Source organism: Mesoplodon densirostris, chromosome 7, assembly GCF_025265405.1.
Source record: "Mesoplodon densirostris isolate mMesDen1 chromosome 7, mMesDen1 primary haplotype, whole genome shotgun sequence".
Lineage (NCBI taxonomy): Eukaryota > Metazoa > Chordata > Mammalia > Artiodactyla > Ziphiidae > Mesoplodon > Mesoplodon densirostris.
In genome coordinates, this window is record NC_082667.1 from 11,216,780 (window position 1) to 11,287,148 (window position 70,369).

General features: G+C 48.7%; 3 protein-coding genes across 4 annotated transcripts in view; all 3 read right to left on the minus strand.

Annotated features, from left to right (window-relative positions):
* Positions 1-9,521: 9,521 nt before the first annotated feature.
* Positions 9,522-16,516, minus strand: MS4A10 (membrane spanning 4-domains A10). Its single transcript, XM_060105451.1, has 6 exons — positions 16,460-16,516; positions 15,915-16,034; positions 14,729-14,785; positions 13,134-13,262; positions 11,858-11,968; positions 9,522-9,644 (listed from the first exon to the last, which is right to left on the minus strand). The coding sequence occupies exons 1-6, from the start codon at positions 16,511-16,513 to the stop codon at positions 9,522-9,524; spliced, it is 594 nt and encodes a 197-aa protein (XP_059961434.1). The 5' UTR covers positions 16,514-16,516.
* Positions 16,517-25,978: 9,462 nt separating this feature from the next.
* Positions 25,979-35,243, minus strand: MS4A15 (membrane spanning 4-domains A15). 2 transcript variants are annotated; one of them, XM_060105012.1, is made up of 6 exons: positions 35,004-35,243; positions 31,842-31,964; positions 29,624-29,680; positions 27,538-27,630; positions 27,047-27,160; positions 25,979-26,172 (listed from the first exon to the last, which is right to left on the minus strand). In XM_060105012.1, the coding sequence occupies exons 1-6, from the start codon at positions 35,226-35,228 to the stop codon at positions 26,056-26,058; spliced, it is 729 nt and encodes a 242-aa protein (XP_059960995.1). In that variant the 5' UTR covers positions 35,229-35,243; the 3' UTR covers positions 25,979-26,055. The 2 variants fall into 2 exon arrangements, with proteins under 2 accessions (XP_059960995.1, XP_059960994.1); XM_060105011.1 differs by lacking the exon at positions 31,842-31,964 and having other exon boundaries at positions 35,004-35,228.
* Positions 35,244-61,872: 26,629 nt separating this feature from the next.
* Positions 61,873-70,369, minus strand: part of LOC132494106 (membrane-spanning 4-domains subfamily A member 12-like) — a 13,244-nt gene continuing 4,747 nt past the window's right edge. Inside the window, 5 exon segments of the mRNA XM_060105142.1 lie at positions 61,873-61,974; positions 62,162-62,293; positions 64,289-64,404; positions 66,379-66,436; positions 67,056-67,193. Of these exon segments, the coding sequence (XP_059961125.1) occupies positions 61,873-61,974; positions 62,162-62,293; positions 64,289-64,404; positions 66,379-66,436; positions 67,056-67,193 (546 nt within the window).

The following is a 70,369-nucleotide window of genomic DNA, read 5'->3' on the forward strand; positions in this document are numbered from 1 at the left end:
AGTGTGACCTTGACACTGTTTCCCTTGAGTAGTAGGACCTTTGTGATTGCCTTGGCCAAGAGAGTATGGGAGAACTGTTGCTCTGTGACTTCTGAGCCTAGATCATAAGAATGCCATGTGGTTCTGCCTGGCTATTATGGAGTGCTCACTCTTGGAGCTTAATTACCATGCAGTGAGGAAGCCCAAGTCATCCCACATGGAGAGACCACACAGAGAGTCCAGTAAAGGTGTTCCAGCTGACAGCCCAACTGGTGACCCAGCTGACAACCCCCATCGTCTGACAGGCATGAGCAAAGATACTTCCAGATGATTCTAGCTTCCACCTGTCAGGTCACTGCCAATTTTGAGTCTTCTTAGGAGAGGTCCCAGAAATCATGGAACAGAGACAACCTCTCTCCACTATGCCATGTCCAAGTTCTGTGCCACAGAATCTGTGAACATAATGAAATGGTGGTTTTACACCACTAAGTTTTGGGGTGTTTCTTACACAGCAATAGTAACTGGAACCAGGAGATATTTTCTCATAATCAGGAGTCTATCTCAAGGGAGAAAATCTTGTGGCCTCTTTTTTTTTTTTTTTTTTTAACATCTTTATTGGAGTATAACTGCTTAACAATGGTGTGTCAGTTTCTGCTCCACAACAAAATGAATCAGTTATACATAAACATATGCCCCCATATCCCCTCCTTCTTGCGTCTCCCTCCCACCCTCCCTATCCCACCCCTCCAGGCTGTCAAAAAGCACCGAGCTGATCTCCCTGTGCTATGCGGCTGCTTCCCACTATCTATCTACCTTACGTTTGGTAGTGTATATATGTCCATGCCTCTCTTTCGCTTTGTCACAGCTTACCCTTCCCCCTCCCCATATCCTCAAGTCCATTCTCTAGTAGGTCTGTGTCTTTACTCCTGTCTTACCCCTATGTTCTTCAGGACATTTTTTTTTTCTTAAATTCCATATGTACCTGTCAGCATACAGTATTTGTCTTTCTCTTTCTGACTTACTTCACTCTGTATGACAGACTCTAGGTCCATCCACCTCATTACAAATAGCTCAATTTCGTTTCTTTTTATGGCTGAGTAATATTCCATTGTATATATGTGCCACATCTTTTTTATCCATTCATCTGATGATGGACACTTAGGTTGTTTCCATCTCCGGGCTATTGTAAATAGGGCTGCTATGAACATTTTGGTGCATGACTCTTTTTGAATTATGGTTTTCTCAGGGTATGTGTTGTGGCCTCTTTTGCACCTTCTCCTGGGACAGGTGTGATTGGCAAGGACGACACCCAGTTGTAGCCCCATGACTTTATTAGAGGCAGATTGATGGCAGAAGCAGATTCCTTGTTCTTTAGTCTCAGTATATTAACACATTTTACTTGTTTACTTGTCTATTGTTTATTTCCCACTGACTAGAATGTCAGTTCCCCATGGACAGGACTTTTTTTTTTTTCTGTTTTGTATGTTACTACATTCTTTCTTTCTTTCTTTCTTTCTTTATTTATTTTTGGCTGCATTGGGTCTTCATTGCTGTGCACGGGCTTTCCATAGTTGTGGTGAGCAGGGGCTATTCTTTGTTGCAGTGCGCGGGCGTTGCATTGCGGTGGCTTCTCTTGTTGTGGAGCACGGGCTCTAGGTGTGCGAGCTTCAGTAGTTGTGGCTCATGGACTTACTTGCTCCGTGGCATGTGGGATCTTCCTGGACCAGGGCTCGAACCCATGTCCCCTGCACTGGCAGTCGGATTCTTAACCACTGTGCCACCAGGGAAGCCCTGTATGTTACTACATTCTTAGAGCCCAGACTAGTACTTGGTACTTAGCAGTTGCTCCATAAGTAATTTTTGAATGAATGAGTGAATGCAGATGAAACATCAGGTGAGCACACTTTTTGATAATGATTTCTCAAGAGAATTTAGTTAACATTACCAGGTTCTAGTTATTATCATAATAGAAAATTATTTTTTGGATAATGGCAAGCTCACATTGTAGTGGGAATTTCTTGTGAATCATAGTAGAGAACAGAGAAGAGGCGAGAATAATATGGAATAGTCAAAAGAGTTAGGAATTAATAATTCATAGTTAAGAGTCCCAACCTCTTCTTGAAATAAAGGAAAAAAATAATCATTAAATGTGTGATGAGCAGTTGCATTTCAGGTCTGCACTAAGCAGTTTGTTCAAGGAATTTGTTCCTGGACACTCTCTAAAATGGTTTAGGATCAATCATCCAACAAGAATCGATTCAGATGATCTTTGTTGCCTGGTGTGTGCTGAGTGTCAGGGGAACCACACATAAGTGTGAGGTGGGGATGCTGTCCTCAAGTTATGTTGAGTCCAGCTGGAGAGGTAAGACTGAAGTCTGTGAGACCGCCAGCCCAGCAAGGCAAGCTAGGCCCAGTGGTAAACCTGTAGGGTTTTACCTGCTGAGGCTTCTGAGGGTGAGGGAATGCCTAGGAGGACTTCCTGGAGGAGGCAGGTCCAGGGGGGATTGAGAGACTGGCCAGGTGGGCAACTTCCCCAGCTGACTCAGAGGAACACTGAAACTTCAAAGGGGGTCATCAGAGATCAGCCTCCCGGTTAACTTGGGTTTCTATCTGTAAATCCTCACACAGCTGGTGGAAAGGAAATTAGTGTTCCTTTTACCCTAATACCCTTATGTAGATAATTAAGTAAGTACTTGAGTAGATAATACCCTTAAGTAGGAAGAAAATCTTCTCCTCCCTAGCACCAGCCCACCTCCATAGGGTCTTTTTTGTGATGGGCCAAACCCATCAGATTTTAGACCCCCCAGGCTTCCACACCACACGAACCAATTCCTTAAAATAAACTCAGTCTCTCTTTCTACACACACACACACACACACACACACACACACACACACACACACCACATTCTGTTGGACCTGTTTCTCTGAAGAACCCTAATACAGATGGGGACAAGGAATAGACACAGACAGCCCCAGTGGGGTGAGAGCTGAGTGGATGAGTAAGGATTTGGGTGGCTGCAGCGAGTGTGAAAAACTGGGGAGAGGGGAAAATGTCCCCAGAAAAACTCTGGGATGCTTTCTGTATGGCAGGCTGGGTGGAATCCTGGGTCATATCCTTAAGAAAACCTGCATTAAAGGCCTTCCCTATTCCTCCGTGCTCCTTGAGCCAGACTTTTGGGGTCCTGGCACTCACTTGGGTTATGTTTGTTGAGTGAATAAATGAATGAATGAATGCACCGCCAGCGTTGGAAGGACCGTTTGAGGCCACCTAGTTCAGCTCCCTCACATTTCAGAGGAGACTCAGGCATGTCAGCCAAGAGGGAAATGTTCTTCCAAGAAAATTCTAAAGTTTCCTTACCTGTGGGCACATGTATGGCTTCATGTGTTTCCAACAGCTTGACTGTTTAGCCTTTTTTTGCTTTAAAGTCTTCTCTCTGTGCTATAACCTTTAGGGTAGCTTGAAGTCTCTCCCCGAGCCCCCCAAATTTGGAAAATCAGTAAAGATGATGGAGATGAATCTCCTGAGGGAGGACTTCCTGCCACCCCTCCTCTACCCACCATCCGTTTACAACTCTTTCCTTCCTTAGGGGGGAAGATGAAACAGTTTTATAAGTGTATTTACCTTCAGATTGCTTATGACCTACACACTTGTCTTCACTGGACATTTTTTTGAGAGTTGCCTGGGTTCCTTGGGTGGGGATGGAATGGATCATAATTATCCCACTTGTGTTCATGAAAATATTTTTTTTTATAGTTGCCTGTTTCCTTTTTTTTTTTTTTAAAGATGTTGAGGGTAGGAGTTTATTAATTAATTTATTTACTTTTGCTGCATTGGGTCTTCGTTTCTGTGTGAGGGCTTTCTCTAGTTGTGGCAAGCGGGGGCCACTCTTCATCGCGGTGTGCGGGCCTCTCACTATCGCGGCCTCTCTTGTTGCGGAGCACAGGCTCCACACGCGCAGGCTCAGTAGTTGTGGCTCACGGGCCTAGTTGCTCCATGGCATGTGGGATCCTCCCAGACCAGGGCTCGAACCCGTGTCCCCTGCATTAGCAGGCAGATTCTCAACCACTGTGCCACCAGGGAAGCCCCATGAAAATATTTTTATTTCATGGCTTTTTGCTTAGTAGCAGGGTCTTCAGGAACAAATTTGAGTCGTTAATTGAGGAATAAGTGGATACTCCTGCCCGCTTTTCTATCTACACATGTGGATGTGATATGCTCAGGGTCCCCAGACACGTACACACAGAAAAGATAATCACCTTTAGTCACTACATCCAGACAGATGTGACCCAAGCCAAACGTCAGTCTTTTATTGTTAACAAAGCAGCAGTGTTGGGGCATGTTTTCAAGACACCAAGTGCAGACCCCTCTCCCCATGCTGTTATGTGTGTGTATCAGGGGGCGGGGTAGTGATCTATGGAACTGGATGTGACAAAGGCAGGGCTGATCCGAGAAGAACCGCAGACCCGCTCTGGGGGACTAGGAACCAATGACTGGAGGTGAGAAAGACACCTCTGCTCCGACTGCTGCATCCCATGGGGCCATGGACTCCAAGAGCTGCTGCCGCCAATGGAAGCCAAGTCAGCCTGAGCAGCCAGACGACAGCTCTATGGCTGGGGGCACAGGCAGGACGCCTATGGCCTCTTCTTCCTTCTGTGCCCGTGAAGACAGCACTAATCAATCCTCACAACCCACCAGAGTTGGCATCAATATAAAAGCTCTTTGCTGTCTGTTGAGGGTTGAATTGTGTTTCCCCAAAAGATATGTTGAAGTCCTACCCCCGGTACCTGTGAATAGGACCCATTTGGAAAAAAGGTCTTTGCAGATGTAATCAGGTGTGAGGTCACAGCGGATTAGGGTGGGTCCTTAATCCAATAGGACTAGTGTCCTCATCAGAAAGGAAGAGACACGGGAGGAACGCCATGTGGCCAGAGACAAAGGTGGAAGTGATGTGGCTACAAGCCAGGGAATGCTGAGGATTGCTAGCGAGCCCCTGGAGTACAGGAGAGGCAAGGAAGGATTCGCCCACAGAACCTTCAGAGAGAGCGCGATCCTGCCAACACCTTGATTTGGGGTTTCTGGCCTCCAGAATTGCGAGACTATGAACTTCTGTTGTTTTAAGCCCCCCAGTTTGTGCTAATGTGTTCCAGCAGCTCTTGGAAATGAATACACCATCCCAGGTCCCTACATCCAAAATCATGACTCTGGCTTGTGTTGCTCAGGGAACAGGATTGATCTCCTCTGAAGCTCCTTCTGATCCAGGATGCCCCCAGCAAGGTTAACCTTGTATGTGTCTGCATTTACCCTATCCCACTGGGGCAACTTGGTGGCCGTGGTGAGGTCTGGGCTGGACTGAAGGTGCGGAGGACTAGGATGTTTCTCAACCCCCATGGGAGCAGGAGGCTCCCACGGCGGGCAGGGGGGAGGGTAGTGAGGAGTTCAGGCCCAGGTAGGCAGGTTTGAGGGCAAAGGCCCTCCACTCACTCTTTCCACCATCCTGCACAAAGGCTCCCGCAAGGATCCACTGTCCTATGAGGTTTTCCAGGAGGCAGAGGCCATGGGTGAGAAACTCACCCCAGAAATCGTGCAGTTTGCTGTGGTCATCAGGGCGGCTTCTCCTGCAATGAAGAACTACAGAGAGAGGCGGGATTTACGGTCTGAGAGCCCAGGGGTGGCTCTGCCTCCCTTGTGCTGTAAAGTTTACCATCAGGAAGGACTGACCCTGAGGGTGGGCCTCTATGGCTCATCACGACGTGGCCACGTAGCAGGGAGGAAAGAGGCTTACGGCAACAGAGAAGGGCATGAGGCCTCCCACTGGGCTCTGCAGAGCCTGGTGGGCCAGAATTCTAGAAGGTGGCCACTAAAGACTCCTAGGTACCTGGTCCTTCTCAAACTTTATGAGCATACAAGGAGCCTGGGGGTGCTTGTTAAATGCTGATGGATGAGTCTGTCTGGGGTGGGGCTGAGATTCTGCATTTCTAACAAGCTCCCAGGTGATGCCCATGCTGTGGGTGCATGACCATGCTTTGAGGAGTGAGGGACCAGTCTCTTAGTTTGAAGATGGAGAAACAAGGGAAACAACCTGCCCAAATCATGGGGCTGGTAGGTGATAGATTTGGGTTTAGAAATCAATTTTTGGACTCTAAGTCTTGGCGGGGTTTGTTCCACTGCAGGGGGTATATTTCTTGACTTGCATCTCTCCCTGTTACCACATCCTGACCTTTCTTCTTCCTTGGGCTAACCCTATCGGGGCAGGGGCCCGTTTTCACCACCCTCTGCTCCCACCCCATGTGCAATGAGGCAGCTGCAGCCCCCAGCTGACCACCCAACAGCCCAGGTCCATCCCTTGGGTGAGCAAGGTGGAGAGAACCGAGCTCTTCCCCTGAAGCTCAGAATAGCTTCACCTCCACTGCACAGACATTTCAAACTCTCCCCCAAGGACCCAGGAAGGGAGCAGGGTCCCCAGGTCCCTGTATGCCTCCTCGGCTCCACGGAAAGCCTTCACTTGGCATGGTCCTCAGGGTACTCACAAGCACGCCGCCGGCCAGTGGGTACCAGTAAGTGGTGGGAAATTCCACAAAGTTCGGGACAGCAGCCAGGAGAGCTCCACAGCTGACATGCAGCAAGCCAACAATCACCTACAGGGCCTGTGGGGTGGGGATGGGGTGAGTTAAAACCCCAGTGGTCCCGGGAGGGGCTCTGTCTCCCAAGGATTTAAATGGCTGAGCAGATCTTTGTCCAGACATCCCTGCCAAAAGGGATATTAGACAAACTCCCCATCCACCTCCTCACTTGGCAGCGAAGGAACCAGAGGCCTGGGGAGAATGAATGCCTGGCCAAGCTCACCCAGCCAACGAGGGGTAGACCCAGGCCACTGCATCCCCAGTGGGGCACCATGGGTTTGCAGAACCCCAGAAACCTCGGCTTAGGACCATCTTGGGCATCTGGTCTAGTCCTCCTTCATGAGACATTATTCATTAGTAATGCTGGTTGCCCCCAAGGTGCCAGGCTCCAAGGGTGCCAAGCACTCCCTGAGCATCGAATTATTTAGCTCAAAATACCAGGAGGGGGCTTCCCTGGTGGCGCAGTGGTTGAGAGTCCACCTGCCGATGCAGGGGACACGGGTTCGTGCCCCGGTCCGGGAGGATCCCACATGTCGCGGAGCGGCTGGGCCCGTGAGCCATGGCCGCTGAGCCTGCGTGTCCGGAGCCTGTGCTCCACAACGGGAGAGGCCACAACAGTGAGAGGCCCACGTACCGCAAAAAAAAAAAAAAAAAAAAAAAAAATGGGGGTGAACTATCCATCCCAGGGGATCTTGTGGGAATAAATGGGCTGCTGTGTTTCCTTTTATAAATGGGTGTCTGCCAGTCGTTTGCCAGCTTCATGTCTGTCCAGGGCCGTGCCTGGCCCTTGACAGGTGATGGTCAGGCTGGCATCTCAACTCCTCTGCCAGCTGAAGGCATCAAGGGCCCCAGGTTCACTGTCTCCCCAAGCTCATTGCCAACACCACTCGAAGGTCATGTGTGCTTCACCTTAACTCCATGACAATGGACACAGTAACCATCAGGAAGAGTTGGCAGGTGGTGCTTTTGTGGTGATAGAGGCCAAGGGTTAGAGCTGGCTGACAAGACCGGAACATCTCCCAAGTTCCATAGGAGTTGGCCCGAGGCAGTAGAAGGAGCACTGTTTGGAGAGGGAGGAGACCTGGCTTCTTCTACTAAAGGTAGTGATTTGCTGTGTGACTCTGGCAAGACCCTTCCCCGCTTGGGCCTCAATTTCCTCATCTGTAATATGGAGACGTTGGACCAGATCATGAGCCCCAAGGCTGCTTCCAATTCTAACATTTTTAATCTCCTGGTTGGGATCAAGTATACATTTCTACTATAATAGTTATTGACACTGAATAAAAAGTACCCATTGTCCAAGTATATGTAACTTCCATGTCTAATATTTCTGAGGTCCTGCCTGGACTCTGCTGATATTTCCATGGAATCCAAGTGCCATAAACTGAATTTTTCCCCCCAAATTCATATGTTGAATCCTAATCCCCAGTTTGATGGTATCAGGAGGTAGGACCTTTGGGAGTGCTTAGATCGTGAAGGCTGAGCCCTCACGAATGGGATAGTGTCCTTATGAAAGAGACCCCAGAGAGCTTCCTTGCTCCTTCTGCTATATGAGGACACAGCGAGCAGACAGTCATAGACCAGGAGGAGGGCTCTTATTAGACACTGGATTTGCCGGTGCCTTGATCTTGAACTTCCCAGCCTCCAGAACTCTGAGAAATAAATGTTTGCAGTTTAAGCCACTCAGTCTATGATATTTTTGTTATAGCAGCTTGATTTGACTGAGACACAAGTGTGCAGCAAGACTCAAGGTCTCACTCGAGTTAACCAGTGATTGTTCTGTGTAAGAGCTACACTGGGATTCCACTAAATATTGGAGATGTTTATGACCAGCAATTTCACCTTTCTGCTGCTCAGCTTTCTTATCTGTGTAAAGGGAGTGACATCTTCATGCCTGGCCCACTGTGGGTGCTGAGTCAATTCCTGCTGTCTACCCTCTGCCCATCCCAGTTAGGGAGAGGGGTCCAAGCCAAACCCCAGCCATATGGCCGTTCCTTCCTTCAGGGTCCTCCTCAGACACACACCAAGAGGAAGACAAAGTAAGCAAACGTCATTTTAATTCCAATAGATTTATCCAGTGCCAGGGATAAAAGCTGGGAAAACCCCCAATAGTCTTCCAGTCTAGCAGAAGACTGTCTTCGGATGACTGTAATTCAGGAAATGAGGAAGGTGGGTCTCTCTCCCATATTCATTCAGCCCAAGTAGGTGTGGAATTCTGAGGCTGAAGCTTCACTGGCAACCTCGGATGTCACAGCTGGGATCCTGAACTTGACTCTGATGTCAGAGCTTTTCACCTAGATCAGTTAATCCACTCGCCCCCTCGTTGTACAGATGGAGACACTGAGGTCTGCCGGGGCTGGGGGGTAGGCAGGGAGACACATAGACGGTTTGGAGGGAAGAGCTGGTCAGAGTTTCTGCCTGACTCAACACCCCTGCTGCCCTCACCCCAAATCCAGGGATTCAGATGCACAAGTTCTCCCAGAGACCTCTGGGTAGGTTGGGTCAAGGGAAGATGGTGCCTTCCTGGGCTCTGAGGGAACTTCTCTGGCTCCACTCACAGCTCCACATGGACAGGCCCCCTGTGTGCCCTACTGACTGGGGGAAGTGGACAGGGAGGGTGGAAGGGGTGCAGGAGGCTTCCGGCCCAGGGGTCTGCTCCCAGGGCTGGCTGGGTGGGAAGGCAGGATCCAGCTGTGCTCGGTCCAGCTGAGGTGTTATGGGGCCTGTGGGCCTGGAGATCCCTCCTGGGCCTGAGGGGCTGGGCTGGCCCCATACCTTGGCCACCAGCATGGGGCAGACATTTCTAGCAATGGCACCATTTGGCCCTTTTTGGTAACCATCCCTCGGAATCAGTCCATATCTGCCAGGGAGATAGGCGCAGGGGGTGAATTCTGATGGTGCGGGGAGCCCAGGGCCTCTTTACCTCTGCTCTTGTTCGCCCTGCACGTTGCCTCGAGTCACATCCTCATAGGATGGTGGAGGCGTCATCGGCGGCCCCCTGAACTCCAGTGGTGTGTCAGGAATAAGGGACAGGTCATCCTTCTGCAAAAGAGAAGCCACCATCCCCACTGCTCATATATGTGGAGCGAGTGGCCATCGACAAAGCCCTTCCCTCTGGCTGACTTGTTGGAGTCTCAATTCCCCATAAAGGTGGAGAAACTGAGGCTTGAGAGATGGAGGGACTTCCAGGAAGCTAGGGTATGACTCTCTCCCCATCCGTGATCCTGAGAAGGGAGAGACCAGGTTGGAGGCAGTGGACCTGGCCCTTGTTCCTGGCCTGCTACCTGTGTGCTGGTGACCCGGCACATCACTCACGCTGTTGGCTTCCCCGGTGGGGCTGGGCCAGCTGATACACTAAGGTCCCTCCAGGCTAGAGTTCATTCTGGGGACAGGTCTAATGCTGCCTTTTCCTCGTCCCTGATCGGTGACAGGGAGCGGCAGAGCCTGTCTCTGGCACTGGCTCCCAGATGCAGGAGGGTGCGGAGGCCTTGGGGACTTGGCCACTTACTGGTCGTGTGGTTGTAGGGGGTCACTTAACCCTTCTGAGCCTCATGCTTCCTCTTAGAAACGGGAAAGCAGAACCTGCCTCTGAGGGTGGCTGTGAGGTTCAAGGAGGTGTGGCCCCCAAAGACATCTGTGTCTTTCCCCCGAACCTGTGACCATGTTAGTTTACATGGCAAAGGGGAATGCATGTTGCTCATCAGATTAAGGGTGAGATGGGGAGATCGTCTTGGATTCCCTGGGTGGGAACAATGGAACCCCAAGAGTCCTTAACAGAGTAGAATGGAGACAGAAGGGAGATATCAGAGGATGCTGGGCTGCTGGTTTTGACAATGGAGGAAGGGCCACAGGCCAGGGAATGTCTGCGCCCTCTAGAAGCTGGAAAAGGTGAGGAGACAGACTCTACCAGAGCTTCCAGAAACGAAGGCAGCCTGGCCCACACAGCTTGATTTTAGCCCAGGGAGACCCACTGCAAACTGCTAACCTCAGAACTGTAAGATAATACAGCTGTGCCATTTTCCCCTGCCAAAGTTGTGTTAATTTGTTACAGCAGTGATAGGAGACTGATACAGCCGCCTGCAGCATTCAGCACGATGCTCTGCACACGGCACATGCCAGGAAGTGGGAACAGTTATTGTTAATTCCTGCCACTAGGTGGCGGGGCCTCAGTCTCCCTGACCTTAAAAATGGGGTTGACCTCAGTGACTCAAAGCCCCTTCCAGCTCTCTGCCATCTTAACAAGAAGACTTCCTGCCAGACAGCCAGGCAGGGACTAGGACAACTTATTTGTTTGGTGTTAAGTAAAACTCAAGTGCAAAGTCATATCTATTGGCGTTATGTGAAAACTCAGTACATCAAGGATGCTAACATGAAAACAATTGAAGTGTTAAAGTTGCAGAATTATGGGGACTTTAGAACATTTTTCTTTTTTACAGTGTTTGAAAGTTAAGATTATAGTATGAACTTTTTTCCTTTAAAGAAATGAGCCTAGGAAAGAACTTCTGGGGTGGGGCAAGTGATCCTGAGGGCATCTATTCTTTTATTTCTAAATCTATCTGGCCTCAGCCTGCCATTCTGCCATCCTCATGAGCACACGAGGGCTTGGCTATGGGTGGGACGTGCCTTGGTCTGAGCCCTCGTTTTTCTCATGGCTGTTTGACCTTGGGAAGTGATGTGACCACTCTAAGCCTCAGTTTACTTATCTGTAGAATGGGGTGGGGTCAGTACCTACCACAAAGGGTGGTTGAGAAGCTTCAGTTAAATAAGTCATGTTTCTCTAATGTGCTTAACAGAGAGGATACTTGGTACCCCCAAAGTGCTCAGTCCCTGTGATCCCCCCTGCTGATTCCCACCACAGCCACAGTCCACAGCATGCTGCAGCTCCTCCAGCCTTCCCTGGCCTGTCTCTGAGCCATTGCACCTGCTGTTCCTTCTGCTGTGGGTCCCTTCTCTCATCCTACCTGTGGGTCCGGATCCCGCCCATCTCCACGGATCTCCCCCGTAAGATTTCCAGGGGCTTGAGAGCTGGGAGCACAGTGGCCTGTTGTTCTGAGCGCCCATGGTCTTTTCTCCTTGGTGGCCTCACATCTTTCATGTCGAATGGCATCCTCCCTGCTACCATGCATTGTCTCCCCTACTGGACTGTGGGTTGCCTCTGTATGTGGTCCCAATTAGTCAGGGCTTGGCAACATCCCCTTTGCCTGCACCCTCTGTGGCTACACCCTCTGTGTTTCCCATCTTCTGAAGACCCTCACCTCTGCAGACAGGTGGGTATCCCTATAGGCCATGATGGCCATGAGCCCCGGCAGGAAGAACTCCAGGCAGGTGAGACAGAGCAGGGCCAACTCCAGCCTCTGGATGTGGACCTGGGAGGGAGACAGGGGAGGGAGAGGCAGGTGAGGCCTCACTGGGTATCTGCACCCAGCACATGGGCACGGGCAGGGGTGAGACCTGCCAGCAAGGACAGTGGGGCTTCAGCTCCCAGGTGGGCCCCGGAGGCAGGGCGAGGTTCTGTGGGGCTGGGATGGGGTCTGTCTCGGTCATTGCTCTCTGCCCAGCGCCTGGCACCCACAGGTCCTTGGTGAGTAGTGTTTGAGGGCTGGAGAATCTCGTAGGTCCCTGATAGAATGGCAGGTGGTCTTAAGCATCATCTCATCCAACCCCACTTAGATGGGGATACCTATGTTCAGGGAGGGGGAACATCTCTTACAGCGGGGAAGGGGAAGTGCTAGGCTGAGGACCACCATGCAGCTGGGGTGTCTCACAGGGCCATGAGCACTTGGTGGGGAAGTGTGTGCATGTGTGTGTCTGTGCACACGTGTCCGTGTGTGTGTGCCCACACCTGCATGTGCATGGTGGAGGGCAGCTATAAGGAACCGTGAACCACCATGGTCAGAACGCTTGGAACCTGACCCTGAGGCCCGCAGACATCCACATGGAATGGCTGGTCCACCAACTTCAGGGGTGGCAGTTGCAAAAAGAGCACTGGGCTTGGAGTCTAGACCCAGCTGAGTCCTCACTGCAGCCCTGCCGTGCTGTGTGGCCTTGGTCCACTAGTTAAGCTTCTCTGGACCTCAGTGTTCACTCCCATAAAATGGGGGTAACAAAGTGAACTCGGCCAGCTCTGCAAGTCTGCTGTGAGGCTCACAGAGAATGGGGTCACTGGGGCTACAATATTTAAAGAGCCTTGAACAGGGAATCAGCCATCCTAGACTGTGGTCCTGAATTTGCTGCCAACTTGCTACTTGACCTCCGACAGGCCCCTCCCCTTCTTTGGGCTCAGTTTCCCCATCTATTAAAGTTGGACTCAGTGACTCGAGGTCCTGTCTGGCTTCCTGATGCTGAAGGCTATCATCCCCTCGGCACCATGCCTCGGGGGGGGGGGATGGGCTGGGAACAGATCCACCAAGGGCCCCGCCACCTGTGCCGGGCTCCAGAAGAGGTTTTCTGAGAGCTGGAATCTTCCTCTGGGTCAAGCCCAAGGCAGTGCCTTCCTGGGAGTCAGAGGACCTCTGGGGCCCAGGCACTCACAGTGTCACTGGGGTACGGTTTCCAGATGGGGAAGTCAAATGGACTCTCCAGAAAGAGATCCTTGGCAATGACAAAGAGGCCAGCCAGCACACAGAAGAAGCTGACGGTGTTTGCTATCAGGCACACCTTCTATGAGCAAAAAAAAGAAAAGTAACAATCACTGTCCAAAGGTTATAGACGGGATCTAGGTCCTCCACCCAGGCCAACCAGTAGCTCACTCTTTGACCTCAGAAAAATGCCGCCTGTCCCTGGGCCTGAGGCTCCTCGTACAAACATGGCTTTCTGAGCTAGCTGACCACCGAGGAGGCCGGTGGTCCGGACTGGACCTCACCTTCTATGGGATGGGATCAGGAGAACCCAAGGGCCGCCTCTGGATCTATAAACTTTGTAACGAAGAAGGATGCTCCCACTGCCATCTCCCTCTCAAAGCTGCCCCCAATCTTCCTGGCATCAGATATGGCAACTGATGAGGCACCCAAATGGCCCCACACCCAGCTCCTTCCCCACCCACAGGAAAGGGTGGGAGCAGCCCTGAGTGAAGACTCACTCACGTCTGCCTCCTTCCCCACCACCCATGGCCCCTGAAATGCCTCTGTTCCTCATCCTCTTGGGTTATTTATGCATTATTGCAGGAGTTCTTGCCAAGTGCAAACCCCTGTAACAGGGAAAGAGCATAGACATAAGGCACCTCCAACCCCTTACGCTAGAATGGATTTCTCTGCAATAAGAGGCTCCCTACGCTCAGGGGTAGGAAGTAGGGAGGCTTATGGTTTTGAAAGGGGCCCAGTCCAGGAAGAAGAGGCAGGTTTTTGTCAAGCATCTCCTGCCTCTGCTCTGGGTAAATGGCACAATACCCTTCTGATCTCTACACCCCCTGAGAGAGCAAGGGGCAGCCACAGCCCAGCCCAAGCCGAGGGGCATGAATGTGGACCTGGGCTTGGGGGATGGAGGTGGGCTGAGGCCATGACACAGGATTGGTGGAACGGTCCTTCCATCCCCCATCCACCTCCATCCACCCGGGCTTGTGTGGGTGCCGACTCTGTGCCTCCCTGGGCCACCCTGGGATAGAGAGATGCTCAGACATCTGCTGCCCAAGCTTAGTGCATGGGAGAGAGAGTCAGGAGCTGTGTGGACACAGAAGTCAGCCAAGGCAGTCAGGGAAGACTGCCTGGAGGAGGAGGCGTGTAAGCCAAGCCTTGAAGAATGATCAGGAGGAAGTCAAAGCCAGGAGAGTATGCACAGCGGGGAAAGGGCAAGGTGCTCGGGCAGGAGCCAGCACAGCGCAAGCAAAAGGAAGAGTTGTGTCTGGCTGGCGCTTAGAGATGAGAAGTTGATGGAAAACCAGCTGCGGCCGGCTTGCGGGCCTCATAGACTTGCTGACATGGGAGGCAAGCCCAGGGCACAGGGGAGCCGAGGGAGGTGGGGCTGCTGTGTGAACAGGCTGGATGACGCCTCCAGGCCTGACAGGACAGTGGCCAGAGCTGTCAGGTGGGGGAAGGGCGGCAGGTGGGGAGGAAGGTGGGGAGTAGGGGTGAGAGGGCAGACCCCCAGCACGGGGACTTTGCTGCTTGAACACCCTCTGCTCTCCGACTTACCAGATAATTTTTCTGAAACGTCTCCATTGTTATCGCCAAGATCCCTGAAATGAAGAACTGTGGGCCAGATTTGAAACAGTCGTAAGAGAGAGGCTGGGGTGCCTTGAAACCCACAAATTCCCTTCCCGCTATTCTCTAAAAAAGCCAGCCTCTGGGGGCTGGTGGGGTAGAGAGCATCATTCCTCTGACAAAGGGGGCTCACGGCCCATCCCAGGCCCCTCTCCAGCCAGGCTGGTCTTCCCTGTGCGCACAGGCCACTCCTGGGCTTCAGCTGTGTCCTGCACTCAGAATGCCCTCCCGGCCCCCTCCCGCTTCCCCCGTTTACCAGCCCAAACCATCCCTCTGGTGTCAGCTGCACTATGCTCTCCACCCTGACCCTGGCTCCTTTCCTGGATCCTGCAGTTTGGAGGATATTCGCTCTTGGCTGTTAGCACCTGGAGGGTCTCTGGAGTTTTTCTGCAATTATTCTTTCATATGTGTGCTGAGCACCTACTATGTGCCGGTCACTGGGAGCACGGGGATGGGTAGGCACCCACGCGGAGACGGTGGTTCCCTACTGTGCACTGAAAGCTTGGGGTGGGGGCCATGGGGACAGAGGACTGAAGTGGCAGCAGAGGGTCAGGGTGCCTGCCTGAGAGGGCGCCGAGGAGCTGGGAGTTGGTGTGTAAGCGGGACTCCGCCGAGACTCGGGGTGGAGGAGGATGCCCTGGGGAGCCTCCAGGAAAGATGCGGCCACTGGTCTCGCCTTCATCTCCCACCCTGGCCAATGGCCTTGGGGGGACGGGAGTTGTGTCTTACACCCTTGTGCCCTGCAGACCAACCCCGACAGAGACTTCAGGCACCAGGGATGTGTGGCTGGATCCAAAGGCACCTGAGGAAGCCTGAGAAAGGTGTGGCTGCTCCAGCTCACGCTCACTCTGTGCTGGGTGCATTGGTCAGTTAGGGGAGGGTGGTGAGAGCCCGGGGCTGCAGGCCTTCTGGGCTGCAGGCCTGCAGGGGCCCCTGGGAAGGAGCTGCTTCGCGTGTGACTGAGAGAGCGGAGGCAGAGCTAGGAGGCTGGAGAAGGGGGCTGAGGCTGCTCCCCTCCTATTCGCTCACTCTGCCCCACGCTGCATCCAGGGCCGAATGCCAGGTCCCCCGGGGTCTGCCTGCTCCCCAGCTGGCCCACGTTTTGGCATCTACTCACAGAGGCAGCTCCCCAGAATGGATACCAAGACTTCAGCACCACCAGGTGAAGGCTCTGGACGGCAGCAACCAGGTAACCCCCAAGGGACAAGTACAGCAGAGCGATGACAACATGGCAGGCCTGGGCAGGGGGCAGAGAGCTGCCGTCAGGGGACGTGGCCCTAAAGGAGGTCGTTGGGGTCTTGGACTGGCTGGCTGAACAGAGACCACTCTCCACCTTCTAAGGGATCCTGGTGGGTCTGCAAGGAAGGACCACGTCTCGGAAGGCAGGTGGGAATCACGCACTTGATCTACCACCTGTGGCCATGGCAGTGCCTCTGGGGGCTGGGGGATGGGGAACAGAAGCCAAGGAGAGGAAATTTCTTCTGCTGAGGACTTCTTATGGGCCCGCACTGAGCTAGTGTCGGTGTAGGTGTAGACAGCCTCTCCCATCCCTCAGGGGCTTTTTAAATCTTAGGGTGAGTGTTAAGCAGGGAAGCTGGAGTCTGTCTCATCCCCCTCCGCCCCCCTCCCCCTCCCCCAGCGCCCTAGGAAATGGACACACACCCCCAGCTCCTTGAGAACGCGGCTCCTCTTCCTGGGCTTCTCTTCTGGTGCCATTCTGGAGGCAGGAGGTCAAGCCGGGTCACCTTCTGGGGTAGATTTGGCAGGCTAGGCTGGGTTGGGCTGGAGGCCTGCTTTGGCGTGGATCCTCCAGCTCCAGACCTGGGAGTAACTGTGGCTGCTCTATCGGCTTCTGCTGCCGTGACTCCAGCCGAGGACCTTGGCTGGGGGCCAAAGAAAAAGGCTGGGACGGGACGGTCTCATTTCTCTGGCTTGTGCCTGGGCGAGACTCAGTGACTATCCTCGGGGCCAGGACCTTCCAGAACAGCGGCTGCCCTGTGCAGCAGCCCCTGACTTGATTTGACCTGGAATGAGCTGAGTCTGGGGATGGCAAGAAACTGACTCACAGCCTCTGTCAGGGGCTTCAGGGATACAGCTCCTTCCGGGGCAGAAAAACGAGGACCAGACAAACTTTCCAACCATTGCAAGACAGACTGCACCCAGACTGGCCGCCTGCAGTGTGGCGAGAGCCTAGGGCTGCAGGAAGCCGGGAAGGTGGTGGGAGCTTTGTAACCAGTCCCCATCCACTGGCCCAGGATGATCCGAAAGAAGGCAGGTGGGAATCCAATAACTGTCCTACCACCTAGGGCGATGGTGGTGGCTCTTGGGTTTAGGGCATTAGGGAAGAGAAGGGAAGGAAACTTCTGCTGAGAACTTACAAGGAGCCAGCAGTGAACCAGGAAGCCAATATTGAACAATGACAACAAGTCAACATTTACAAGTGCTTTCTCTGTTCCAGGCACAAGGATGAGCATTTTACGTGCATTATCTGATTGTATCCTCATCCCAGCCCTATGGGATGTCCTTGCTCCCATTTTGCAGATGGGGCTCAGATAGGTTAAGCCACTTGCCCAAGGTCACACAGCCAGTAAATGACTGGGCTGGGACTCAAAGTCCGGCAGACTGGCTCCAGAGCTTGTGGGCTTCATTCTTTTATGCCCCGTTGCCATAGTGAATGAAAATGAATGTTCTGGATGTTTTAACAGGCATGAGAAATGGGCTGGGGGAAAAGGTTGCAGGAGGCTGAAAGCTCCACTTGCTGAGGGGCTGGGTGACTATGTTGTATGTTGATGTCAGGGCACTTCAGGGCCTGGGAGCTGCCTGGTGATTTGGTGAGAAAAGCTGAAGTTTTTCTCAGGAGAATGGAGTTGGGGGGTGTCTGGGAGGGGATTGGGGGTGCTGGCTGTGGGGATCATGGTAGGTGATGGTTCTCCATGGGGACAGGGCTAATGAGCAAATCCTTTAAAGGAATTGGGCTGTTTTTACTCTTTCTAATAAAAAGAAAGGCGGTGGGGGAACACGTTCTCCTTGATTTTCATTCCAGCTGTGAATTCAGGAGGTCCTTTGTGAATATCCACATTTTGCAGTTTTTCTGCCACGGAGGTAGTGGTGGGGGGAGAGGAAAAGAGCCTAGGGAGGCTGAGGGGGGACAAGTAGCCCGGGTGACTAAATCCCGGACAGCAAGTCCCTTCAGAGCCAAAGGGCCGGACGGGGCCCCAGGGTTGGTGAGCACTGGCTCTGTGTAGGCACTGTGTGGGGAGGTATTCTTGTACACTGACCTCCCTCAATCCCCAGGAAGTTGGTTCTATTCTATAGAAGAGGAAACAGAGGCTCAGAGAGGTCAAGTGCTTTGGCCAAAATCACACAGCAGAGAAGTCCTTGGGATTGGGACCGTGTGTGGTCTGACAACAGTGCCCTGTGCCCAGGCTGCTGGGACATGTGATCAGTATCTCCACTGGCCTGTAGTGACAACCCCTGATTTAGTGGGGATGGTTGAGGAGGCTGGGCCTCTCTCCTTCCTGGGCTCCAGAAGCACAGCTCAGAGACGCATGGCTGCATGGCTCCCTTTTCTGGGACCTGGCCCAGATCTGTGTGGGAATCCATCCCTGTCTCAATTCCCAGCTCTTCAGAGCCGCTCTGACACAGCGAGCTGGACTGAGGGATGCGGTTGGTGGCAAAGGCCAGTATCCATCAGCCACTGGCTGTAACCAGACTTCTCCCCTGCACCTGCACCTCAGTTCCACTGGGAAGCACAGAAGAATGAAGACCTCTTGGCAGAGCTGTCTTGGATGGAACAGGTTGCCCAGGGAGATAGTGAGCGTCTAGTCACTGGAAGCGTGCCTCTACTTGGCATTCGCTTTCCAGACTTGTGGTGCTGCGAGTGGGTCAAATAGTCAGTCAGGAGTTGGATTCGGGAAGCTGGAGTAATCTTTCTCAAAGTATGTTCCATGGAACACTGGTCCGGATAGATCAGTAGCAAAAGGGCTGCATGATCAAATAAGTTTGAGAAACCCTGGATATCTATTCTTTCCCCTCTTTAGCATATTAAAGGGTCTGAGAATGCCTGCAGTGGAACACTTTAGTATAATATTAAGGGCATTTCCCAAACTTAATTGGCCATGATAAATTAACCATTTTTTCTCATAGTCCAGTGATTCTACACACGTGGTACTCTGTGGGGAATATTTTTGGGCAAAGTGGCCTTAAACTTATAAACTGTAAATTCTGTTCTTTTCCTGGCCTTCTTTGCCCTCCTTTTGGTTTTCTCGGATGCATATCACGGCGGGGATTGGACTGTGGTCTCTAAGGTCACTTCCAATTCTCAATAATCCTCTCACGGGCAGGAGGAACTTTATACAGCAGGAGGAGGGGAAGGAAGTGCACAGGGCAGACCGAGATAAGCAGAGGGAAAAGTCTCTTGTCTGTAAAGGTGACATCCTGCTCTCCGAGAAGGGCGTGGACCCTGGGTCCTCAGGAAGCTATGCCCCGTTGTCCTGCCTGCTGCACCTCCAGAACCTGGCACAGGGCTGGTTGGGGCAGGAGATGGCTGTGGGCCGTGGGAGGAACATTTTTAGGCTTGACCCCTCCCCAGTCCCCTCAACCAGCTCAGGACCCACAGGTCCAGGCAGCCTGGCCCCCCCAGGGAACCAGCCAGGGACGAGCCTTTGTTCGTTTGGGCTCCTGGAGGGTGGGGCAGGCAGGGACAGAGGGGGCAGGACCCTCCAGCTCCCCTGCAGAGTGGACAAGACCCTGAGCACTGGACGTGAACAAGCCCGGGCCAGATCCTGGCTCTGCTTCCCCGAGCTTTGACCTTGGGCAGGTTGATTCCATCTCAACACCTCAGCCTCCTCACCTGTCACATAAGGAGTGCTGGTGCCATTCCTGGGGGTGCGGGTGGGCCGGGGTCGTGAGGATTAAGCAGGATAACACCTGTAACATGCAGGGCCTGGCACCTAGCAAACGTTCACTAAATGCTGGCCAGCATCACCTCCAGCCTGCTGCGTGCCTAGAATCCTGCCACCTGGCTCCACTTTGTCGGGTAAGACCCGATACATCCTGGTCTCATCATCGGGAGAGGTGATCCCGGGGTGGGGAGAGGGCATAAGAGCTCTGGGCTCTGGAAGAAGGTGGGGAGGGGTGTGGGAAGGGAAGGACAGGACCATGGATATTGAACTAGTGGTCGGAGATTTATCTACGGAGTCCTGAGCTCAACACCACAGGGACCCAGGCAGCAGTGAGTAAGATCTGTCCATGGGAGTTTGTGGTCAAGCAGGCAGAGAAAACCTGTGACCCGAATGGGACTGTACTGTGGAGGCTTAGAGGACAGGGCGAGCTTCTGTGAATGTGTGTATGTGTGTGTGTGTATGTGTCTGCGTGTGTGTGTCTGCATGTCAAGCAGAGAAAGGCAGGGTTGAGAGGTATCGAGTCACACCATGTGACGGGGGGATGGGGGGGCCAGGGGCCACCCGTAGAGGATCGGGGTTCAGTGGATGCCAGTTAGAAATCGGCCGCAAATGTGCCAAAGCCAGCCTTCCCCCAAGGCATCAGAACAGGGTGCTGGTGCAGAGAGGTTCACCTGCCAGGGGCCCTGCAGGAAATGAAGGCCTCTACCCTGGGATGGAGTCAGGAGGCCCGGATTCTAGCCCTGGCCTTGAGTGGTCCTGGGCAAGTCCCTTCCCCTCTCTGGGGCTCTGTGTCCTCACCACTGTCTCTGTATGTGAGTTTCTGGGATTGAAATGGAAATGCCGAGGCCTCTCCCAGTATCAATAGTCAGTGACTGGCAGCAGGATGCGGGTCTGGGTAGCAAATGCCTCCCTGGGATAGATGCTGCTGGTTCCCCCCAATTCCCAGGTATTCTTTGCTGGGAGCAGGGGCACCCATTTTCAGCTGCCATAATTGTTGGCTGCCAGGGGCTCACAGCTGCTCCCTTTAAATTTAAAGTTTAAATGACACTTCCTCCCCCAACCCTGCAGCCAATGACTGGCTGGCATGGGGTAGTAAAGGCTGACCCCCTTGCCACACTGTGGGACCCAATCTGTGCTCCTGAATCACCCGCCAGTGGGATCTGGCTGAAGCCAGCAGTCAGCTGAAACCACAGCTGTCCTTGGCTTGCTTCCTTTGCCCCCGTCCTGCTTCCCCTGCTCTTCTCCTGAGAGGGCTCCCTCATAAGTCAGTTGTCCAAAATCCTTGTCTCAGGCTCTGCTTCTAGATAACCTGATGGAAGACACTCCCTCCTTGTTTCTGCCATGGGGTCCACTCACCTGGCCCGGGACCTCCACTCTGAGAGTCCAGCCGCCCTGTATCCTCTGGATCCGCTTCACCCCACAGAGGCAGCACCAGGAGATCAGAACATCTTTACAACATTAGACTTTGGATATTTTCCCTCCTGGCCACACCTCCTGCTTCATGGCCCAGCTGCATGGAGTGAAGATGATTGTGATCTTCATAGAGTCAGAGGTTGAGCCTTTTTTTTTTTTTTTTTTTAACGGTAGGCGGGCCTCTCACTGTTGTGGCTTCTCCCGTTGCGGAGCACAGGCTCCGGACGTGCAGGCTCAGCGGCCATGGCTCACGGACCCAGCCGCTCCGCGGCATGTGGGATCTTCCCGGACCGGGGCACGAACCCATGTCCCCTGCATCGGCAGGCGGACTCTCAACCACTGCGCCACCAGGGAAGCCCGAGGTTGAGCCTTTTAAAAGACTTTTTAATTCTGGAAATTTTCAATAATTCACAAACGTAGAGAGAATGGCCCTGTCAACTCCCGCATACTATTCCCCAGGGACAATTGTCAGCTCTCTGTCCGTCTTGTTTATCTCTTGCCACTCTTTCTCCTCATCAGTAAGCAAAGCTTGGACTTCCGTTTTATTTGTAAACATTTTAGTATTTATCTCTAAAAGATAAGGACCCTTTAAAAAAAAGGTGACCACATGTCACAACTGAAAATTTAAAACAGTGAAGACCTGCTGCTCCATGGGGCCTATTTCTGGGCGATGCAATAGCCCTGCAGCCACACCGAGCTCTGTGCTGGGGTTAGATGGCTCCCTTGTTGAGGAAAATTCAACACTGGGAGTCAGGAAAACCTCTTCTTCTTCCAGTTTTTGCTACTTACTAGATATCAAATATCTACTCAGTGTTCACATTTCTCTAATTGTCTCATCAGCGTCGTGTGACCTTTGATTTGCTTGAATCAGGATCCAGGCATGGCCCGCAAGTTGCATCCGGCTGGGGGCAGGGACACGTCTCACTTTGCCTGGCGACCTGTCCCTGGGCTGCTCCCAGCGTGGTGCCTGCGTTCTGGGAAGTGAGCAGACCCTCAACCAGGCGGTTCTGGTGAAGGAGGTGTGAGTGGGCTTGGACCACCCTCAGCTCTCACCCTGGCCTCTTCCTGTTCACCTCTGGCTTCTCTCTCCGCGCTGCTATGCCGTTGGGGGCAGGAAAGTGATGCAGAGCCCCGCGGCCACCCTGGATAGTCACCCATGCCCACACTTGCCGACTTCAGAGCTGACTCTGGGCCTGGGCTGCCTGAGTAGAAACCTCAGTTCTACTCCTTCATAGCTGGGAGACCTAAGGTGACTTATTTGACCTCTCTGGGCCTCAGTTTTCCCCTCTGCAAGATGGGGGTAGTACTCCCTCTGCAGTCGCTAGAGGGTTAAGTGAGTGAGAACGTATGGGATGCTTAAAGTGGTGCCTGGCACGTATCAGGAGCCGTGGACAAGTACTAAAGTCACCACTGACTCTCAGGGTTCACGCAGGCTCCGTGTCACACACACAACCAGGCAGCAAGCGACCTTCCACATTCACTTACCTGCCACTCACCTTCCCTCGGGCCTTCCGTGTGGGGTGAGGCCAGGCAGTCATAGCTCTGGAAAAGGTCCACTTCCCCTGATGGCACCCTGCCCCGCGCCCCCCCCACCCCCCAGTGTCCAGACACTCGCCCTGGGACCTCCTGCGGTGCAGGCCCCACCTGCCATTAGCTGCTTTGCACTCATTCATCATCTGCAACCTTACTTCTGAAGTTTTTCCAGAACCTGTGGTTTTTCTCTGGGTTAGAGGCTTCTTCTTCACCACTTTTAGTGACGTACGACATACAACACACACACACACACACCTGCACACACACGCAGACCACCCCACGCCCTTGTTCATTAACTGACCCACTCATTCATAAAACCCTCAATGAGCACTTACTACCAGCAAGGCACTGTGCCATGTGCTGGGGGCCAGGACTGAAGGAGACACTGCCGTGCCTTTGAGGAACTGGGAGACTCTGGTGGCAGAATAACAGCCCCCGGAGATGTCCATGTCCCAATCCCTGGAACCCATGACTATGTCATCTGACACAGTAAAAGGACTTTGCAGTTGTGATTAAGTTAAGGGACTTGAGATGGAGAGATTATCCTGGCTTATCTGGCGGGTCCCACGTAATCACGAGGGTCCTTATAAGAGGGAGGCAGGAGGACCAGAGTCAGCGAGAGAGATTGGCAGGGGCTACGCTGCTAGCTTTGAAGATGGAGGACGTAGAAGCCGAGGAATGCGGCAGTCTCTAGAAGCTAGAGAAGGTGAGGAAATGGATTCTTCCCCAGAGCTTCCCCCCAAAACTCAGAACTGTCAACACTTTCATTTTCGACTTCTGACCTCCAGAGCTGTAAGATAATAAACGTATTTCTTTTTTTTGGCCACACCACGTGGCTTGTGGGATCCTCGTTCCCTGACCAGGGATTGAACCGGGGCCCTCAGCAGTAAAAGTGTGGACCCCTAACCACTGGATCACCAGGGAATTCCCTGAATGTATTGTTTTAAGCCACTAAGTTTGTAGTCATTGGTTACAGCAGCGATAGGAAACTGGCAGAACGCAATAGCGAAGACGATCAGGGAGACAGGCGATAGTTTGGAGGGAGGGGGTGGGACCCCAGATATGCATGTGTGCTGAGAGCCCAGCAGAGGACACCTCACCTGGAAGGGCCAGAGAAGGATGAGCCAGTAAGGCTTCCTGGAGGAAGTAGTGTCTACACCGAGGTCTGAAGGAGGGTTGGAAGCTAAGTCAGACAAATAAGAGTGGGGGGCAGGCAGGGAATAGCATTCCAGGCAGAGGGGGTCTCACAGAGGTTCAGTATGGCAGCCAGGTCGAGTGTAGGAGGAGCGGGGCCGAGCAGAGGCTGGAGAGGGGAGTGGGCTACATCTCCAGGGCTCTGTCAACTCTGCCGGAGCATCTGGACTTTAGCCTGAGGGCGGGGAGAGCTCCAAGTGACTTTAGGCAGAGCGATGACACTGTTGCTTTTGTACTTTAGAAAAATCTCTGTGGCTGTTATCTAGCCCAGACATGGGTTGGGCCAGCGTGGAGCTGGGGACAGAGGTTAGGGGGTCAGGAGTCTGATGCCATGATGCAGGTGAAAGATGACGGTGGTTCACAAGTGCTGGGAAGGAGGGTGGGGCGAGTGGACTGAGTCGAGAAAGCTAGAGCAAAGAGAGTCAGTGGTGGACGACTATACCTGGGGCTGAGGCAGAGGGAAAACCAAGAATGATGCTCAGATTCTGGCTTGGGCACCAGCCAAGTCTGTAGTGACATTGATTGACAAGTGGTATGTGTTTCATGTCAGTAGAACGTGAAAGTAGATGCTGAAGCTGGCTCAGAGAAGAGACCTGGGTGGAAGACAGGGGTTTGGGGATTGTCAGGATGGGGACAGACAGATAACCTGAGCTCCACAAGAGAGGAGAGATTTGGTTGACATCTGGCATCCTCAGAGCCTGGACACACAGTCAATAAACACCTGCTGAATAAACCATGAGATGAGACCAGAGCAGCAGATGACATCACCCAGAGGAGAGTCCAGGGTAGGCAACACTTAAGAGATGGATGGAGTTATTATTATTAAAATAAGGATATTAAAAAGCCCATTGATTCTGGTGACAATGAGATCATGACAACAGCAATTTCAGTGGTGTGAGTGGGAGGTGAGGAAGTAAGACTATAAAGGAGAGGAGAAAAGTAAACCCACGACCGAAGGGGTTTAGGGCATCAAGATAGGGCATTTTAAACTGGGAGAGAATGAAACACATTGTATTTTCACATTCACAAAATTTTAATGGGCAAAATGTAACTGTGGTGGACAGATTCTAATAAGCCCAAGAACTCTCCCCCCCGCCCCCCAGTGTGGGTGAGACCTGTGATGTGCTTCTAACCTATAGAAGCAAAGGTGATGAGATGTCACTTCTCATCAAAGGTGATGAGACGTCACTTCTGTAACCACATTGTCACATGAGACTGCCTCTTGCTAGCAGGCTTGCTCTGCAAACTCTCTCCCTGGCTGGCTATAAAGACCATGGGCTGGGAGCTGAGGGAAGCCTCTGGGGGCTTAGGAAGCTGACCACCAACAGCCAGAAAGAAGCTGGGGCCCTCAGTCCCATGGCTGCAAGGAAATGAGTTCTGCCATCAACCCCCTGGGCCCAGAGACCCAGCCCCACTCATGGTACCTTCAGAGGCAGCCTTCTCCTCAGGCTAGGGGGTGAGGGTGGGAGCACTGAAAGCCCCATGGAGGTCCTGAGCCCCCCAGGGGTAGGGGCCACCACCGCTGTGCACCTGTAGATGCTGCCCAGGATGCCGTGGGCTGGACTCAGCCCTCCCCTGCAACCTCCGCAGTCCTGGGGGGTGGGCAGGGCTGAGTCAATAGGGACTCCAAACGTTTCCCAGAGGCACGGGAGCTGGAAGGGTCTTAAATGTCATCTGGTTCAACCTTTAGTTTCTAGGCAGGAAAACTGAGGCCCAAAGACGGAGCAGCAGATTACAAAGGACAGAGCCGGTCCTAGGGCTTGGAGACCCGAAGCCAAGCCACTGCCAGCTGTGTGACCTCTGCAGCTGGACTCAGTACTCCTTACTGGAGGATTCTGGGGTCTCTGAGCTTAATGACCGTCCCAAGGCCTGAGGGCCAGGGCGACCCGTGAACCCGTCTCCCTGTGAGGCCAGGGAAATTCAGAGCAGCACGTGGGGGTGTTTCCTGATAGTGACGGCGCCCAGCAAGGCAGAAGGACATGTACCCTTGACATCAGCTAGCTTTTTAAGGAAATAAACCACTGCGGGAAATGTGTGGGACAGACATCCCCAGGGTCTCCACTCGGTGCCAGACCATGTGAGGCCTGGGGCCGAGGGCCGCCGCAGGATTAACGAGGTGGGGGTGGGGAGAGGCTGGGCTCGGGATGGCTCGGGATGGCGCGGGTGGCGGCTGGAGAGTAGGGGAGGCGGGACTCCAACCCCCAGAGTGATCATCTACTCGGACGACTCCCTGGGCACATATGCCACGTTATCATAGGCGGGGGGCGGAGAGGCTGCGGGGCTGGGGATGTTGAAGTCTGTGCTGAAGGCATTTGGCAGGAAAATCACAGGCTGCAAAGAATAAGAAAACAAACCCAGGCAATCCTAGAGGCTCGGGCGCCTTCTTGGAGCTGTTGCAATAGTGTCCTCTTGTGGGCATTCTGAGAACACACCCTAGTAGTGAAAGCCGCCAAGTCTGAATTGACCCCACTCTTAAGTTCACCTAATATTCCAAAAAATATTTACTGGGGCCAAGTATGACCCGGGCGTTGGGGGTAAAGCAGTGAACAAAACAGACATAAGTCTCATTTCTCTACGAACTACGGTTCTGGTGTTCTTTGTCTCTGGCCAGCCCTGCACTGGTTCAAGGCCTGGATACCATAGCACCCGCCTTCTAGCGGCTTCCCTGCCTCCAGCCCCGCCTCTCCGCCCCGCCACCCCCTGCACTGGACAAACCCTGCTCAGACTTTCAACAGCCTCACGTCCCATTTTGCACAAATCCACCTCCTAAGCGGCATCCCCACGCTGTGGCCCGCACTGTCCCGCGGAGGAGGACTTTACTCTAACTGGTTCCCTTGCCACGAAGGCCCTCCTCCAACGCCTGTCTGTCTGCACTGTCCTCCAGTTTGGGGGAAACTAAGGTCAATTCCCACCCGAGTCATACTGCCCTTTCTGATGCCCACGTCTCCCTCATGGCCCGTGAACTTCTGGAGGGTCCCGCTCATCCTTGGACAAGGCTCCCCCTCGTCCCCTGCACCTGCCTTCCAAGGCTCTGCGTCCAGGCGCACAGGGCAACGGGTCCCTTGGTGCTGGCGCCTCCCTGTGGCCACGAGGAAAACAGTCCCACTTTCCCGCTGAAACTCCTTTGGGTCCCCGGATGTAGGAATGGCGAGCTCATTGCAGAGCAGTGGCCCCGGGTGGGGGTAGGCAGGGGTGAGGCACTCACCGCGTGGGCTTGGGCGCGGGTGCCTTGGCACCCGAAGTGGGTGGCAATGACCGCGATGAAAAACTCCAGGATGGTGAAGATGGTAAGCACGGCTAGGTAGCCCCTGCCCACGTCCTGGGGACCAAAAGCCACCGTCAAGGCAAGCCGAGAATTCTAGAATAGAGGAGGAAAGGGGGCCCAGAGCGAGCGAGAATAAGGTGCCCAAGGTCCCACAGCCAGCCGATGGCAGAGCTGGAGCCGTATCCAGTTGCCCTGCAGCCCGTCCCATGCCCTCCCCTGCACTCTGGGCTGCCTCTCCGTTGTCCCCACGCCCATCCCTGGGGTAGGGTCTTGGGGTCCATATACTCATGGGGTCTCGGGATTGGCAGGCCCTGGCGAGGCCCAGGGCCCCAAGCCTCCCGGGGCTACAGCCTCTCCCCCTGCCCCCTCCTGGATGTGGCTGTATCCTTCTCCAAGTTTTCCCACTCCTTGGGGAGCGTCAGACAACACACCCAGTTAGTGACACCAAAATCCATGAGCAGAATGGCCGTCCCGGCAAAGGCCGCCATGGCACTGAGAATGTTGGTCCCCAGGCTGCTCGTCACCTGCAGAGGAAAGGAGCAGAGGGGAGAGGCGGGAGCAGAAGATGGGACGGGAGGCGACAGCTCTCCTCCGCCTTCCCCAGCCTCCCGTACCAGGCCTCCCGCCGCCAGGGGGCACTGTCCTCACGCTCATGCCCACGCCTGCGCTCTTGTTGCCCTTATTTCCTCCTATCCTTCCCCGGGACTTCGGGAGCAAAGGCCCTGCTGCCCCCTTGCCCCACCCCCACCCCCGCCCCTTACCTTCCATCGTCTTCTTGGAAGCTGCTGGCAAAGGGGCACGGCACGACCACCTCCCTGGGTGGGGTTTGCAGAAGCTCCTTACCCACCCAATACTGTGCCCCTCCACCCCAGGCCGAGCACCCTGCAGGCACAGGGCGGGGGGGGAGACCCTCTGCTGTGGACGCTGAGGTTGGGAGAGGTGTTCGGGTCAGTTCCACGTGGTCCCAGGCAGGGGCCGGCAGCGCAAGGCACTGCAGACCCTGGCGGGGCACCAGGCAGGGGAGAGGCAGGTGCTGTGAGCCTGAGTTCGGTGGGCCAAGCCCTCACCCGGAGGCCTAGGGCTTCGGGGCAAGTGGATACCTGGGTGGCGACCACTCAGGGGTCACCCTCCCTATGTTGCCAGAACCCGATGCTCTTTTGACCCAGTAGCTGAAGACTTCTGGTTAAACAGCCCTGGCCTTAAAGCGGGGACCACTCATGGGTGGGCCGGGGACTGCAGGACCTGCTCAGGCTCAAAGACTCTGACTCCTTTTTGCGAGGAGGTCATTGAGACCAGAGCAGCCTCACAGGAAGTCCATTAATTGATTAATTAATCCAGCAAACTTCTGTTGAGCATCTGCTGCCTGCGAGGCACTGTCCAAGGTGCTGTGAGCACAGAGCAGAGTAAGTCAGCCCTCCCCCTGCCAGACTTTACAGCCTAGGGGGACATGGGTTTGATACTGAGGGTCCCCTGTGTCCACTCCTGTCCTGCTATAATCCATTCTCCACCCAGCACCCAGCAGCTCTCAGGAATGCACATAGGGCAACGATTCGTCTGCTTCAACCCTCAGTGGCCTCCCACTGCCCTTAAACTCCAGGCTCCGCATCCATCCCTGAGTCATTCCCTGCCCCTCCCTCTGAGCTCAGCCCCTCCTACTCTGCCCCTTGTTTGCTGTAATCCGGTGTCCTGGCCCCTTCTTCGTCCTCTGATGCCCAGGCTCTTCCCGTCTCATCTCCCAGCCTGGGATACTGTTCCCCAGGCTCTTCCATGGCTGCTGCCCTCTGAGCAATGAGCTCAGCGACACCTGCTCAGGGACTGCAGACTGTCCTAGCTGAGTAGAACCACTCACATTATCCGGGTGCTTTGTTCAGCACTTTTCACTCTCTGTAATGACCTTATTTGTTAGTCTGGTTTTTGGGTGTCTTACCAGACACCAGAATGTAAGCTCCATGAGGGCAGGGACTTGACTCTGGTGCGATGCTTGACACCATCACGTCCAAAGCCTCCACTGCCCCCCACCCCCTCGCCGGTGCCCACAGAAGGCATGGAGCTGTCAGCGATGTGGACCCAGCACATCTCTCCATCTAATTTCTTTCCACTTTTCTTCCCAGACCTTTGCCCTGATCAAATAGAACCACACATGGTTTCCATGGCAACCCTGCCCATGACCTCTCCTTGCATCCTCATGCTTTTCCTTCAGTATTTCTCAGTCCTACCTGCCCACCAAGGCCCAGCTTCAGGAGGGCTTTTTGCCTCTTCCCTTTCTCTGGATGACCATGAACACTTCATCTGTGGACGCTCACTTTCTGCCCCGTAGTGTGTTTTGAAAGTGCATCTTGGTTCCTCCTCTCCCGTAGGTAGAGCAGGGTCTGTGTGTGGCTGGCTGGGTCTGGCCCCCAGCAGGCCCCCAGGAAATGCTCACTGAAGGAGCCAGATGAGTGAGCGTCTTTGGAAGCAGAGCAGAGTGGAGCCTGGCAGTGGCCCCACCCTTGCCCCGGGTCCCCTGTTCAGACTTACCAGGCAGCTGGTGTGGTTCTTCTCGGATGCCACTGAGAGGGACCCCGAGATGATGAACTGTGTGGGGAAGTGGGGACCCCAGTGAGGCTTTGGCTGGGACACTGGGCAGGGCACATCATGCCTGGTGCTGTCGAGATCGTGGGTATCAGGGAGAAGCCAGCAGCCTCCTGGCTTCCACCTTCTCTGCCTCCTGGCCAGGCACTTGGAATCTCTCTGTGAGGGTGTCCCCTGGTTGCTAGGGGCCCCTGTCCAGGGAACTAGGGCCATGGCTTGCAGGTGAATGTTTTCATTGACATCGTATCATCAGAGCCTTGTAAGGAAGGCATTGTTCCTTTAAACATTCACTCATCAAACATTTCCTGAGCAGCAGGGATGTGCCAAGATGGTAGCAGAGTTGAGTAAGACAGACAAGATCCCTGCCCTCACGGGGCTTCTATTCTAACTGGGGGAGACGAACACTTAGCAAATAAACGGTCAAGAAGTATGGTGGTAGTGACAGGCGTTGTAAGGAATCATAGCAAATACACGATCAAGAAGTGTGGTGGTAGTGACAGGAGTTGTAAGGAATCACTGGGGGCTACTTGAGGTGGGGTGGTCAGGGAAGGCCTCTCTGAGCAGAGATGCAAATGACAGGATACAGGGCTTGTGATGATTTGGGGTGGGTGGGGAGTGGGCGGGGCCGGCTTGGAGGCTGCCCTCCAAAGATGGCTCTCAGCGAACCCTGTGTCACGGTGCCCATGCCCTCGGCACTTGCCTCCAACAATGACCCTGGGCGGGTCCTGCGACTGGCTTAGCTGAGAGATGCAGCGGAGTGTTGCCGGGCCAGTTGTGGGCCTAAGGCTTAGAAGGCCCAGCAGCTTCCATGTGTGCGCTCAGCTGCAGGCTGGGGAGACCACAGGGACAGATCACTCGGAGAGGCCGGCAGGAGGCTGGAGCAGGGTAGGGGAGGCCCTGGGATTACACGGAGACAGAGAGGACCAGGAAGGAGCCACCACATCTGTCCAGGTGAAGGGGGGAGACGTGGACAGTTTTAAGCTCTGCTTGGAGGGCGAGCTGACAGGACCTGCTGGTGGAGTGGATGTGGAATGGGAAAAGAGAAGGCTCCAGGGTGACTTGGGATGTTTTAGCTCTGGCAACTGGATGGATGCTGCTGAATTAAGGCTTGGTAATTGGCTCCCACATGTGTTAGTGCTTGATTCCCTCAAACTATGGGGTAGGTGGGGCCAGAACTATGGACCCGATTTTTAGATGAGGAAGCTGAGGCTGAGATGGACTGACTTGCCTAGGGGACTCCTGATAACACACGGTGGAGCTGGGATTCAAACCACTTGGCCTCGCCCCAAAATCTGTTCTCCCCCGGGGGCGCTGGGAGGCTCAGGTGCAGACAGGGACCTTGTAATTGCTGAAGTGCTCTCTTCGTCTTGGGGATTATAACCATGCCCTCCCCTGATTCTCCAGCAGGGGTGGGTGGCCAGGCTATTTGTCAGAGAGTTGGTCGGACTCCCAGGGAACAGAGCTCATGGAGGGCTGGGGCCCAGGAGAGGAGCTGATGGGTTTCTGCAGCCCAGGGTTTGCATTAGGGGTTGAGGCTTGTAACCACGGTAACAAGGTGGTTATTGTCCTTAGCCCCTGCCCTCATCCCCTTCAACCTTCATCACTTTTTTTGTTGTTGTTCCTTGTCTTACCCCCCGCCCCGAGTAGTTCCTTTAATTAGTGCTTATACCAGTTTGAGGACTGCCTGTGATGATGCTTAAAACCAACATAGCCCAGAGTGGAACCTTCCTGAACTCAGGTTATTACATTGACCTTCCAGAGCTCAAAGAATTCCATCTTACATTTAGTTTGAGAGGCAACAGCTGGAATGAGCTTTCCACTGTTTAGGAACCCTGAAATTGTGCAATTCAGACAGTGAATTAATACTACTCTCTTTTGATCTGAAGGATGACAAATGTTTTGAAAAACTGGAATGGGGTGGGGTGGGGTGGGGGGCTCCCATGCTTTTTGCAAACCTGCTCTGTGCTAGGCTCTTTGCTGGGAACTTTTCATACACAACAGGAGTGGGGTCTGGGTCAGGGTATGATTAGGGTTTGCAGTTCGGAGTTAGAGTTAAGCTCAGGCCCCACCTAGGGGTGGCTGTGTCTAGAAGGATGTGGTGGAGGGGTGGGGCGGGGGGAGAAATGAGCCTGGGAACAGTTCCCTGGATGGCCCCGGCACTCACGCAGGCTCCTCCCCAGAAGGGGACGCCGCCTTCGACGAAGAGCATCCCCACGTGGCCGCGGCGGACCATGAGCAGCACGCTGCCGAAGCCCAGGTGGATGAGGCCGATGAGGATCTGGACCGTCTGCGGGGAGCGGGCGGTGGCTCAGCGAGGCGGGCGGGGCGGGCTCCACACCGCCCCCCTGCCGGCCGCGGAGGAGAGCGTGGCAGGGCCCTGCGCTCTGGCAGCGAACCGTCGGTGACTGGGAAATAAACTCAAGATTCCGTTCTTTTAAGGAGACGTCATTCTAACAACCGTAAAAGACAGTTTTAAGGAAACCAGTAGCCCAGAGCCTTCGGGACCCACCCTTCTGTTACCATGTCTCCACAGGTTTGCTTTTTGCTCTGACCCATGGATCTCAAGCATCCTCTGTGTTGCTCCCTGGTTTTCCTAACCCTGGTTTACTGAGCAGCAGGTACAGCATCCCCTGTACTGAACGCCTCACCTTTTCCTCCCTCACCCCCATGCAGCCTGCACAAATGTCTCCTTGGGCAAAACCTTCTCATCTGAGCGTCTGTAACTGATTCATCCCAGCCATGTGCTGGAGCTGCCTCCTACCGGCTGGAATCTGGACTTGGGTTTTACATTCATTCATTAATTAAAAGGGGGTGGCTTACCACTGCCCCACTGATCCATTCTCAGAAGTGGGATGGTTTTCCCATGGCTGGGAACCTGTGGGCTTCTGGTACTTGCTGCCACATTTCTTTCCAAATGCTTTTGGTTGACAACTGAATTCTAGAACGGAGTGGAAAGGGACACTGGAGGCCCCTGATTTCAACCTCTTCCTAATCCAGGAGCCCTTTCCAGCTCCTGACTTCTAAACAGATGCCCTCAGTGACGAGGTGTTCACTACCTCTCAAACCACTGTGGTCCATTTATGGGCAGTTCAGACTGTGGAGTGGTATTCTTGGGGTCACGTGGAATAGTCTCCCTAACCTGAATGCCAAGAATTTGTATATTTAAAGGCAGACCCCTTGAATCTTCTCTTTCTCTCCTCAGTTGCATGTCCTGCATCTTTGCAGCTTCCTTATGGGACATTATGTTCCGGCTGCCAGTGCTGCTCTCCTTCTCAGTGGGTCCTTCCCCTGCCCCTGGACCACCACTGCTACTCCAGTTACTCCTAAGACACCTGCTGCCACTTAGCAAATGCCTGTCTACACTAAGCAATGTGCTGGGTGTTTTACAGACATTATCTCATTTAAACCTAATATGATGAGGTAGATATCCTAAAATTATTATCCTAATTTTGGAGATGAGGAAACTGAGGTTCAGAGATATTCAGTAACTTCTCCGAGGTCTCCCAGCTATGAAGTAGAAGGCCAGCTAACTCTAAAGCCAGTGTTCTCCCTGGGTGACACTCCCTAAAACCTACCTATAGTTTCTACTTTTTATGTTTTTCAGCAGTTTACATTTGTCTCACCAAAGTCCTTTGGAGGTAACTGTTTCCCAGAGTCTGCTCTGAGGTTTCAGGCCTCCAGCAATGGATACTCCATCTTTGTCCACTGCCTCTAGTCCCTTCCTGCACCAGTGGGCTTGCTGCAGCCTTAACTGTAGAATCCTAAATTCCAGCACGTTCAAGCCTGAGTTCCTGAGTGCTCAGAGCAGTGGGGTTGGAAGTAGAACTTTACAGTCAGGCCATCCTAGGGTACAGGATGCCACTTACCAGCTGTGTGGCCTTGGGCCAGTGACTTAGTGTTGACCAGCCTCAGCTCCCTAATCTGTCCAATGGGAACTATGATCCCTGTGTCACAAGCGGTGATGAGATTCTAAGGAGACAATGCATGCAAATTCCTTGGTCAGTGCATGCACGCACCTCTTATGGGCACTCGGTAAATGAGAGCTGTTGTCATTGTCCTCATTATCACCACCACCATCATCATCACCACCACAAGCATCATCACCACCACCATCATCATCACCATCACCATCATCACCGCCATCATCATCACCACCACCATCATCACCACCATCATCACCACCATCATTGCCACCATCATCGCCACCATCATCGCCACCATCATCATCACCATCATCATCACCACCATCATGACCACCACCATCATCACCACCACCACCATCATCACCACCATCACCATTACCACCACCACCATCATCGCCACCATCATCACCACCACCACCACCACCATCGCCACCATCACCATCACCACCATCACCATCACCACCACCATCATCACCATCACCATCACCACCACCATCACCACCACCACCATCACCATCGTGATCAACACCATCACCACCATCACCACCACCATCACCATCATCACCATCATCATCACCACCACCATCATCACCACCATCACCACCACCATCATCACCACCGCCATCACCATCATCACCACCACCATCACCACCATCATCATCACCAACACCATCACCACCATCATCATTACCATCATCATGATCACCACCATCATCACCACTTAAGCCATGTTTTCATCTTCCATTGGACAAACTGAGGCCAAAGGACAAACTGAAGACACCCTATATGTATATATCGATGAATATGTTTGCCTGTCTATCTATCTATCTACTGTGTAATATTTGTTTCCCTCCGAGAGATCAATATCTCAAGCCCATCTGAGATTGGAAAAGACCTTAGAAGCATCTTGGACTGTCAGCCCTGCAGGAGCAATGAGCTGGCCCTGGTTACCACTTCAGCTTCATCTTGTCTCCCTTCTTCCTCTGCTCATTACATTCCAGCCATGTCCACTTTCTCTTTCGTCCTTGAACAAGCCACCTCAGGGCATTTGCACTTGCTGTTTCCTCTACCTGATGAGCCCATGTTCCCAGATCTCACTTGGCTGGCTTCAGCCCAACATCTAGATTCTTAGCTTCAATGTCATCTCCCCAGAGATGACACCTTTGCTAGTGTTGCCCCTCCTCCATGGTCATTTTCGACTCCACTGTCCTATTTGGAGTGATCTCAGTTATTTGTTCATTGGTTTACTCTCTGATGAGAAGGGTCCTTGTCTGCCTGGTGCATGACTGCATCCTCAAGTCCTCACTAGGTATCTTTTGACTACCTGCCCCCTCTCCAGGGTGCATGAGTACTCCCTCCCTGCCCAGCATCTATGCCTTGGGTGGTCAGAGAGCTGTTCTTACCCCTAAAGCCTTGGGCATTCCTGTCAGGAATGTCCCCACGGGCCGCAGGTCAGGCGGCTGGGTGGCCCGTGGAGTCTGCGCCCCCAGCGGTGGCTCCTCGAACTGCATGATCCCGGGAGGCTGGCACAGGGAGGTGGGCAGAATGGCTGGGGGCGGGCGGAGGCCGCTGGCGTTGCTGGGTGGGATGACGACAAACACCCCATTGCTGGCGGGAGCTGCGGACATCGTGCTCAGAGAGCCTGGGAGCCAAAGGCTCTGGAGATAATAATGATAACAATATTGGTTACACATCTGCATAAGAGATTTTCAGTTTATGAACAACCTGCCTACCTACCCCTGCTCACTGCAGCCCCCTGAGGATGGCACCAAAATCTCTGCCTAATGAGGAAGGGAAGCTTCACTCAGAGAAGTGAAGGGATGTCAGAGGTCAAGGTGAGGCAAGGCCAAGACTTGAGTTCAGTCTTTCTGATCCTAGAAGCCACATTCTTTTTTTTTTTTTTTTTTTTTTTTTTTGCGGTACGCAGGCCTCTCACTGTCGTGGCCTCTCCCGTTGCGGAGCGCAGGCTCTGGACGCACAGGCTCAGCGGCCATGGCTCACGGGCCCAGCCGCGGAAGCGGCATGTGGGATCTTCCGGGACCGGGGCACGAACCCGTGTCCCGGGCATCAGCAGGCGAACTCGCAACCACTGCGCCACCAGGGAAGCCCAGAAGCCACATTCTTCATCTCTGCTATTATTACACGGAAAGGACATTTAGCATGCATTTAAACTGCCTCCTTTCCCCAGAGAGGGCAAGTGACTTGCTCAGGAACACACAGCTAATGTGAGAGCTGAGTGCCTCCTTACCCAGGACTAGAGCTCACCCACCATTTCCTGTCCCTCAGCCCAGAACTAATGAGCTTGTGTAAATAATCCCCCTGGAAGATTTCCTGCTGTGGGAGCCTTTCTCTCTGGCCACCCAAGCAATCACGATTAATGTAGCCAAGCCACGCATGGATTATGGAAACTTTATTTGTGGCTGGCCTGAGCAAACACTTTGGGGAAAACCACCCAACTGTCAGGAGATGAACTTACTAGGAGACAGCAGAGGGATGAGTCTGCCCGATTATACCACGAGATGAAAAACAGGCATCCTTCTCATGGGCATTAATTGGTTCAGCACACGGCTCTGCAGATAGAAGCTGGGATTTGAATCCTGGCCCCTCTGCTTACCATGACACGTGGGGCAAGGTGGCCACCTACCCCATCCTCAGTTTCCTTACCTGTAAAGTGGGGATAATATACTGGGGGATAATCTCATACGGTTTGGTATGAATTGAAATAACACACACAACCCTGAGAAAAGCCATCCTTTAGAGTGTGACCGTGACTAGAGGTCAGGCACAGATTCCATGCCCTCAAGGAGCCTTGCACCTGGTGAGAGGAGCAAGAGAAGTTTGTAATTCAGTCCAACAGACGATGACTGAGCATTTACCGAGTACCAAGTTCATGCCGGGAGCAGGAAGATGGATTAACACGGGATGTCCTGCCCTCAGAGTCTCGCAACATAGAGCGGGGCTGCTGCTAGGACAGAGGGGCGGGTGGAGGCGGGAACTGATTCCACCTGATTGTGAGCTCAGCCGAGTCTTCAGGGAGGGCGTGGACCTGAAACAGGGGTCCTCCGTTCTCACCTCCCCACCCCACGTTCCTTCCCTTCTCTCTTTCTCTTGTCTTCCATCTTTTTTCCTTCCCCACCCATTGGCCATTTCCCCCTTCCCCACACGTATCCGGGAAGAGTAGACAGTTGCTGAGGATACTGTGAAAGATTCCCTGGTCTGACAGTCCAAGCACATTGGATGAGAGTGACATGCTGGGTGACGGAGGGTCCGGGGGACCCCTCCCCCGCCCCACGGGTCCTCCTTCTCGAGGTGTGAATAACGAACGTTTAAGTCCTCATCTCACTCTAAGGGAGGGAAGGCGTGGATTATTAGTTGTGCTTGGAGATGAGGAAATGGAGGCTCAGGGAGGGGGAGGGTGTCTCCCATGGTCACACAGCACCTCAGTATTGAAGAATTGGGATAGGTCCGGACTCCCGCCTCCCAGTAGAAGGAGTGCTGACTTGATGGGAGGCATCCATTCCTGGGTTCGAATCCTGCCCTTGTCAGAGTGAGGGGACCAGCCCTTGTACTTCATTCTTTGGAGTCATGGTTCTAAAATGCTCAGAGTCCACAGATCAGTGAATTACCAACAAATGGGGCCTGAAAGAGTCTGCTAACTCTCCACTTCCTCACGTAAGTTCATTTAAAGAAATCACCCACGTTCTCACCATCATCTGGAAAGGACATTTAGCACCAGAGAGGGAGGAAGGCCATAATTTTAGAATAAAAGGACAAAACCTTTAAGTGGGACAAATTTAACTTGGTGCTGCTTTGTCTGTTGAGTTGTCATTTCACCAGGGACAAGTGAAAACTGTGCCCGGACCCATGGCGATTTGGGACGTGTCTGTGAACACTCTCTGGGGGCCTGAGAACCAGCGCCACGACTGGTCGCCTGGGCCCTCCCTGGGCTCTCCGAGGGGGCTGGATCGGCCTCAGCAGTGAGCACAAGTGTAATTAATGACATCTCTCCCAGGTGGGCGGTGAGAAACTCGCTAAAGCTGAGACCTCACCCAACCCTCTTAGAAGAAGAGAAAACACTTACAGAAATAGGCTCTCAGCTGATGTTGCGGGTTAAGTGGCAATGAAAGTGTCACGTAACTCCTGAGACTTGAAATCTTCTCTCTCTTCTCACCCCCCTGAAGCTGCCACCAGCACCTCTGCACCCTCAGGCCAGGGACCACCCTTCTGTCGCGTTCCAGAGGCCACCTGGCCATGCCCCCAGCTATGTGCCACCTAGAAAGAGACTCTTTTTTCCTTGCTAATGAATCAGCCAGCTCACCCTAAACCCTGATGCATGTATGCCAGGGACAGGCAGGTGGAATAGAGGGTAAGTCATGGTCCAGGACTCCAGGAGCTTGCCAGGTACCCACCAGGGGAATGGCTGCCTGGGACGGAGACCCAAGAAACAACTAGACATCAGCAAGGCATGATATCAACGGCTTCATGAGCTGCGGTAGTGCTGGCCCCTCATGTGCACAGCCTTCTGCAGTTTGCAGAGTCCTCATCCACATGGGAACCATGGATCTTTACCACAGTCCCATGAGGTCAGTGTTATTCAGCCCATTTTGCAGACCACTAAACTGAGGATCAGAAATTACAGTATAGTTGAGTGGCCCAGGCCATGGGCTTTGAAACTGGACATAATTGTCAGAGATGTTAAAATAAAAGCTTCAGCCGAGTCCAGATACTGGAGTGAGCTGTGCCACAGACGAACCAGTAGGACTTGCCAAAAGCAGGTGGCCGTGAACTTACTAGGTGACTTTGACACCTTCCCCGACACAGCTGAGAGTGCAGACTAATCGGATTCTGGCAAAGAATATTTAAAGTGACCTGAGTCTAAATTCAGGGGAGGGGGATGCCTCCCTGTTCACCTTGAGACAAGAGGGAGGGGCTGGCTTTAAGGAGACTTGGAGAGATTAGTACGCATGCCTGCATTTTGGACCTCCTGCCAGGTTCTGAGTTGAGAGAGGAGTTGTTGTGGGGAGGCACACAGACCGCATAAAACACCTCTGCAGAGAAATCGGCTCAAACACTGCCAGTCCCGGGGAGGCAGCTTGCAAGAGTAGCAGGCTGGTTTTCCTGTCCCCTTCATCTCCTCCTTCCCTTCATCCAGCCCTGGAGAACCTGCAGTTAACCAGCGTGGGAGGAGGATGGAAAGCTTGTGGGAAGGCGAGGGGAAGCCCCCGTGCCACCACCCCCATCCCCCCCAAGTCCTCCTCTGTTTTTTTTTTTTGGCCACGCAGGCACGCGGGATCTTAGTTCCCCGACCAGGGACTGAACCCGTAGCCCTTGCAGTGGAAGCGCGGAGTTTTAACCACTGGACCGCCAGGGAAGTCCAAGTCCTCTTCTTATCTGCCGTTTGCTGGGCTGAGGACCCAGGTGCCCTAAATCACCTTGTGACCTAACAGGAGATTGGACCATCCAGTGACCAAATTTGCCTCACCTGAGAGCAGCCAGAGACGTGCGGGGATGGCCCCAATTTCACCCTCACATAGTCACTGTGAGTTTTAAAAGAAATAGTGCCCGTCTCATGTCCAGCACAGTGCCTGGCATGCGGGGGCGTTCAATGCTTTTAGCTTCTCTTGCTGGTAACATCCTTACGAAGTAGGTACCATTACTGTTTTGCTGACAAAGAAACCGTGCTCAGAGACATTAGTGAAGTATATAGTCTCAGGCCACTGACTTATCCTTCGTGAGCCTTAGCTTCCCCATCTGTAAAATGGGTCCCTAAAATCCCTTCCAGCGCTTGAGCCCGGCTCCTATAGAACTTGGGGTGAGGCAAACTGTGGTCTCTCTGGGAGCTTCTCTCCAGGACCCTCCTGGGCAGGCAGAGACACGGTGGCTCAGCACACTCTATCCAGGAGAGAGGGTTCATTACCTATGGTTTTGAGGATGAGCAAGTTGACCTGCCCAGGGTCACACGATCAGGGTAAGGGATGGAACTGGGATGCAAACCTAGGTCCTCTCACTCCACCCCCTGCTCTTTCCAAACTCCCCGTGGCCCTTCTGATCTAGAGGCCACACTGTCAGGACACAGAGGCTGCACCAGGTGGCCTTAGCGAGCCCTGGGATGCTGACTCCACCGGCCTCCCTTCCCTGAGCTGAGGTCTCTTGATCCTTAACTGACTCATGGACCCACTGCCTTTGGCTGGGCCCATTCCTGCCACAGGCCGCCCCTCAGCTGCCTGGACCTGTGAGCATCTCTGGACATCAGCTTTATTCACGAGATGCTGGATGCAGCTTTGTTCATTCACAGTTGGAGCAGCCAGGGGAGATGTTACCAGCTGGAGGAGAAAGGCTCTCGGATAAAAGGCAAAGAGCACACCTGGGAGGGGGCAGCTTTGCTGAGTGGTTGAGATCTTAGGCCCCGGGGTTAGCCTGGGAAGAGCCCACCCTACTCTTCTGCCTGCTCAATCAGCTGCAGGACCCCGGGCAAGTTGCTTAAGCCCCCTGGGTCTCAGTTTCCCCATCTGTCAAGTGGGTGGCTGTGATGTGAGGTGCTCTAGGCTTCCAAGGATGCCCCATCTACTTCCCCCCATGCCTCTTGGCTCCACCGCTTTGTCAATGGGCAGGAATTTGCCCCTTCTATCTAAGTCTGACCCTGTGGCATTGGGCTGGCAGGAGGCTGTCCGGGCTCCTCCAATCCCAGCCCGTTCAGGATGGGTCAGACCTGCCCCAATGTCCTGGAAATGATGCCATAAGATGAACACACATGTTGGAGGAGCACAGCCCTCCCCTGTGCCCACACCCACTGCCTGGCCCCTCTGCAGGATTCCACTCTCTCTACTGCCCACCCCCTACTGAGGCCCTCAGCGGGGGACAGCCCCTTCCCCTCACTGGGCCTCTGTTTCCTCATCCATAAAAGAGGGGTGAGAATGTTTGCCCCAAAACCCCTTTCCCAGCTCAGAATCCCCGCCAAGTCCTTCTCTTTCCCTTGGAGAAGGGAAATGGCAGGGCACCTGTATCTGGGTTGGAATCACCTTTCTTCTACACCTGGGTGAGGGTGGGGGAGGGAAGAGGAGGGGGGAAGGTGACAGGAAGATTCCATTTCCCTGGGAGGATGGTTAGGGTCCCAGGGTCTCTGGGGGATACCTGAGTCTTCTCAGTGACTGGCTTTGAGGAGGGAAGACAGATACCCCTCGTTTACCCCCATCACCTGGCCATGGGGTCTGTGGGGACTGAGCTGGGGGTCCCCGTCGGAGGGAGGCCAGGAATTCAGAGGCCTGGGAGCCATCCTGCCCCCTTAGTGCTAGGTGGGGTAAGCCCCCCGGGGTCCCCACCTTCTCTGCCCAGTGGTCTCTTCCTCTCTCCTTGCCTGGCGGCCGACATGCCCCTGCCCTGTGTCCCCTGTCACACCCAGGGACTGGGTGGCCTGGGTGCCGCTCCTGGAAGGGCAGGGGGTACTCACCGGGCTGCCACTGCCGCTGCGCCCGCCGCCGCTCGTTCCCTGCCGCCTCTGCTCTCCCACTGCCCCTCCTGAGTTCACACATATTCCTGTGAAAGCCTTGCTATTCGTGCGGGGCTTGGAGATCCTCTGCATGTGAGCTGCCGCCTCTGGGAAGTTCTCAAGTCCCTCCCGGCTCTGAGGCCTCACCCATCCGGCCCGACCCACCAAGTGGGCCCAGGAAGCTGCTGCTGGGAGCACTGGGCTCCCGGGACCAGGGCCCGTGAGAGCATCAGCTCCTTCCCTCAGTGTACAGAATGGGAAACCGAGGCCCAGAGAAGCGAGTGGCCTACTGGGGCCCCACTGTGTCAGAGCTGGGAACAGAGTCCCCCCTGGGGTCCCCATCGGCCTCCACCCTCCTGCTGCTGAAGACGGGAAGCCCTGAGAGTCGCCTGGAGGCTGCCTGACTTTCTTCCACCTGTACTTGTCCAACATCGGATTAGAGGGGCCGGGGAGTCCGTCCCCCACTTTCCAGTGGCAGAGGGCAGAGTGCGTGATTTTAGGAGAGAGTGGGCGCAGGTGTGAGTGTGAGAGTGTGTGTGTGAGGGTGTGGACATGGGTGTGAAGGTGTGTCAGTGAGGGAACATGTGTGTGAGTGTAGGTGAGCATGTGAAAGCATGTGTATGTGTGTGTATGTGAACGTGTGGGCATGCATGAGTGCAGGTGTGTGAGCGTGTGTGAGCACGTATGCATGTGTGTGTGACTGTGGTGTGTGTATGTGGGGGGGTAAATGTGTGTGAGGGTATCTGAGTGTGGCAGCGTGTGAGTGTGAGTGTGCATGCCCACAGAGTGGTATTCAACTGGGTGGGCACAGAGAATTTGTGCATCAGTTTCTGCATTCAAGTTCTCATCAAAACAGCCCCTGTGGCCTCTGGGCACAGTCAGGAGGATGGCGTGGAAAGGGTCCAGAAAGGCATGGTTCAGGCCAGCTCTCAGCTCAACCAGGGATAGGACAGTCTGGCAGAGGATTGCAAAAATGGCCCTAGTTCTCTATCCCTCCCTGTATCCACCCCTCTTGCAGCTACAACAGGAGTCTAGTTTCCCAGATCTTTGAATCTGGCTGTTCGGGGCTTTCCTTTGCCAGCAGTGTGCAACAGAAGTGTCGGTGCCAGTTCTGACCTGAGGCTTCAGGAGGCCTCAGGAGGCCTCACCTGCTTCTGTTCTCTCTTGGAAACCAGCACCTGCCATGCAGCATGTCCGGGCCAGCCTGCTGGAGGATGAGACACACGGAGCGGAGCCAAGCCAGCCCAGCTGTGCCCGCTGAGGCCCCAGAGGTGTGAGAGAGCATGGCCAAGGTCAGCAGGGCCACCTGGCTGACACTGAGCTGAACACAAACACGTGGGTGAGCCCAGATCAGATCAGGAGACCAGCCCAGGCAACCCATGGACTTGTGAGCAAAAGTAGATGCTTCTGGAGGAGTGCCACTGAGGGTCCATGGTCGGTAGTCACGTGGTCCTCCTGTGGTGATAGCTGAATGAAGCAATCCATTCCCCTATGGTGGCCTTTTCCTCTCTCACACCAGCAACCCCATAGGCCAGGGACCAAACAAGCTGTGCTGACCTTTTAAGAACCAGGAGCAGCAGGAAAAATGGAAAAATGGAACCATCCAGAATCTAAGGCCATCACTAAGCCTCACCCACTCCTTTCCCACAGCTGACGACCTATCTCCCTTCATGATTTGGCTGCTGTGAGCAGCCACCCTCTCTAGTTGAGCGATTCCTTGTTTTTCCTTTTGGGAATGCTTGTTTGTTTCCTGTCATTTACCATTTTCAGAATAATGGGAGTGCCCTAACAACCTCCACAGTTAATCAAAGATATTTTTTTAGTATCCCTGTTAGGGCTCATGCTTCAACCTGCCACAGGCATTATTATTGTTATTTTTATGGCTATCGTTATTATTCTTTTTTTTTTTTTTTTTTTTTCTGTACGCAGGCCTCTCACTGTTGTGGCCTCTCCTGTTGCGGAGCACAGGCTCCGGACGCGCAGGCTCAGCGGCCATGGCTCACAGGCCCAGCCACTCTGCGGCCATGTGGGATCTTCCCGGACCGGGGCACGAACCCGTGTCCCCTGCATCAGTAGTCGGACCCTCAACCACTGTGCCACCAGGGAAACCCTATTGTTATTATTCTCGATGTTCAAATTGTTCCTTTTTAAGCCAGTGGGAGCCCTTTCAAACTGGCTCCTGTGTCCTTCTGATATGACCCCTGTAGTCACTGACAGTTTCTTTGCTCTGGCACAGGTTCCCAGACTTAGTCTGTTCTCCAAGGACAGACTCTTGGCTCTTTTAGTAGGAAATGATATTTAGAGACTATAATCTGGACATCAGAGGTGCTCGTGGAACTGAGTTGTTATTGCTTCCTGTGGGTTTTTCAGTAGATAAAGAAATACTCTAACTCTAGGGTACTAGAAAAAACACATGAAAGAGAAAAATAAAACATGCTTTCATATTTCTAATTCAAAATGTGTTTAATATTAAAAGACAGTTTCCTTTTTAATATTTAAGTTTCCCCAGTTTTCAACCCCATTTTTTGGGCATACAGCGCTATGCAGTTTTATCCTATGTAGATTCTTGTCACCACCACCACAATCAGGGTACAGAAGTGTCCCATCACCACAGAGAAAGTCCCTCATATTTCCCCTTAATAGTCAGCATCCTCCCAACTCTAACCCCTGACGACCACTGATCTGTTCTCCATCTGTAATTTTGTCACTTCAAGAATGTCATGTAAATGGACTCATACAGTATGTAGCCCTTTGGGACCAGCTTTTTCACTCATAATAATGCCCTTGGGATCCAAGTTGTTGTGTGTATCGGTAGCTTGTTCCTTTTTACTGCTGAGAAGTATTCCATTATATGGACGTAGCACAGTTTGTTTTCCCAGTATTCATCCAGTGAGGGACATCTGCCTCATTTCCAGTTTTTGGTTATTACAAATAAAGCTGCTATGAACATTTGTGTATAGGTCTTTGTGGGAAAATAAGTTTTACTTTCTCCAGGACAAATACCCAGGAGTGAGACTGCCGAGTCATATGGTGAGTATATACTTAACTGTATAATGCTCTACCAAACTGTTGTTTAGACTGGCTGTGCCATTCCCACCAGCAACGCATGAGACTTCCAGTTGCTCTGCCTCCTCGTCAGCACTTGGTATTATCAGTATTTCTTATTTTGGCCATTCTAATAGGTGTGCAGTGGTGTTTCATCACAGCTTAATGACTAATGATGTTGAGCAACGTTTCACGTGTTTATTTGCAATCCTATCTCCTCTTTGTTAAAGTGTCTGTTCGAGTCTTTTGTCCATTTTGTAATTGGATGGTCTGTTTTCTTACTGTTGCGTTTAGGGAGTTCTTTATATTTTCTGGAAACAAGTCCTATGTCAGACATATGATTTGCCATTGCACAGCATCAGGAGCTCTGGCTCTGGAGCCCAAGGCTTGCTTTGTACTTGGTTTCAATGATGTTGTCATGGTGGGACTCTGAGTAAGATAGTCTCTGTGCCTCAGTTTCCTCATTTGTAAGTTATGCTTTGGGGATTCAACAAGAAGACAGCTATAAAGCGTTGCTGTACTGTAAGGTTCCTGGCTCGATGGTGAACTCCAAGAGGGCAGGGGCTGTGTTGGTTCTGTTCCATTTTGTCCCCTGGGCTGAAGCTGTGCTAGGCAACAGTGTCACCATACAATAGTGTCACTATTGTAATGTTGAAATGTTTTCATTCTGATTGTCCTGAGCCCAGTGAGACCCCAGACGTATCTGTCCTGTGCTTAGATCTGTCACCTGGGCGCCCTCACCTCCTCATTATCCAGCAACTAAAGCCTCAGAACCTTGTGCCTCCAGAACCCTGCTCCAGCACTGGGGCCTTTGTCCATCTGGACTGCTTGGTGCTGTTGATGTATTGGTTGTTAAATACTTAGATTTTCACCCCTGGGCACACCCTGAGCATCTGGTACAGCACCTGGCACATAGCAGGTATTCGATGTGTATTTGTTACCTACATGAACGGACGTCAGCATCTACACACTGCCCAGCACATGGACGTGTGTCCCTCCCCTCCTTCACTGTCCTGGCCATGTTCTGAATCAGGGTGGCAGACTAGGGACTGCTTGGGGTGCAGGTCTTGAGTAAAGATGACAAAGAAGGTAGGCAGCCTTGAGGCCAGCTCTTTGGATCCCAGCCTCCAGGTTTTCCTCCTGGTGGACTGAGAATAGATTTCCCTCCATGGATTTCTCTCCTATACCCTCCCTGGCCCCAAGCATGGGCACTGCTCCCAGGCCAGAAGTGCCTTGTATTTCCCTGCCTATGGGGTAGACATGGGAACTGGAGCTTTTAGAGAGAAAAGGAAGCACGATGATCCAGTGTGGTGGACAGAGTGCTGGGCTGCAGGTCAGAGGCTGGGAACCCTGTTTTGTGTCCACTGCTCTGTAACTGTGGCTCAGAGAAAAGCTTCTCTCTCTGAGTCTCAGTTTCCTCCTCTGCAAAGTGAGGATCATAGAACTTTGTAGATCTGTGGGGACTGAATGAAGCAAGGTATAAAAGACCACTGAACCCCGGGCCATGGCCAGGCCACTCGGTTATAGGGGAGGCCTCTTTCCCATAGAGAGTCACATTGTAATGTTCAGGGATGATCAAAGATGGAATTGTAACTCACCATACAGGGGCTGGGGTCCTTGTCAGCCCACACTGAGAGGGATCTAGATACAATAAACTACAAAGACAAAAAGGAAAAAGAGCAATTGTGCAGTGTGTTGAAAAAGACCACTGTCCATTCAGAGGCGTAGCTCTCAGTCAGGCTTTAAGCTCTACATACCTTGTTTCCCAAGATGTGCAAGTCTGTTTACCTCCTCTCAACAACATTTTCACTATCCCAATGGTTAGATGTCAAATATAGTAAATACCACAATACTCAAACGTTTCTTGTGAATAGGTTAAAACCTTCTTTTTCTCTAAAAGCCTGAATTTTGTGCCAGGACGCTACAAGTCTCATTTTTGTGTCTGGTACCTGTTGGGTCCATTGGCATCGCCCAAACTCATTGATGGTTCATCTGGCCTCACGCTTCCTTAGTCTCGACTGTGATCTTGGAAAAGCAGGGGCAGGGTCGCAGGGTGAGCAGAGCCCTGGGGCTGGGAGACAGGAGACCTAAGCTTCTGCTCCATTCTTGCTCCTAACTCACCTTGCTGTGACCCTAGACAAGTTGCTGCTCCAGCCTAGGGGTCCTAACTAGCCCTTGATGCTGTGAGGCAGGTGACGGATGCGTGAACCCAGAGGCAGTAAGAACTTGGTCCAGTTATGAGAGCCCTGAACTGAGGGGGCCTGGGCTCCATCAAGACTTTCTTCCAACACTTCTTGGCTGTGGGGCTGTAATTATCTCTCCTAACCTCTCCGAGACCCAGTCTTCTCCTCTGGCAAATGGATATAAACTAACGATCCCTGCCCTCTCTACCTACCAGGGGGGTCATGCAGTTCTCATGGGAGAATAGGGTGGGGTTATAAATGGGGAGGATGGGGCCTTGCTAGCCCTCTTGAAGCTACTCCCCAAAGGAACTTACTTCCTCTGCCAGTGGGGAAGCTAGAAGGCAGTAAGGTTAGGAGTATAAAGGGCAGATTTGGGGCTTGCTAGGAAGCCAGCATGGGACTTTAAGGGAGGACTGGGGGCATGACAGGTGCCTGCCCTCCCTAAAGACTTCCACAGTTACAATACCACCAGCTGAAAGCAACTCTCAGCCTTCCGGCTGTAACCACATTCTTCACAGATGGGACTTGGTTTATGTTCAAGGTGTTGTCCCCAAGGGGCAGATGTCCTTGTTGCCTTGTGCAGGGAAAACAAACCTGGAACCAGGTTATCAGGGTGGTAAACTAGTCTAAGATCTGGCCAACCCAAGGCTGTGTTTTTGTTTTTGTTTTTGTTTTTGTTTTTTTTGCGGTACGCGGGCCTCTCACTGTTGTGGCCTCTCCTGTTGCGGAGCACAGGCTCCGGACATGCAGGCTCAGCGGCCATGGCTCACGGGCCTAGCCGCTCCGTGGCATGTGGGATCTTCCCGGACCGGGGCACAAACCCGTGTCCCCTGCATCGGCAGGCGGACTCTCAACCACTGCGCCACCAGGGAAGCCCTGTACTGCTTTTTTATTGTTTTGCCATCAGGATGACGGGAAGTGTTTTTGCCTCTTCTATTTTCAGGAAGAGATTATGTAGAATTGGCATTAATTTTTCTTAAAATATTCCATAGAAACCACATAGGCTTGGAACATTTTTTGAAGGCAGTTTTAAATTATAAATTAGATTTGAAAAATAGCTATAGAAATATTCAAATGATCTATTTCATTTTAGTGAGTTGTGGTAGCTTGCACTTTTCAAGGAATTGGTCCATTTCAAGTAAGTTGTCAAATTTATGCATATAGAGTTGTTTGTAGTGTTCCCTTACCATCCTTTTGATGTCTGCAACCTCTATAGTGATATCTCGTTTCATACCTTATGTTAGTAATGTGTTTCTTCTCTTTGTGGGTCTTCCTAAAGTTTTGTCAATTTCATCAATCTTTTCAAGAATCAGGTTTTTTTGGGGGGGTGGGTTTTTTTTCATTTTTCTGAATTCCTTTTATTTTTTTGCTTCCTTCTGCTTGCTTTGGGTTCATTTTACTTTTTTTTTTATTTGTTTGTTTCTTGAGCTCAGAGGTTAGATTGATTTAAGATGTTTCCTATTTTATAATGTAAACATTAAATGCTATAAATTTCACTGTTCTAGCTGTATTACAATAAATTTGATAGGTTGCATTTGCATTATCATGTAGTTCCAAATATTTTTAAAAATTCCCCTTGAGCGTCCTCTTTAACCTAGGGATTATTTAGAATTATGTTGTTTAATTTCCATCCTTTCTTCTGAAAAGTCACCACAATCTTGACTTCCAATAGATATTCTGTTGGTTTTGATCTTTAAACAAATTGAATCCTAAAGTATTTAATATTTTGTGCTTGATATTTTTGCTCAACGTTAAATTTATTTAATGAAATTATTCTACTCATTATTTTTTATTTTTTAATTTTATTTCATTTTTTAAGTTTTTGGCCTCCCCCATGCCATGTGGGATCTTAGTTCCCAGAACAGGGATCGAAACCACGCCTCCTGCATTGTAAGGCAGAGTCTTAACCACTGGACCGCTGGGTCTCTCTCATTATTTTTTAAACCAATTCCAATCAGGCTTTTGCCCCACCTTCCGATGAAACTATTTGTCATGCTTACTACTGGCCTCCATATTGCTAAATCCAATGGTTGATTCTCAGCCCTTGTCTTATTTGACAACATAACACAATTTAATATAGTTGATCTTTCCCTATTTCTTTGTTCACTTGGCTTTCAGGATGTCAGATTCTGCAGACTTTCCTACTACCTTATGGCTGTAAGAAACCACAGAAGAGTGCAGGTGATGACAAATTTAGAAAATTTGTGAGTATAGATTCATTGTGTGAGGAACCTAAGGTAAAGACCCTAAATACGAAAATTAACCATGCTAATGGAGATTATGTTTAAGGTTCTGTCTTTCACATATCTAAGGACAATCCAACCTATGGTTGTCATTGTGTATTCACTCCTATATCTACATCTCTTGTAACAGTACTGGTAAATTAAAGGTGCTTAAAAAATACTTGTTGAAAAAAGAAATCTGATTTTGAATAAATTACCAACATGGGATTTAGTTACTTAGCTCTCCTGAAAATTTTGTTTAGAAACTGTTCCCTATGTTTCACTAGTGGCATGAATATTATTTACTGAATGATTAAATAATATAAATATATTCTACTTACAATAATTCCCCATAAAGAACATCCTGTTTTGTAAGTTATAGGTTCATATGTCCCAAAGACTCCTTTAATTTCTCCTATATACAAAATCAATAGGAGATACCACATGAAAACGCTAAAGATGCCAATCATAATCTGGATAGCCTATGAGAAGAGAATGCTATTAGTATCGAAACCATGTAATTTATAACATAATTCCAAAAAGTGCTGACTATGAGAAACATTCAACATTTTTACAAAAGATGAAAGTAAAATAGAAATGCACTTAACTATGAAATTTCTGGATTGGTTAGTCCAAAAAGAGGGCCCTTACTAGGAAGTACTGAGGTTTACCAAATAGGAATCAGTCATACTTGGAGCATCAGACTGTTCAATAGTAATTCTGGTGAATTCTCCCATAGAAAAGTTGACAATCTGACTCTACTACTGGCTATCCTCCCTACCTAACAAGTAATGACGTGACAGGAGAATACTGAGGTTACTTCTTTTCCTTCAAGACACATTTGGTATGGATCCTTTTTCACAAGCATGCTGAGGTGAGGGAGAGTCAACACAGAGATACAAAGAATACCCAAAGTAGACTTACTTGCACAAGGTCTTCCTATTGGTAGGGGAGAATTATTACTCAACTTTATTTGTAAAAAGACAATTATAATCTCAGTAAATATGTACCAGTAAATTTCTGAATTTATATGTAAACTGATAGTTCAACTATGAATCACATTTTTAATTACTCTTTAAAATTTTCAGAGGATACATTATCTTCACTTTCATAAACTTTAATAGGAAGCTATTTAATGTTTTAACTTTAATGGTTCCAGTTCTTTGTAAAGCAAGTAATCTATGAAACACATAAATGCAATTGGCTCATATTAAAGATATGTTTTAGAGAAATTTTTTTTCATAGAAAACCCACTTTTTTGGGGTAACAAACTTATGCATTTAGATTCAGATTTTAAGGTTTCCTCTGAATCAAATTTGGAAGAATGAAATTATTTTCAAAGGTTCTTTGGATCTGACTGGGAGAAAATCCTTTACTAGATCTCAAAATCCTTGAGAGCCCGGACCTTAGTTGTCCCACTGTTGTTACCAGCCTCTAACATGGTGCCCAGCATAGAGCAGATACCCAGTAAATACCTCTTGAACAAGCACATCAGTACCAAGAACATTAATTCCACATGACTTTCTGTTAACTATAAAAGGAGTGAGTGGGCTTGAGAAATAGTGTCTACTTTTATATGGACTGCAGCTTTTCTATATAAGACTATGAAATACCTAAGTAGCCAAATCTTGTAAAGGGCTCTTACAAGAAAGCAAGGCTGCTAGTATCTGGAGAAGGACAAAATGACTTTTCTCATTTAAAAAGTATTCTAAACCTAGAGCCAATGAATGGGTTCTAGGAGGTCATATGCTTCCCTTTCCACACACATAAATGATTATGATATGTATGAGTCTGGGGAAAAGATTCAGAGCTTTCTTCCTATGCCCAAAGAAGTCTGTGACTTGAAAGAGGTTCAGAATCTCTGCTGAACAAGTCAGGTAGGAGACTTAGACAACTGGTCTAGACAGTAGCCAAATTCAAAGGAGAAGTTCACATCCAGTGGGAAAAATTTTTTTCTCCCTCAGAAGTGATCTTTGAAATTCCTTGGTGTTTATTAAGAGAGCTAGATAAACTCTGTCTATACTTTAATAGAAAAGACAAATTAATAATAATAGTTCTACTGCATAGACATCAATATAGTAATTAAAAAGATCAGCAATACATCTCTCTCACAGTTAAAAAAATCTTTTTTCTTTTATTACTTTTTTGATTTATCCATTACTCTGTGTATATTGATTTAGTCAGTACACATATCTAAGCGCATATTTGTTTATAAAGGGCAATGAGATCAAATTTGTAGAAGGCTATCAATATTTTTAAAAAAACCCAAAAACTTTTACCCTTTTGACTTAACCAAATCTGCCGCTCTCCAGATTCAAGGATATTCCTTATTAAATAGAAATAGTGCATGATCCTGAATTTAGTTAAAGTGAAGTCTTACTTACCCCTAAAACAAGAGAATCTGCTGTAGAGACTTTTGAACAATACGCACATAGAGCCATACTACCAGCATTGCCTCTACATGATTATGTCTCTAATCTTTGGCGATATTTTTATTAGCAAATGTCTACAAAACAGTACAAAACACATATACACACTTTGCTCAAAAGAAAGTACTTAAGTTCATTTCTTTTCTTACGGTTTTGCAACCACCTCCCCAAACTCTGAAGCAATCGCTTTTCCACGGCTTAATTGTTAGAGGCAATTTGTATCCACCTGTTCTGAATAACAGTCTCCATAACTGAAAAGCCTCCCTCTAAGACTAAAAAATATTGGTATATTACAGATATTTTCTCTGAGTAGTGAACAGTGTCTCTGGATGATAAAGTATAAAGAACATCTAAGGAATAGTGTTAGAGGATTTTCAGTAAAGCTGTTCACAGTTCATTTGCAGTTCATAATCAATTCAGTGTAACTCATAATGCTATGTTTGCATTTTTAAAACCAAATTCTTGCACTTAAGTTCATCATGGGCTTGTGATTTTTTTCTGACACATACTTGCTACCTAGTTCTTCTTTCTATAAGATGAACTTTTCCCTCCATGAGACAACAAAGTTGCTTCCACAATCCTAAAGGTTCTTCCTGTTTTTTTTTTTTTCCCCTGCTATTCCTGCATTTTCCCCTGATGTTTAAATCACCTTCTTACTTACGTGAACATTAAAAACTTGGCTCATAATTGTATCCCCTTCTGGGATTTTATCCACTTTTGGATCTGAAATTACACTGTTTAACATCTTCTAACATGGCATACTTAGGTCAATAACATGAGTTATACCATTTAGCCATCCAGGTGATCATCTAACGGATGATCTCAAAACTTGAGCCTTGGACCTTCCAGAAACGAAAGAGGAGTTTGACTAAATGATCTGTCATTCGCTACACCCTTAAAATCTCATGATTTGATTATTTTAATGAGTCTTTGGTTTCTAAAATTGATTTCCTGAATGTTTCTTAATTCTATAAAGTATAGAAACAGAAAAAGCTAGGTAAGAATACAAGAGCTGGTGAAAGCAAACAGAGAACACAATATGTTAATAACTGAATTATAACTAGTAATCTTTATATATTCAAACATCACCTTTGAGAAATACCAAAGAAAGGCAACCAGGGTTAATAGGCAACCAAGATTAACCACTCTGTTAGGTTTAAAAGACACAGAATTACAGAATTCATATACAGAGTAATGAAGAAAATTCATATCTAGATTGCTATTATTTGTCACTTTTCAGATAAGAGGAAAATAATAAAAATAGTAAGCCCTTTTGTGTATATAGAAAAAGTCTTTTCACATTCATAGTTTATGGTGGAAGCACCATGAGTGCTTGGGAAGTAGAACATTTAGCATCACTATATTCTCCATCAGGCTCCCACCAAAACTACCTCAAATGAAGTATTCATTAAAATACTAAGAAAAAAAGTGTGTGTGTGTTTAAAATCGTCAATTTAATTGACAGTAGGAAGAAACTAATACATGCTACAATATATTCCTACAATAAACGATGGTTAGAAGTTAAAAAAAAATTCTGCATTGGGTTACTCTACAACCCAGTTAAAAACCAAAAGTAGAGTATAAAAATAAAATTAGGGCTTCCCTGGTGGCTCAGTGGTTGAGAGTCTGCCTGCTGATGCAGGGGACACGGGTTCGTGCCCCGGTCCGGGAGGATCCCACGTGCCGCGGAGCGGCTGGGCCTGTGAGCCATGGCCCCTGAGCCTGCGCATCTGGAGCCTGTGCTCCCTAGCAGGAGAGGCCACAACAGTGAGAGGCCCGCGTACCACAAAAAAAAAAAAAAAAAAAAAAAAATTAATCATTCATTTGTTTTTATTTTCTGGTGATCCCATCACTTAACCAAAAAGCAGCTGCAGGAAAGCCTCTAGCCCTTATTCTCAAGCCTATCCTCACTCCCCTAAACTTGCATTACATAGAAATTCTGGAACAATCACAGAGAGCTCATGTCTAGAAACCACTTCTCCATCTTTAGCATCTTCAGCAGGGGTGCAACTCATTGTCTTCAGAATAAAGTGCAAATTCTTCAGCAGGGCCCATAAAGCCCTTCATGAACTGCTCCCTGCCCACCTCATCAGCCTCATCCTGGCCACTCCCTCAGTTTCAGCCCTAACAGGGGCCACAGCAACCTTCTTTGGGAAGCCTCCTCTGCCTCGTAAGTCTGTTAGATACTCCTCTCGTTGACCCCCTAACATTCTGTGCATACTTCCTATCAGGGTGTAGTCTTAACTTTTTATTTTCAGGACTGGCTTCCAAGTCAGTGTGAGCTCCCAGAAGTCTAGGAATTCATTTCTGTGTGTCCAGGGCCAGTCCTGCACTGCAACCAAGAGACTCAGATTTTATGAAATAAGCTACAATGAGATATTACCTCATACCAGTCAGAATGGCCATCATCAAAAAATCTACAAATAATAAATACTGGAGAAGGTGTGGAGAAAAGGGAACCCTGTTCCCTGTTGGTGGGAATGTAAATTGGTGCAGCCACTATGAAGAACAGTCTGGAGGTTCCTTCAAAAACTAAAAATAGAATTACCATATGATCCAGCAATCCCATTCCTGTGCATATATCTGGAGAAAACTCTAATTTGTAAAGATGCATGCACCCCAATGTTCATAGCAGCACTATTCACAACCTGGACATGGAAACAACCTAAGTGTACATCAACAGAGGAATGGATAAAGAAGATGTGGTGTGTACACACACACACACACACACACACACATATGCACTATGGAATATTACTCAGCCATAAAAAAGAATGAAATAATGCATTTGCAGCAACATGGATGGACCTAGAGATTATCACACTAAATGAAGTAAGTCAAAGACAAATAATATATGATATCACTTCTAAGGGGAATCTAAAAAATAATACAAATCAACTTATTTACAAAACAGAAACAGACTCACAGACATAGGAAACGAACTCTTGGTTACCAAAGGGGAAAGGAGAGGGGGAGGGATAAATTAAGAGTATGGGATTAACAGATACACACCACTAGACATAAAATAGATAAACAACAAGGATTTACTTTATAGCACATGGAACTAAATTCAATATCTTATAATAACCTATAATGGAAAACAATAAGACTGTACACCTGAAACTCAACACAATATTGTAAATCAACTATAGTAAAATTAAAACAAACAAAACAAAAAGACTGGTCGGGCAGGTGGGTGGGTGAGTCCAGCCCCTGCAAAGGGAGGGAAGGAAGAGACAAGAAAAGGCGGGTGAGGGTGGGGAGGCATTGAATTTGGTCTCCATGCCTCGCCGGGGCTTTTAACACTTAACAAACCCCGAAAGCAAAGCGACATCATTACCCCTCATTTCATTTGTTCAAGGTCCTTTCGCCCTCCGAGGTCCAGGTCCTGGCTAAGGGGGGGTCCTTGCGGCGACCGAAAGCGATAGCGCTGCCCCTGACCGTTCGTCCAGACTGGGTCCTCCTACCAGTGCCCAGGCCCGGCTGAGGACGCGGATCTCTGCTGGCAGCGCCCTCAGGCCCAGGTCCTGAGACCCTGCCCAGCCGTCATCAGGGAGAGCGCAAGGCACCCAGGACCCAGCCGGCCCTGAGGCTCCTCGGGAGGCGTAGGCCTACAACGGGAACAGCTGCCGTGCGATCCTTGCGCGCCTGGGAGGGAGCGGGATGTTGGGGGAGGGGCAGTGCGCGTGCGCAGACTCACTAGAGTCTGGCGGGCCATGTTCGCAGAGCCGAGCAGACAAGTGGTGGGTGTCCCCAGGAATGGCTGCTCCAAACCACCGTTTCTCGTATTTGCCTTTCTGGCGCGTTTCTTATATATATATCCGCTGCAGAGCGACCAGGATCTCTGATGAAAAGTCAGTCCTTCACCATTCTCAAGAAAAAATTTGGCCACAAATGCACTTTAGAAGGTTTACATATTGAAAAAGGCAAGCAGCTGAGTCATTGACTTTTTTTTTGCGGTACGCGGGCCTCTCACTGTTGTGGCCTCTCCCGTTGCGGAGCACAGGCTCGGACGCGCAGGCTCAGCGGCCATGGCTTACGGGCCCAGCTGCTCCGCGGCATGTGGGATCTTCCCGGCCATGGCTCACGGGCCCAGCCGCTCTGCGGCATGTGGGATCTTCCTGGACCGGGGCACGAACCCGTGTCTCCTGCATCGGCAGGCGGACTCTCAACCACTGTGCCACCAGGGAAGCCCCTATTGACTCCTTTTAAACGTTAAGTAGTCAAAGAAGGAAATTAATGAAGAGACTATTTAGCAAGACACCGGAATGACCTTTTGATCTACCTGCTGAGGTGAGTTTAGCTTTCAGGTTATCCCTGGCATCAGCTTTCTATTGGATATGGACAGTAGTTAAAACAGTGTTTATGAAGAGATGTGTAAAGCAGTAGGGGTAGCAGCAGCTAGAAGATAGAAAAGAGGCAGATCTGGGAAGGTGGGAAAACAGCGAACTCAAGCCAACGATGTAATCTTGAATTAGCTGAAAGTAGAGATTACCCTGTTATGCAACCATTATGACTTCGGCATTAAAGTACCTGGAGAGCACATGTTTCTGCAGCTCCTGCACGTTGCGAACTGTAATTTATTCCAGGAAAATTTATCTTGGCATTTTGGAAGTTAAAAGTCAGGGTTGGGATGTAAATATTTAGTGAAAGATAGCCAGTGATCAAAACATTCAGAAAGAGAAACTGACTTTTCTTTTATAAAGAAATTGCCTAAGTGCCACTAATACCCTTTGCCAAAGCACAATTACAGGTATGTCTTAAAGCTGCCAAGATCTTTTATGATTATTTTATAGCCTGAAAATCAGTTATAAACTCAATAACTTTATCTTTAGCCCCATGGCTAGCTTCCTTACCTTGTGACTCTAAAGCCTCCTCAATTTCAAGAAAAAAATGTGCCAGGGTCTCCTAAAACCTTTACGTTTTGTATTGGTCGGTATATCACTGAGGGTTATCTGTCTATGAGCAGAGAGGGTTCTCACAATATTAAGCATTCTGTGTGCTAAAGAAAGAAGAACTCCCTTGAATGTGTCTTCAACCTCAGGACTATGGATTTAGTAGAAATGAGAGTCAGTTCTGATGAGATGGTGCCCTATTGTAACTTGCTGCCATGATTGATTGATTGTGAGACAAGTGAAGTATCTTTTCCTTTTATTTAAGGTTTAGCCAACAGTCTCTGGAAATTATCTTGGATTTGATGAGTTTCTTGGATGGGGGTTCAAATATATATTAATATTTATTCAGTGACTATGAATACATATTCATTCACATGTATTCAGTATGAACGTAGGTGAGAAGAGATGAGCGAGTCAAACTGCGAGACAGTCCAAGTTCCTTGGTACTAATTCTTTTTTTTTTTTCTTGCGGTACGCGGGCCTCTCACTGTTGTGGCCTCTCCCATTGCGGAGCACAGGCTCCGGAAGCGCAGGCTCAGCGGCCATGGCTCACGGGCCCAGCCGCTCCGCGGCACTTGGTATCTTCCCGGACCGGGGCACGAACCCTTGTCCCCTGCATCGGCAGGCGGACTCTCAACCACTGCGCCACCAGGGAAGCCCTGATCAGGTGCTTTTAGTCCTTCCTTTTGTTAATGTGATGTATCACGTTGGTTGATTTGCGAATATCGATCCATCATCCTTGCGTCCCTGGAATACATCCCACTTGAACATGGTGTATGATCCTTTTTAATGTATTGTTGGCATCAGTTTGCTAATATTTTGTTGAGCATTTTCGAATCTATATTCATCAAAGATATTGACCTGTAATTTTTTTTTATAGTGTCTTTGTTTTTGGTATCAGGGTAATGATGGCCTTGAAAATGAATTTGGGAGTGTTGTATCCTCTTCAGTTTTTTGGAACAGTTCAAGACCAATAGTTATTATCACGTTTTTATATGTTTGGTAGAATTCTCCTTTGAAGCCACCTGGCTCTAGACTTTTGTTTGCTGGGAGTTTTTAAAATTACAGAAACACTTTCATTCATAGTGATTGGTCTCTTCAAATTGTCTGTTTCTTCCTGATTTAGCCTTGGCATGCTGGAGATGGAGGGGCTAGAGCCATTGCCGTGTGTGAGGTGGGGTTCCCTTCTACTCAGTGGCTGACAATGCCCTGTGAGGGGGTCAGATCCCTAGTTGCTGGGGCAGAAGCTCTGAGCCCAGGGTCGGCTCTGTTCTCTTTAGGTGTGTGCTTTCTCTCTCCCAGCACTGGGACCCTTGCCCCATGGTGGAGCAGTGCTGAAGCAAGAGGGGGACATGCAGGCTCTCTGCTCGTGACCGGGTATGGGCTGTGGAGGGTCGGCCACAGACAGAGGTCTCAGCTGCCTCCGATGTGCCACCTCTGCAGGTGCCAGCAGTTGTTGCCCTCGCCCTGCTCAGGTGCAGCCCTGGGTCCGAGTCCCTGACCAAGCTCTCTCCTTGGTTGTGGCAGCCGTAGGTCCAGTGCAGAGCTGTGATGTGGAGTAAGAGTGGCTGGAGAGTTCACTCAGCTCATGCTGGGTGCTTGGGGGTGGGCAGTTGCGGGACACTGGACATGCACTAGAGCAGTCCTCGGGGGCAAGCCAGTGCTCTGGGGCTCCTCACAAGCAGAGTCCAGGCTTCCCACAGCCTTCCTGTTAGTCCCAGAAGCTCTCCAACCAGCCAAGGGGGCTCATCTTCCCCATGTCAGACCTCTGGGTTGTGGTGCCCAGTAAGTGGCTCACACCCTCGCTCCCCAGGGTGGGTGTCCACCCATGTAATCTCCCTTTTCCTCTGAGTTGCCTCCTGGGGTCACAGATCCTGACCTGATCACTTCTCTTCCTTTACCTGATTACATATGTATCTGTCTTACAGGCTTGGTTATACAGGGGTCTTTCTGCCAGTTTCCAGTTAGTTTTCAGTGAGGATTGTTCCATATGTAGATTTTCAAAAAAAATAAAATAAAATTTTATACAATTTTTAAAGGTTACTTTCCATTTGCAGTTATTACAAAGTATTGGCTGTATTCCCTGTGTTGTACAGTACATCCTGGAGCCTGTCTTACACCCAGTAGTTTGTACCTCCCATTCCTCTACCTCTATATAACCCCTCCTCCCAACCCTACTGGTAACCACTAGCTTGTTCTCTATATCTGAGAGTCTGCTTCTTTTTTGTTATATTCACTAGTTTGTTGTATCCTTTAGATTCTACATATAAGTGATATCATACAGTATTTATCTTTGTCTGACATTTCACGTAACATAATGCCCTCCAAGTCTATCCATGTTGCTGCAAATTGCAAAATTTCAGTCTTTTTTATGGCTGAGCAGTATTCCATTGTATGCATATATACAACATCTTCTTTATCCATCCATTTGTTGATGGACACTTCGGTTGTTTCCATATCTTGGCAATAGTAAATAATGTTGCTGTGAACATTGGGGTGCATATATCTTTTCAAATTAGTGTTTTTGTTTTTTTCTAGATTTATACCCAGGAGTGGAATTGCTGGCTCATATGGTAGTTCTATTTTTAGTTTTTTGAGAAACCTCCATACTGTTTTCCACAGTGTCTGCACCAATTTACATTCCCATCAACAGTGCACAAGGGTTCCCTTTTCTTCACATCCTCAGCCACATTTGTTATTTGTAGACTTTTTGATCGTAGCCATTCTGACAGATCAAAAAGATCTCGGGGTTTTGATTTGTATATCCCTGATGCTTAGTGATGTTGAGCATCTTTTCACGTGTATATGTATTTTTTTAAAATAAGTTTATTTATTTATTTATTTTTGGCTGTGTTGGGTCTTCGTTGCTGTGCGAGGGCTTTCTTTAGTTGCAGTGAGCAGGGGCTACTCTTCGTTGTGTTGCGCGGGCTTCTCATTGTCGTGGCTTCTCTTGTTGTGGAGCATGGGCTCTAGGCGCGTGGGCTTCAGTAGTTGTGGCATGTGGGCTCAGTAGTTGTGGCTTGCAGGCTCTAGAGCTCAGGCTCAGTAGTTGTGGTGCACGGGCTTAGTTGCTCTGCAGCTTGTGGGATCTTCTGAGGCCAGGGCTCGAACCCGTGTCCCCTGCATTGGCAGGCAGTTTCTTAACCACTGCGCCACCAGGGAAGCCCGTGTAGATGTATTTTTGATGCGTTTATAGTGGGAGGCGACCTCCATGTCCTCTTACTCCACCATCTTGAGCAATCCCCGTACCATATTTTAAAGTGTTGCTAAATATTTGGGGGAGTGAGAGGAGTTGTGAAAAATAAAATAAAATTGTGAGTGAGGCTTAAACTGGGTGAAGATCACATGTGGAGAGAGAGATTGAGTGAAGCTGGCTTGAGTACTGCTGAGTTGGTAGAATTGAGTAAACAGCTACCCATTTTTAGAGTGAAGTCAGGGTACTGAGGCATGGAGAAGAGGTGGGCTTGAGGAGAGGAACAACATTTCTACGTGATAAATTGTAGAGAATAGTTTGGAGAGAGAAAGGCTTTGTTTGTTTTCATTACGAAATGAAGGGAGAAAGGCAGAAACAGCCAGTTTTAGGGAAATGCTGCTGTCTGAGACCTCTTCAGCCTGTGGGAATGAAGAATCACTGGCGATATGGCCACACTTGCCTGGCTTGCACCCCTACCTGCCCAGGCACACCTCAGCTCTCTGCCCATCCCCACTTCCGAAGTATTTCTGGGAGTCCCCAGAATTTTCACATTGTTCTCTAGCACAGCAGGCCTCTGCTGAGCCTCTGCCACGTGTGTGGGGCACCCAGTTTCCTTCTGCATCTTAGCCTTCTCGGGCTTTGCAGCTGTTTCTCTGGGAGAAGGCCGCTTGACCCCAGCTCCTATCTCCCAGCTCCCCTCAAGCTCCGAGCCCTAGGGGTGTTCAGACAGCCTTGCATTTTCTTCGGTCCTCCTTACAGAGCAGGAACCTGGTCATAGTCCGTGCACAGATGAGGAGAATACGTCTTTCTCCAGGGGGATCAAACCCATCACAGAGGCCAGGCTGGGAACTGGACCTCACTTCCTGGTCTTTCAGCTCAAGCTTCACATACCTGAACTCACAGCTTCCTCCAGATCTTTCCCCTGATTCAAATCACTACTGCACACAGATGCCTAGGGACTCCCTGCACGCCTCCTCCCAATCACCCAAATTCAGGATAGGTTTGGCCAGCTCCATGGGAGAAGGGGACAATTGTGACTGATTGAGCTTTAGTGGGATGTGACAAATGCAAAACATGCTCTGGGAAAAAGAGCTTCCTGAAATGTTGTGTAGGCCTGGCGTGAATCAATGATATGTGTGTATCTAAGATACATTTATGGATTTTGGAAAGGTAATTCTTTTCTTTTTTCTTTTCTGTTTTTTTTTTTTTTGGTTCCTGGCTTAAGTATTATTTTTTTAAACTTTTAATTTTTATACAATTTTAAAGGTCATTTTCCATTTACAGTTATTACAAAATTGTTGGCTATATTCTTCATGTTGCACAATACATCCTTGGTCCTATCTTACACCCAATAGTTTATACCTCTCACTCCCTCACCCCTATATTGCACACTCCCCTCCCCTCACTGGTAGCCACTAGTTTGTTCTCTATATCTGTGTGTGCTTTTTTTTTGTTATATTTACTAGTTTTGTTATGTTTTTTAGATTCCACATATAAGTGATATCATACAGTATTTATCTTTCACTGACTTATTTCACTTAGCATAATACCCTCCAAGTCCAACCATGTTGCTGCAAATGGCAAAATATTGTTCTTTTTTATGGATGAATAGTATTCCACTGTATATATGTACCACATCTTCTTTATCCATTCATCTGTTGATGGACACTTAGGTTGTTTCCATGTCTTGGCAATTGCAAATAATGCTGCTGTGAACATTGGGGTGCATGTATCTTTTCGATTTAGTGTTTTGGGTTTTTTTTTTTGGATATATACCCAGGAGTGGAATTTCTGGGTCATATGGTAGTTCTATTTTTAGTTTTTTGAGAAACCACTATACTGTTTTCCACAGTGGCTGCACCAATTTATATTCCTACCAACAGTGTACAAGGGTGGAAAGATAATTCTTGAACCCATGTATTTCATGATGAATTATTAACCTTAGAGTTTAGACTTGGAAGACACCCTAGAGGTCTAATAATAACCTGTATTCTTCTGAGGAATGAAGAGACTAAATATAGGATGCACTTTGGTTTTTCTCATACAGTTTGTTATATTTTTGGGGTGAAGTCTTTGTACTTAAACCCAGCATTTGTTACTTGTACCTGAAAAAAAAAACATGTGTACACTGGCACTTCAATAAAGCCCACTTTATCTCATTTTATATTACCCCAAATAAAAACTATGTAAAATCTTAATTTTATGTAATTGAATAGCACAGTGTTTGGTCACAAAGTAGTAGTGTAATACCTTTTTTGAGCAAATGAATGAATTAATGAATACATTTTTAGATACTCCAGAATGAAACTACCGTAAGGGCTTTAAATAGCATCATATTAATAATAGGCATATAACTTCTGTGGTAGGATATAACATTTCTACTTGGACACCCTGAAATCATCATCAAAGAAATTTTATCAGTCTGCTTTGCGGTATTTTGTCAGCTCTCCTACTTAACAACCAATAACAAACCAAATGAATAAAAAAAATACCCAAAAAGGCTTATGTTCCTAGTAACATTTTATTGAGGAAAGGGTCACATTAACAGGAAATTTTCTAACTTTAAGAGAGTTGCAGTCATTTCCGGTCCTCTGACCCTTCCCCTTTGCCAGTGAGTGGTAGTGGCATGTGGGAAGGACAGTGACAGGGAGATCCACGCAGTTATCATTGGTGATAAACTAAGAACAAATCTGAAACACAGTCTTTAAAGATCAGCGATCATCGTGGAGAGTAGAGGCCAGCTTCTTAGGAAGTTTCTGCAGGTAGTTTTACCCCATGAGATTGCATGATCCTCCTTTTTCTTTTAATACCTAGTGGTATTAGGTGGTATGAGCTTGGTGGCCATCATTTCTGGGAGGAACTGAGGACCACCCTGTTGTCAAGGGACTATTTGCATACACAGTTGGAATAGCCAGGACAAACTGGAAAGAATGGATAAAGCAAACAATATTGTTACTATAATCCTGTTCAGTACCCCCCACCCCAGTCCCATCAGAGAAGAGGACAAAGAGCACTGTGGAAAGCCCACAGTGGGACTTAGCTGACACTGAAGTCTGTATTTCTTCAGCACATACTCAGATTATTTTCCAGAGCAGAGGCCCAACTCACCCCATTGGTGTTGGTGATTGCTTGGCTGGCAAAATGGGCTGTGACACAAGTTATGCAAAACTCCTAAAGAGAGAAGATGATCAGCATGGCTGAAATTCCTTTCCCAGCAAGCCGAAAGCAGGAATAAACACACTGAAATGTTGACTAAATCAGGAGGGCTTCACCCAGGCTTCAAAAAGTTCTGATTCATCAAATGCACTATTGCTTGTACTCACCTAGCTCTGGGATCATTTCTCTGTCATCACATGCTTATTTCAGGGCAATGTAAATTAACTTTGGAATTTCTTTAAAATGCCAGAAGACTTCCCTTTTTGCCAGTAGACTGTTTTATTTAGAAACATTAGAAAGGAAATAGAGTTTTTCTCTTTGCAGTGGCTTTTTTTTCTAATAAAAATTTAGTTGCTCATTAAAATAAAAAAGTAAATCAAGTAACATAGAACACAACCAATCATTCCAAATGCCACTGCCCAGAAATGAGCTAAATTAACATCTGAGACCTGTTATTCTAGAACTCTATGTACGGGCAAAAGGCAAATAGAAAAGTGGATGCAGGGACTTCCCTGGCGGTCCAGTGGTTGGGACTCTGTGCTTCCACTGCAGGGGGCGCAGGTTCGATTCCTGGCCGGGGAACTAAGATCTGGCATGCCGCATAGGGCAGACAAAAAAATAGAAAAAAAGAAAAGAAAAAAGGAGAACAAGCAAGGGAGGGAATGAGAGAGCAATAGAGGGAAACACCATTTTTTAATAATGGAATCATTTTTACTTCCTATTTTGAAATAAAAGTATTACCTGATTTTAAAAGAACAAAAAGAAGTCAAGTTTATGAAATCCATGAAGAAGTTGACATCATTTTAAACCTACAAGTTTCAGTTTGAGGCAGTATTAGATGATTGTTTATTATGAAAAATGAGAGATTAGCATGCTTGTTTTACCTCTCATCTCTCTTCACCTTCCAGTTTTTGTGCTTTTCACGAATCTCCTTACACAGCTTCTCCTTGCGTTTCTATATTCTTGATTTAATCTACCTCGTGTATGGTTGAATATTACTATTCTTTTTTTTTTTTTAGGAGCAGTGCCCATGTGTGTTATTGTTGTTTCACTGAGAGTATCTTCTTGTTGCTTTTATACTTTCACAAGGATTTTATTGGACTTGTTATTCTTTTTTTATTTTTAAAATTAAAAAAATATATTTATTTATTTTTGGCTGCATTGGGTCTTTATTGCTGCGTGCGGTCTTTCTCTAGCTGTGGCAAGTAGGGGGCTACTCTTTGTTGCGGTGCATGGGCTTCTCATTGCGGTGGCTTCTCTTGCTGTGGAGCACAGGCTCTAGGTGTGCGGGCTTCAGTAGTTGTGGCTCGCGGGCTCAGTAGTTGTGGCTAGCAGGCTCCAGAGCGCAGGCTCAGTAGTTGTGGCACATGGGGCTTAGTTGCTCCATGGCATGTGGGGTCTTCCCGGACTAGGGCTTGAACCCGTATCCCCTGCATTAGGCAGGTGGATTCTTAACCGCTACACCACCAGGGAAGTCCCTGGACTTGTTACTCTTGAGTCACATTTTCTTTTCATCAAAACTTTATAGATATTGCTCCATGATTTTCCCTCACTGAATGTTGTTGTAGTAGAGACTGAGTCAAGCTGATTTTTTTCCTGCTTGTAAGTAATTTGATTTTTCTCCCTAAAACCTCAAAGAATCCTTTTCTATACCTTATGCCTTAACAAGGATACATATATTTCAATATGTATCAATATCAATATTGATATCTATATCTCACTTATTTTGCATCTCTTTCTCCTAGTATAGGTTATTCTCATTCAGTGTGCAAGTTCAGTTACTCTTTTATTTCCAGGAGCTTTTTTTCCCAGTATTTCTGTATACCCTTTAGGAGTCTTCCCTATGTGACTACCCATGATATGGACCACTAAGGGGTGCCTTTTCTGCCATAGTCCATCTACAGAGGTGACTCTCCCACTTTATTCTCTAGTCCTAGAGATCACATGACCAGGAGTAGGACTGGAATAGAAAAAGAGATTTACTACTAGAGCTGCTGTACAGTAATAAGAAATAAAATATAGATCCACTCTAAGTGAGTGGAAAGAGAGGAGGCACATGGTAGGTGATGGGATACTTACCACTGCCCAGGAGTCTTGATTAGGCAGCCCATTAATGCTCACATCCACCAGCAACAGAATCACCCCAATGAAGGCAAAGACAAAATTAACAGTGTTCATTCCTAGGCTGCCTTTTATATGATGGAGATGGCAGGAAAAATAAATCATATGTAAGATGAGTGAAATTAAATGAAATAAGAAGCCTAATTTAAATCTAATGGTTCTTAATCTTTGAAATCTTGAAAAAAATTTTGAAGTTGAAATGATCTTTTTCCTCTGCCCTTCTGGATAGTTACCATGAAAACTATTCTATATGCCACCTAAATGTAGGGTATTTCTAAAATCTGTAGAAAAATGTAAATAATACAAAGCAGAAGCTCATCTATTATATTTGTCTAAGCCTCATGCAAAATAACAATTATATTCCCTTTTTAAAACAATAAAATGACAAACTTATAATGAGCATTTTTTCTGTGACAGCCACTGTATTAAATCATGTAAATGCGTTATTTTGTAGAACTCTTACAACCACTCTACGAGGTAGTACTATATAGCATCGCATTTTATAGATGGAAAAGTATATACACAAAAAAATCTGTGCTGATAAATTTAGGAATTAATGAAACCCTTGTCTTTCTAAGGACTAGATAGATTTAGAATGAGGAACTTGTTAGGCTTTTGAGGGTAGGGGTAAATGGGCAGAGTATAAAACGTTCCCCAGTTTCTACAAGAAGACTTTGAAATTCAGCAGAATAATTGTGAAACCAAGTCCTCAGCTGACTTGTTAGGAGTTCTTTGGAATGTGCTACTGCTTCAGCATGCCTTAGATAGTCTCCTGAAGGTCTCTAAAGGGCTCCTAGAAAAATCGCTTTAGGTATAATTTTAGCTCTCTTCTCCAAATGGACAGATTCTATGCTTGGACAAGCATAGTTAGAGGGAAGGATCTCTAAATCATGCAGTGAAAGGATAGTTTATTTTGTTTTTGTATTACAAGAGTAGTCAAGATTAGACTGATTTATTTTATTTTATTTTTAGTCTAGTGTAGTCTAGTCTGGGAACATATGAGCAACATGACCCTGTGTTCCTATTTTTCTGTTCTTCCCTCTTGTGCTGGATTAAATATAGTCTCGAAACCACTTCTGTTCTAGTTATCTCTAGTTCTTGGCAAACCATTTTCTTTCTCCTGTTTCCAAAGTGGACCAGGAGATTGCAAAAGGTGGAGGGCTGTGACAGAGAGAATTGAAAGGCCTGTCTCAGTGATTTATGGACTCTTCTTAGGTACTGAGCTAGGTGTTTTTCATGATGATCTAAAGAACTATAAAACAAAAGTCAAATCTGAATAAGACTAGGAGATATGCACAAAGAAAAAATAACAATACACGGCAAGACAGAACTGAGAAGTAGCAAATGCATAGTAGAGTCTTTGATAACTGAAGTGGCAAGAGGGTGTTCCCTGGTTCTTTGTTTCTGCTTGGAGTTTCCCCGGTGCAGTGTGACCCCACTGAACCGGGGAGCCTTGGAAGTAAACAACCCCATCTTTACTAATTTCCACTCTTGTGAATTAAAGAGTCGGGATGTTGAACTCTGCCATTTCTTTTTTTTTTTTTTAATGTATTTTTTGCATTTGCTTTATTTATTTATTTATTTATTTATTTATTTATTTTTGGCTGCGTTTGTCTTCGTTGCTGCGCGGGCTTTCTCTAGTTGCGGCGAGTGGGAAGAACTCTTCGTTGCGGTGCGCGGGCTTCTCACTGAGGTGGCTTCTCTTGTTGCGGAGCACGGGCTCTAGAGCGCAGGCTCAGTAGTTGTGGCGCACGGGCTTAGTTGCTCCGCGGCATGTGGGATCTTCCCAGACCAGGGCTCAAACCCGTGTCCCCTGCACTGGCAGGCGGATTCTTAACCACTGCGCCACCAGGGAAGCCCAACCTCTGCCATTTCTGAGGGGCAAATTGTGTAGACCATGTGAAGGCATACATACCATGGAGGGAACCCACAGATACTTCTGGGAAAACAATGCTCCCCTTCTCATTTTCTGAATCTGCCTTCTCAATTTTCTTACCCAAATAAATTAATCTTTAAAGGGGTTTAAAAAGTAGAAACATTCTAACTTACCAGACAAGGGGAAAACTGCCTGGATGCCGAAATAGAGAGTGCTCCAGTAATAATGAACTGTAGAAATAAACAAATTTATTTGTGAAATGATGGGTCCTTTGATTTTTCCTGGGAAATACTTCTCTTTATATGATGAAAGGTTGACCTATTTATATTTCCCTCTCAAAAATTCCTCTTGTACTTCTCAATTTTTTGGAGTAACTCTCGAGGTTACTATGTCCTTTTGACATCCTTTTCTTTCTTCTCCTTAGTTTCTCGCATAAAAAGACCTCATTCCCTTGTAAGTTTTCCTTGTTCGGATGACTTCTGACCTCAGTGCTCAGTCTCTTCTCATGATCAATTGCATATTTTTAATCATGTTCCCGATCACCTCTTTTTGCCACTGTCCACCCAGCACATACATTTCCATCTAAAATGTAATAGGGAAATAAAACTTTGGTTTGCTGGTTACTTGATTAGTGTAAACTATAGGGTGTGAGTTTAGGCTGCAAGTTAAAATGGAGAATACAAGCTCTTTATTTAATTCTCTATCTAATTAATATCTAATATTAATATTTAGTATCTAAATTCTCCAGCTGATCAGATGCAGGGCTTATTAAAAAAAGAGTTGTGCATAGACTGGGGACAGCTATACTTGATAAACTGAGAAGGACAGCTGTTGCAGCAGGCTACTCACAGAGAGGTTGCCCCAGAATGGATATCCGCCAATAAAAGACAAGGAAGCAAAACCCCAAACTTGGTTATAAATAGAGGCCATTAAACCCAAAATAATTCCAAAGTCAGTGTGCATCAATCCAATCATGATCTGGATTGCCTGAAAAAAGAAAACAGACATTTAAAAATTGCTTCTTCATCTTCAGGCACCACTGAAACATCACTATCATTGCTGCTGCTCCTTATTTATTGTCAACTCTGTCAAGATCCATGGTGTCATTTAGCTATACCTCTACAGGAGGTGGGCCATTAAGATTTTGACATATGCTAAGGCCAGGGCCTCAGCGTAAAGCCTTGTTTTTTTCTTTTTTTTCTTCACATCTTTATTGGAGTATATTTGCTTTACAATGGTGTGTTAGTTTCTGCTTCATAACAAAGTGAATCAGCTATACATATACATATATCCCCATATCTCCTCCCTCTTGTGTCTCCCTCCCACCCTCCCTATCCCACCCCTCTAGGTGGTCACAAAGCACCAAACTGATCTCCCTGTGCTATGTGGCTGCTTCCCACTACCTATCTATTTTACATTTGTTAGTGTATATATGTCCATGCTACTCTCTCACTTCATCCCAGCTTACCCTTCCCCCTCCCTGTGTCCTCAAGTCCATTATCTACATGTGCATCTTTATTCCTGTCCTGCCCCTTGGTTCTTCAAAACCTTTTTTTTTTTTTTTAGATTCCATATGTATTTGTTAGCATACGGTATTTGTTTTTCTCTTTCTGAATTACTTCACTCTGTATGACAGACTCTAGGTCCATCTACCTCACTACAAATAACTCAATTTTGTTTCTTTTTATGATTGAATAATATTCCATTGTATATATGTGCCACATATCTTTATCCATTCATCTGTCAAAGGACACTTAGGTTGCTTCCATCTCCAGACTATTGTAAATAGAACTGCAATGAACATTGTGGTACATGACTCTTTTTGAATTATGGTTTTCTCAGGGTATATGCCCAGTAGTGGGATTGCTGGGTCATATGGTAGTTCTCGTTTTAGTTTTTTAAGGAACCTCCATACTGTTTTCCATAGTGGCTGTATCAATTTACATTCCCACCTCTCCAGCATTTATTGTTTGTAGATTTTTTGATGATGGCCATTCTGACTAGTGTGAGGTGATACCTCATTGTAGTTTTGATTTGCATTTCTCTAATGATTAGTGATGTTAAGCATCCTTACATGTGTTTGTTGGCAATCTGTATGTCTTCTTTGGAGAAATGTGTATTTAGATCTTCTGCCCATTTCTGGATTGGGTTGTTTGTTTTTTTGATATTGAGCTGCATGGGCTGCTTGTAAATTTTGGAGATTAATCCTTTGTCAGTTGCTTTATTTGCAAAATATTTTCTCCCATTCTGAGGGTTGTCTTTTCATCATGTTTATGTTTTCCTTTGCTGTGCAAAAGGTTTTAAGTTTCATTAGGTCTCATTTGTTTATTTTTGTCTTTATTTCCATTACTCTAGGAGGTGGGTCAAAAGAGATCTTGCTGTGATTTATGTCAAAGAGTGTTCTTCCTATGTTTTCCTCTAAGAGTTTTATAGTGTCTGGCCTTACATTTAGGCCTTTAATACATTTTGAGTATATTTTTGTGTATGGTATTAGGGAGTGTTCTAATTTCATTATTTTACATGTAGCTGTCCAGTTTTCCCAGCACCACTTATTGAAGAGGCTGTCTTTTCTCTATTGTATATTCTTGCCTCCTTTACCAAAGATAAGGTGACCATATGTGCGTGGGTTTATCTCTGGGCTTTCTATCCTGTTCCATTGATCTATATTTCTGTTTCTGTGCCAGTACCATACTGTCTTGATTACTGTAGCTTTGTAGTATAGTCTGAAGTCAGGGAGCCTGATTCCTCCAGCTCCGTTTTTCTTTCTCAAGATTGCTTTGGCTTTTCAGGGTCTTTTGTGTTTCCATACAAATTGTGAAATTTTTTGTTCTAGTTCTGTGAAAAATGCCATTGGTAGTTTGATAGGGATTGCATTGAATCTGTAGATTGCTTTGGGTAGTATAGTCATTTTCACAATGTTGATTCTTCCAATCCAAGAATATGGTATATCTCTCCATCTGTTTGTATCATCCTTAATTTCCTTCATCAGTGTCTTACAGTTTTCTGCCTACAGGTCTTTTATCTCCCTAGGTAGGTTTATTCCTGGGTATTTTATTCTTTTTGTTGCAATGGTAAATGGGAGTGTTTCCTTAATTTCTCTTTCAGATTTTTCATCATTAGTGTATAGGAATGCAAGAGATTTCTGTGCATTAATTTTGTAACCTGCTACTTTACCAAATTCATTGATTAGCTCTAGTAGTTTTCTGGTGGCATTTTAGGATTCTCTATGCATAGTATCATGTCATCTACAGACAGTGACATCTTTACTTCTTCTTTTCCAATTTGGATTCCTTTATTTATTTTTCTTCTCTGACTGCCGTGGCTAGGGCTTCCAAAACTATGTTGAATCATAGTGGTGAGAGTGGACAACCTTGTCTTGTTCCTGATCTTAGAGGAAATGGTTTCAGTTTTTCACCGTTGAGAATGATGTTGGCTGTTGGTTTGTCATATATGGCCTTTATTATGTTGAGCTAAGTTCCCTCTATGCCTACTTTCTGGAGGGTTTTTATCATAAATGGGTGTTGAATATTTTCACAAGCTTTTTCTGCATCTATTGAGATGACCATATGGTTTTTCTCCTTCAATTTGTTAATATGGTTTATCATATTGATTGATTTGCATATATTGAAGAATCAAGCATTCCTGGGATAAACCCCACTTGATCAGGGTGTATGATCCTTTTAATGTGCTGTTGGATTCTGTTTGCTAGTATTTTTGCATCTATGTTCATCAGTGATATAGGCCTGTAGTTTTCTTTCTTTGTGGCATCTTTTTCTGGTTTTGGTATCATGGTGATGGTGGCTTCGTAGAAGGAGTTTGGGAGTGTTCCTCCCTCTGCTATATTTTGGAAGAGTTTGAGAAGGACAGGTGTTAGCTTTTCTGTAAATGTTTGATAGAATTCGCCTGTAAAGCCATCTGGTCCTGGGCTTTTGTTTGTTGGAAGATTTTTAATCACAGTCTCAATTTCAGTGCTTGTGATTGTTCTGTTTATATTTTCTATTTCTTCCTGGTTCAGTCTCGGGAGGTTGTGCTTTTCTAAGAAGTTGTCCATTTCTTCGAGGTTGTCCATTTTATTGGCATAGAGTTGCTTGTAGTAATCTCTCATGGTCCTTTTATTTCTGCAGTGTCAGTTGTTACTTCTCCTTTTTTTTCATTTCTAATTC

Bases quoted from the DNA above. Each gene is read 5' to 3' on its own strand.
- MS4A10 (XM_060105451.1), bottom strand. From the start codon at position 16,513: ATGGCACCAGAAGAGAAGCCCAGGAAGAGGAGCCGCGTTCTCAAGGAG. The intron at 11,969-13,133 runs GTGAGTGCCTGG...TCTCCCTCCCAG, and splicing joins AACCGTACCCCAGTGACACT to GTCCACATCCAGAGGCTGGA. The intron at 9,645-11,857 runs GTGAGGGTCTTC...TCTCTTTTGCAG, and splicing joins ATACCCACCTGTCTGCAGAG to AAGGATGACCTGTCCCTTAT.
- MS4A15 (XM_060105012.1), bottom strand. From the start codon at position 35,228: ATGTCCGCAGCTCCCGCCAGCAATGGGGTGTTTGTCGTCATCCCACCC. The intron at 31,965-35,003 runs GTAAGAACAGCT...CGCTCCCCGCAG, and splicing joins GAATGCCCAAGGCTTTAGGG to ACGGTCCAGATCCTCATCGG. The intron at 26,173-27,046 runs GTGAGTGCCTCA...TATTCTTTGCAG, and splicing joins CCCGCGCCCAAGCCCACGCG to CCTGTGATTTTCCTGCCAAA.